At 37.5% G+C, this 72,089-nt stretch overlaps 4 protein-coding genes across 4 annotated transcripts; 2 read left to right on the top strand and 2 right to left on the bottom strand.

The window, feature by feature from the left end:
- Positions 1–3,850: 3,850 nt before the first annotated feature.
- Positions 3,851–5,816, bottom strand: LOC132174172 (ankyrin repeat-containing protein BDA1-like). The gene is made up of 2 exons (XM_059585865.2): positions 5,142–5,816; positions 3,851–4,687 (listed from the first exon to the last, which is right to left on the bottom strand). Exons 1-2 carry the CDS (start codon positions 5,814–5,816, stop codon positions 3,920–3,922), a joined length of 1,443 nt encoding a protein of 480 aa, XP_059441848.2. The 3' UTR covers positions 3,851–3,919.
- Positions 5,817–13,808: 7,992 nt separating this feature from the next.
- Positions 13,809–24,482, top strand: LOC148586914 (uncharacterized). Its single transcript, XM_088514394.1, has 4 exons — positions 13,809–14,108; positions 20,024–20,094; positions 23,463–23,580; positions 23,992–24,482. Exons 1-4 carry the CDS (start codon positions 13,809–13,811, stop codon positions 24,442–24,444), a joined length of 942 nt encoding a protein of 313 aa, XP_088370520.1. The 3' UTR covers positions 24,445–24,482.
- Positions 24,483–26,678: 2,196 nt separating this feature from the next.
- On the top strand, positions 26,679–27,170 carry LOC132174203 (uncharacterized). Its single transcript, XM_059585894.2, has one exon. It carries the CDS (start codon positions 26,679–26,681, stop codon positions 27,168–27,170), a length of 492 nt encoding a protein of 163 aa, XP_059441877.2.
- Positions 27,171–36,567: 9,397 nt separating this feature from the next.
- Positions 36,568–37,556, bottom strand: LOC148586913 (uncharacterized). The gene is made up of 2 exons (XM_088514393.1): positions 37,326–37,556; positions 36,568–37,161 (listed from the first exon to the last, which is right to left on the bottom strand). Exons 1-2 carry the CDS (start codon positions 37,554–37,556, stop codon positions 36,568–36,570), a joined length of 825 nt encoding a protein of 274 aa, XP_088370519.1.
- Positions 37,557–72,089: the final 34,533 nt, after the last annotated feature.

The raw sequence follows: 72,089 nt of genomic DNA, 5'->3' as shown, positions 1-72,089 counted from the left end.
CTTTGTTTTGATTTAAATCTGTTGAGGATTTTATCAATACTAATTTGTGGTTCTATAATTTTTGTTGGTCCAGTTTTGGCTTCATTTTTTATTAAATTACTCTTGAATTTTTTAAGGTATTTGGCTTTAGTTTCTGGGTCTTCTATTCCTTCTATTAAATCAATTAGCATTTCTTCATGTTTAGTGAGTACATTTATCTTAAGTTTTGTTTTACTCATGAATCTTTGCAACCTAGTTCTATGTCTGAATTACTAGAATTTTGATTGGATTCATAATCTATTGAGGTGTTAAGAATTTCATCTTCATTGTCACTAGAATCTGAGTTTCTGAGTTCTAAGATTTTATACAAATGTTCTTTTTCTTTGTTGGAAATTTTTAATTGATTGATTTTATCTTTTACTTTGCACTCATTTTTGTAATGGCCTGTTTTTCCACATTTAAAGCATCTTACTTTCTTTCTGTCATATTTTGTGTTTTTTGGTTTTTTATAATATTTTCTTGCTGTTTTATTTTTCTTGTAATATTGATTTGGTTCAAAGTTTTTGTTGTTTTTATAACCTTTTTTGTAGGGCTTTCTAGTTTTTGCGTATTTATCCTTATGTTTTCTTCTAGAGGGTGGTATAGGAGGTAAGCCATATTGTTCACAAAAATTTCCCATTTCATATTTTGCTTCACTTTTTTATTTGTTTAAGTTTTTATTTATCTTCATGTCTATACACATTTTTAATCCTATTTTACTTATTGTACTTATGATGTCTCCGTAGGTGAGATTATCATATTCTATAATCCTAGTTTTATTACTTAATTCTTCACGGATTTTATGGCCAAATAGGTTGGGTAAACCATTGATAAATTTCTCTTTCCAGAAGGCATTTTTACAATCATCTCTTAACATTACTCTTGACATAAAAACATCTTTATACCATCTAAAATCACTTAAGGTTGGATACCTAAGGTTACTTGGTTGGTCATGAATTCTGGATGTAACATTACTAAGGATTCCCGTAAAATGTTTCATTATGGTGTAAATTAAAACATTAATTCCATCGGGGATTCTTCTGTTATGTGCTTCATCATAAATTGGGATTCCTTCTTCATCTTTTTGAATTGCATATTTTATTTCACTACGATTTGCTTCAGTTAGGTATTTTTCCCACCAAGCTTTTAATGTTCCTGTAAATCCTGATGTTAAAATGTCTATAATTTCTGCATTAGTTTTTTTCTGAATTTGTAAGGTAATTATTAGTAACCATTGACATGTGCTGTAGTTTATTTAAAATTTCTTGTTCAGACAAACCATCAATATTTCATTCATAAATTTTGTCAGTAGAGACTGAGAATTGGTTAAAAACACTTCGTTCTTCATATTGAATATCTGGTGGTGTAGGTCTAGAGTACCAAGTAAGGGCACTAGGCGTTGGTCTAATCATTCTATTAACTTGGAATTCACTGAATTGCTATTCAATTTGTTGTATTTCTCATATTATTGGCCTTTTCAAGACAGGTTTCTTCTTTATCCTTTAAGTATAATGTTTTGGGTTGTGAAATTTTTAAGAGGGGTTGTTCGTAATGGGGTTTTTTCTTTTCAGTTTATATATATATATATATATATATATATATATATATATATGGTCCATTTCTGATGTGCTGGTTTTAGCACGTCAGAAATGTTTGACGTGCTAAAACCAGCACGTCAGTATTTTTATTTATTTATTCATTTTATATCAGGTTTATATATATATATATTTCTAACGTGCTAAAACTAGCACGTCAGAAAAAAAAATAGCGGGACATTCAACTTTAATTTTCCCTCTTTTTTCCCTCTTCTTTCCCTCTCTCAATCTCCCTCTTCTCTCTGCACGCATGTAGCGAAAGCTCCCTCTTCTCTCTTAATCTCTCTGCGCGGCAGTAGAGCTAGAAGAAAAGCAGATCAAGAAGAAGAAAAACAAAAGGAGAAGAAAAGATCGAAGAAGAGAAGCAGAAGCAAAAAAAAAAAAAAAAAAAAAAAAAAAGAGAAGAGAAGAGAAGAGAAGAAGATCGAAGAAGAGAAGAAGATCAAAGAAGAGAGATTTTTGATTTGAAGAAGCTTTGATTTGGTTTATTTTGATTTGATTTGAGAGATTTTTGATTTTTGATTTGAAGAGAAGAAGATCGAAGAAGCATAAGGTTTATTTTTTGATTTGGGTTTTTGATTTTTTGAAGATTTTTTGGGTTTGAGTTTTTGAAAATGGAGGAAAAAAGAGAGAGAGAGAGAGAGAGAGAGAGAGTGAAAATGGAGGAAAGGAGAGATCAGGGAGAGAGCTGGCATGGGGGAGAAATGTACGGTTGTATTCCAGAGTTAAAAAAAAATATATTATTTTAATTGAAACATAATTTAAATTAATAAATTGTTTAATTGAAAAAAAAAATCAACAAAAAATTTTTTTTAAAAAAAGAAAAATTATTAAGGAAATTTACAGACGTGTCGAAATTTGACATGCCAAGAAATTTACTGACGTGTCAAAATTTGACACGTCAGTAAAAATTTTGACGTGTCAAAAAGTGACATGTCAGAAAATTTTTTCTGACGCGCCAATTTTGACACGTCAGAAAACTCTAACGTGTTACATTTGACACATCAGAAAATTCTGACGTGTTAAATCTAACACGTCAGAAATTTTCCGTTTCTGACACCCATAATTTTAATGCCCGAAACACGTCAAAAATGCTCCGTCAGAAGGATTTTCTGACGTGTCAAACCACCTCACACGTCAGAAAACTTATGTCACCAAAAAATTGATTTTTTGTAGTGAATGCAAAATACATTTTTCGTGTAATCGGTGAAATAATCCAATCAAGTAAGTGAGTAGGTATAAAAAGGAAAGGTCCTAGCAAAGACATAACATGTTTTATCCACTATGCTCTAAGGACTCCATAATCAAGAGTCTTTTTATCCTAAGAAATATACTAATTTAGGCATATCGAAAGTATCCCCTCGAACCTCTAATCCTTTCATCTTTGAACTTGTGTTGGGAGGATAATCCCTTGAAATGGTACTAAAAAGCAGTCCACGAATTTCAACTCTATTAGAGCTGATCCTAGACTTAGTGGGAATAATAATATTCCATGCTACATTCCAGAGAAAAAGCTTGAGTCTTTCATTTAAGTTTAATTTCCAAATGGCAAACTAGATGGAAGGAGAGAGGTAAGGAGATGGAGATGGCTTTTGGTTTAGGAGCAGACCCTCCTAAAAGGGAATTGAAGGAGTACCCAAAGGGAATATTGGTTGTAATGAAATATTATTCTGTACATCTATGTTCATTACGCATTTTATGTAATGCCTCTTGTACATTTAGGGAAGAAATCAGGAAATTTATTTAGGAGAGCAGAATATAATTTTAAAATAACACCTTTTTGTCTACCCGTAAGTCCGTACTTAGGAATGTGTGAACAGTAAAATATTTTAACGGAGTAAAGGAAGACTTTAACTCTCAAATGTGATGTGACATTTAAAATCATTATTGAATTTTAAATGAAAGGGGAGAAAGAAAGACCTGTAATATATATAGGGAGGAAAGAAGATCTAGATCTAGAACTTCTCTCATCTTAAAGTTCTTTTTGGTGTTGTGTAGAAAAATAGAGAGAAATTCTAAAGAGAAGGTGAGCCTCTTCATTAAAGCTTACTAATACAAAACACAAGTACAATAAAAAATAAATAAATAAAAAAAAGAAGGTAAATCACACAAATTTGCTCACCAAAAATAAAAATAAAGAAATATATCACGTACACCAAATTCCCCTTCCCCATGTTCATAGCTTTCACACACATACAAAAAAAAAAAAAAGCTCACTAGAGTAGGTCACACGACTTTAGAAGTGTAGAAAGAAAGCAACAATATATTATATGATTAGAGGAAAAGGATGGATGGCGGGTGAGTAATTAAGAAAGATCTTTCTTGGATCCGGAAGAAAAATGTTTCAAGAAAGATCTCGACTTGAATGATGACATAGTCATCCTAAACCACAAAAGAAGTGGTAGAAACAAGAAATATCCGCCAAAGATACCAAACCAGGCGATAATCCGAGCATTTGATAATAACGGAGATGAAAAGCAATAGCAACAAAATAGGAGTCCAACGAGTACGGTGAGCAGCCATCCAATAAAATCGGGAGGGACGAGGAAGAAAAGTGTAACGTTTGTCAGGTAAAAGACGGCAGTATTTATTCCGTAAAAGGCTCCCACAAATTTGTCTCGAGATTCACTGTCAGGGTTGAACAGGGCTGTGCAGTTGAAGTGACCGGCACCGGTAGCGTTGATTGAACTCGGGGATGTGCAGTTGAACTCATTGGGTTGATCAGCGCTGAGTGCTGCCGGGTAGGTGACCGTTATTAGCAGTCCAGCAACGACCAACAGCGCATTCCGCCTCTCCTCTGTTATAACTGTTTGCCGGCGACGTATTCCTATGTAAAACTTCACAAATATTGTTATAAAAGATCTTAAGTAATGTTCAAGTCTAGTTGTTAAACGCCTCACACAATGTTGTCGTAGAATCTTTCCAATCCGTTGGTTGTCCACCTGTGTTCGTTGGCTTTGGAGTTCCAAGATGCCAAGTACCGTATGACCCTCTAAATTCTTTATATGAACTACAGATCCGACATCCAGTAACCTCCACACTAGTGGTTCATGATCCAATAACCACGACACCACCTGCAAGATGCAGAAAATTAGTAGAGATGCATATGCAGAAAATTAGTAGAGATGCATATATAATTACTGATCCAAATACTTGATGTGGCGTCTCACATCGCTTGGGGATGAAAATGTACTTATATATATACTCACACATTTTTTGATATTAATGCATTTTAATCCCGTGATGAGCATGATCTCATCAAAACTCTGCACTTAAACGAACGCAAGAGTAGTAATAGAATATGTATGTGACCTCCTAGAGTATCTGGTTTGTAAGAGCCAAAAAGAGATGTACAATATTGAGTGTCATTGGGGGTGGAGCGTTACATTAAGTAAAAATAAAAACCCAAATATTGCTATAAACAAAACTTTAGAACCCACGAAAATAAAAGCAAAATATCACACTGAAAGCTCAAGTAAAATTTTGGGTCACCCAACATGATAGAAAACTTGAGTGGAAAGGACTTACCTCAGGTTGATTTCTGGATACTGCAACGTGCAAAAGAGTGTTGCCGTCGTCATCCCGCCCATCAAGCAGTTTCTCTTGCAATAATTTGGCATCTTTAAAACAAGCCCGCCCAAGCCATTGTACTAGGTACCAAAAAACATCAATCATGTCATATTTCAGGGCTATATGCAAGGCATTCTCTCCTCGAATTGTCACATCTTCAAGAGACTCGGGGCAAGCTTCTAAAAATTTCTTCAAAAAAGAGAGGTCTCCTTTTTGAATTATGTAATGCAAAGGAGTCACACCCTCCCTTCCTCGAACACGGACAAAGTCTTTATCAAAATCAAGTAGTCGGTCAACCAATAGGGCTTGTTTTCTTTGCAAGATGTAATCTTTTTCAAAATTAAAAGCATGGTTTTGCAAAGCAATGTGAAGAGGGGTTAAGCCATATTGGTTAAGCTTCCTAGCAAACGAGGGCTTTAAGCCCATGATCTCCCTGACGAAAGGGATGTGCCCCGCAGATACAGCTATGTGTAAAGGAGTGTCAACGAATGGAATCTTATCGACCCTATCCAAAACATGTGCATCCTTCTCTATCAATACGTACAAGGCATCAATGTTTCCTTGCTCAGCAGCATCTCTCAAACGCTTACCAATGTTTCTTTGCTCGGCAGAGTCCCTCAGACTCCCATCCATTTTAGGAGAGGTACGTGATAGTAGCTAGTCTGAAAGTTAAAAGGAAATGGCTTCTTTTTTTTTTTTTTTTTGTCGAACTGTAGAAGGAAATGGCTTTAAATGAGAAGATTGGGCGTCTTCTATTTATAGGATTGGATATCGATATCAGATCTGCACACCTCACTGAAGCAACGATTTTTACGTTGTTTGCCAAACATTGAAGCATAAAGGGCTTGTCTTGCAGGTCAGTGCTACTGTGATTTATTTGTTTACATATCTTGGAATCTTATGAGTTGTCTGTCCACGTGCATTTGCTTTTGTTGATTTGGTGTTTTTTAGTATCTTTGTTAGCAAAAACTAATTTGCTAATTTGTTCTTGTATATATAATCTATGAAAATGTCTGAATGAGATGATTGAAAAATTAAGGAGACTTGGGATCCACTAAACAAAGTATTTTTAGAAGGCAATGCTATTTATAGAAAGGTTTCTCAATATAGTTTTATTTTCTAATCTAAGACTACTCTTCTTGACACATGAGCACCATATATGGTGACATGTAATGTATCTTTTATGCATAAAAGACACTATAGTTCAAGAAATATAAAACGATATGCCAAACCGATTAGAAGTTGCAATTGATCCATCGGTTTAATCATACAGATATGCCTAGATATATAGGAATAATCCAGACGTACAAAAATAAAATAGAAAAAGAAAAGAAAAGGGGAACCTCTTGAGAGAGGTCGCTAGCTTGAGCTGAGAGGCAGGAATATGGATTCCTATAATAAGCATCGGGGCTGAGGAAAAAATTTTAAAAAATAAGAAAACGGGACCTCCGGAGAGTTGAGCGGAGAGGCAGAAGTATTCCCATATATAATAAGCATATATAATTATGGCTTTAAATGATGAGAAAGCTAGATCTGCTTACGCGTCACTGAATCAAGGTGTTTAACTTTGTTTGCCGACAATAAAGGACGTTTGCTGGATTGTCTGGTGGGTCACTGGTACTGATACTCTTTCTTCATTTTTTTTTTAATTTTTTTTTAATTTTTTTTTTATGCCATACGATAATAATATTACCTGAATGGCTGAATCTTATTATTATTGATCTGGTTAGTTCAAACCATGGAAGAAAAGCAATAAGATAACACCACCGTAATAAAAGAAATAAAAAAGAAAACGAAAAAGGGGAAGCTCTCCAGCTGCTGATGCAGTACAGAAATGAAAAGAGAAAAAGAAAAAGGGAGAGACAGGAGGTATTCGAATCGCAGGATATAAATTAAAATCAAAACATAAAATAACAAAAAGCTCAAGTAAAAAATGATTTAATTACTGAATGAGAGCATCTCTAGCAGAAAGTGTAAACTAGTTTTTTAGCTAAACTGCTCTCAAACTCTCATTCAGTAATTAAAAAAAGAAGAAAAAGGAACCTCCGGAGACTTGAGCGGAGAGGCAGAAGTATTCCCATATATAATAAGCATAATTATGGCTTTAAATGATGAGAAAGCTAGATCTGCTTACGCGTCACTGAATCAATGTGTTTAACTTTGTTTGCCGACAATAAAGGACGTCTGCTGGAATGTCTGGTGGGTCCCTGGTACTGATACTCTTTCTTCATTTTTTTTTTCCCTATGCCATACGATAATAATATAACCTGAATCTTATTATTATTGATCTGGTTAGTTCAAACCATGGAAAAATAGCAATAAGATAACACCACCGTAATAAAAGAAATAAAAAAAGAAAACGAAAAAGGGGAAGCTCTCCAGCTGCTGATGCACTACAGAAATGAAAAGAGAAAAAGAAAAAGAAAAGGGAGAGACAGGAGGTATTCGTATCGCAGGATATAAATTAAAATCAAAACATAAAATAACAAAAAGCTCAAGTAAAAAATGATTTAATTATTGAATTAGAGCATCTCGAGCAGAAAGAAAGTGTAAACTAGTTTTTTAGCTAAATTTAGTTATTATACTTTATTTTCTTGCTCCAGCAATCCTTGAAAAATAAAAGTTTTCCCTATAATTGCTACAGTTTACTGTAAAATATGAAAGTTTATGTAAGTAATATTTTATTATATTTCTTATTTCTTTCTATTTTTTTAATATTTTCTCTCTCCTTCTCTCTTTGTCTTTTTATGGGGAAGACAAGGAAACGATGAAAAATAATATTTAATTAAAATAGATAGTTAAAATAGATATTCTGTTTGAGTGTATAGTGAAAAACTAGTAGCTAAAATAAAATATATATATATTTTGAGTAGTTAAAATGAAAACCCTTGCTGGAGATGCTCCGATAGTGAATCCCTATAGTAATTAAGCTCCTTTCAGCACCATAGAATTCCAATAATGTTTCAACTTTATTATCCTTTAAGTTAAGAAAAAAAAAACAAAAAAACAAAAACGAGAACTTGCTTGGACTTCATTTTTGGATACTGCAATGTGTAACAAAGTATTTTAAAGGTGTACAAACAATTGTAATTGCGGTTATTATTCATTTTTAAATAACCACAACCGATGGTTATGTACTTATATATTAAAAGCTAGTTATAATAACAAACAACCGTTTTTTCATAAAAATTAAAAACATGTTTTTATATATATATATATATATATATATATATATATATATTGTTTCATTATTTCAGTCATTTTTTATTTAACTTAGGCTTCGTTTACTTCGATGTAAAATGGTTTTCGTTGGAAAATATTTTCAGGGAAGCCATTTTCCCTGAAAATCGAAAACTTTTTACGGAGTTTATCGCGCACACGGAAAATAATTTTTATTTTTATTTTTTATTTTATTTTATTTTATTTATTTTTTATTTTATTTTATTTTATTTATTTTTTTTCAGTAAGGTCCCCACAGGGACCTGCACGGGACTTGTTCGGGACCTCGCAGGGACATGCCCGGGACCCCGCTTGGACTTGACCAGGACTTGTCCGGGCCTCGTCTAGACCTACTTGGGACTAGACCGAGACCCCACTGACCCCGTCGGGACTCGCCCAGGACTTGACGGGGACTTGATCGGGACCTAACAGGGACCCGCTGGGACTTGACCGGGACCCGCCTGGGACCCAGCCGGGACTTGCCTAGGACTTGACCTGGACCCGCCCGGGACCTCGACGGGACCCAACCGGGCAAGTCTCGATCAAGTCTCGGTCAAGTCTAGGGCAGGTCTAGTCAAGTCCCATGCAGGTCTCGGTCAGCTCCTGGGCGGGTCTTGGGCAAGTCCCGGCGGGGTCCCGGTCAGGTCCCGGGCAGGTCTGGGCGGAGTCCTAGGCGGGTCCCGGTGGGGTCCCAGTCAAGTCCCGACGGGGTCCCAGTCAAGTCGTGGACAGGTCCCGGCAGCGTCCCGGGCAAGTTCAGGTCAAGTCCCAGGCCGGTTCCAGGGAGGTCCTAGTCAAGTCCCAGGCGAGTCCCAGGCAAGTCACAGGCGAGTTCTAGTCAAGTGTTGGGAGGGTCCTGGGCAGGTCCCGAGCAGGTCTTGGGCAGGTCCGGCCGGGTCCCGTTCAAGTTTGGGGCAGGTTCCGATCAAGTCCCAGGGCGGGTCCCAGGTAAGTCCCGGTTAGGTCCCGAGTGAGTCGCAATCAAGTCCCGGCGGCTCCTAGGCAGGTCCCGGTCAGGTCCCGAGTGGGTCCGAGTCAAGTCTTGGTCGGATCCCAGGCAAGTCTCGGGCGGCTCCCGCTCAATTCTAGGCGGGATCCCAGTCAAGTCCCTAGCAGGTCCTAGCGGCGTCCTGGGCAGGTTCCGGTCAAGTCCCAGATGGGTTCCAAGTAGGTCCTGGTCAAGTCCCAAGCAAGTCCCGGGCAAGTCACGGGCGAGTTCCAGTCAAGTCCCGAGAGGGTCTCGGGTAGGTCCCGAGCAGGTCTTGGGAATGTTCGGGTGGGTCCCGTTCAAGCCCGGTCAGGTCCCGGGAAGGTCTTGGCGTGATCTCGAGCGGGTCCTGAGCGAGTCTTGATCAAGTCCCAGCGAGGTTCTGGGCAGGTCTTGGCAAGGTCCATCGATTTAAGAATGAGATACTCACAGTAGGAAAATGGTTTACGATTTTCAAAACTATAAACCATTTTCCGAAAATTAAAGAAAAATTTTCGGTCAAAAGGAAAATATTGTTTGTTGACCACTATTTTACGTCGAAGTAAACACCGTAAAATGCAAAAATCATTTTGTGAAAACCATTTTACTTCGAAGTTAACGTTAGTCTAATGAATTGTAGGATTGGACAATTCTGAGTTCTATATCTAAAACAGTATTAACATGAATATCTGGCTGATTTTTACATGCCAAGAAAAGGAAGTGTATATGTCATGATTAGAGGTGAAGATCTAAAATTTGGAAAGGTGATTCCAATTCTAAAAGCAGGCCTGGCTTAATTGCATAGGAAAGATAGTATTGTAAAAGAACGATTACAACATTGACTTACGTGACAAGGTAATCATTACAACTTTAACATTCTTCTTTACTTGTGGGCATAAACTTTCTTTTAATAGGTGAGACCCAATATGTGAAATATTTAATTTAAATATGAGGGTGATTTGATGGAGTTATAGTTCGAAATCATGATCTCTAGCTTTGATACCATAAGGCCCAACATGTGAAATATTTAATTTAAATATGGAAAAAATTTGACGGAGTCAGGGTTCAAACATAGAACCATTGGCTTTGATACCTTGTTAAATCACCACTTTTCTCAAAAGCTTAAGCTGATAAAAAAAAATAATAATAAATAAATTGAATCACTTAATCAGTACTTTAACAAAAAAGACTATTATCTCAAATAACTTTGTAACTCTAATTTGATAATGGATTCTAAATGCTTAATCTGGTTAGGATCGGGAGATACAAATTAAAAAAAATTATGCGCCATGAAATACATGTTACTATTGTGCCAAATACCCACCTAAATTAGTAAGCAAATACTTGGTTCGTTTTACTCGTAAGTGCACAAGATCAAACGATAGTATAGAGTGGTAAATACAAGATTATTCCCCCGAGGATTGATGATTTTATCTGGAATTGATTTTCCAAATTAAAATTAACAAATTGTTACATATTTGCAATGTTGAAAAGAGATAAAGATAATGAAAAGGTTAGGACTTTGATATCCACCACTAATCCGACTCATTGAGACAAAACTAGGCTAATGTTCCAATCATGTGGTATAATTAATGATTGTCAACCTAAGGGCATGGTATCTACACTTTAAGTTATTGATCTTCATAAGTAATGAATTAGACATGATATCTACTCTAATTCTTTTCTTCCTGAAAGGATTTAGCATGGTATATATCCACTAAGTTGTTCTTTATGGAAACATAATTCTATGGAGATTGACAAACACATGAGTCATAGGGCATGGTATCTACTCCTAATTTCGATGTTGATTAAGCCAAGAACCCATGATGAGGTTCTTTTGTCACTTTATTAAGTTCAAGATTCGGTTATCTAAATTGACTTAACTAACAAATACATACCATAAAATATGAGGAATTCAATCACATAAACATAATCAATTAAAATAAACCACAATATAATTGAAACAAAGGCACTAGTATTAAACTTAAAAAGGCATGATTATAGCTTCAATCTAACTCTAACAAGAAATTTAGTTACACATAATAAAACTAAAACTAAAGAAAGAAAAGGAAAAGAAAAAACCGGAAAACGCTTCTTAAGTAACCTCCTATTCCTCTATCTAGAATTGTTTGTTTTTCTAAGAGGCTTAGAGGTTTATTTATAGGCTTTAGGAAATCCTAGAAACCCTAGAAAGCCTAATAAAATCGGAGAACAAAACCAAGTCAAATTAGGGTTTGGAAAACCTAATTTTAAGTGAAAAATAAGTCTTTCCGCATCTAGGCCATGTGAGTGAGCTCGATCGCAGTGCCTTGCGCTCGATCGTAGCTTACGCTCGATCGTTCCTCTTTTGCACTCGAGCCTAGGTGTGGTGCGCTTGATCCGAACACCAGCTTTTTCCAAATTTGCTCTTTTATGCTCGAAACTTCCAAAAACGCTTCTTTGTCCTTCAAACACCTAAAAATAGACAAAAAACATAAAAAATGAAGTAAAACAACACAAAATAGTACAACTAAGAGATTAACACATATAAATTAAGGGCCTAAAATATTTTAGCACTCATCACACCCCCAAACTTACATATTGCTAGTCTCTTAGCAATACAAAACTAAAAATAACAAGAAGCAAAAACAAAAACTACTCTATCTCCAGTGTCGTAGGAAACATGATTGCATTTAGTATATGTAAAAAGCCTTTTAAACCCCTAGGCATCCCTAATAGGACGAATGAAGCCTCGTGAGGGTTTAACAGAGATGCTAACCATGAACATTCATGCACAATTCATGTCATCCTCAAAATTAAAGTATCACTCAAAATCAAAATTTTCAGGCTTAAAAGGATAAACCCCATCTTCACAATGAGTTGAAATTTCAAAGGTTTAATCACTTGCAAAAGGCAGGCTAAGGCATCACAAGTTCAAAATGGTATAAGGTGAACTAGCATATAAATATAAAGGTTACAAGTAGTTCAAATGTGCACTATCTCAATATATCAACTTCCACTGGGACCCTTATCAAAATGAAAACTATGGCATGGAGTCAAATTATTATTTTTTTCTTTCGGTCAAGCTGTGCAATGTTTGATTTTCTTAAGCTTTCTAATTGACTCATTTAACGAGTGTTATGCTAATGCATCTCAAACCAGATGGTTTTAGGGCATTAGGTGTAAACAGCCCTAAAGAATTACTAACTCGAGTCAAAAAGGATACAGAACTAAACTAACCTTGACATTAACCAACTTAAAACTATCACCTTTTGACGTGAACACTCATTGCTTAATGAGAAAAGAGGTCCAGTTACTCAATAAAGAACTTAAGATTGATCAATTTTTTTTTTTTTTTTTTTTTTTTTTTTTCATGCCAAAGTATCATTCAACAAGTCACCCAAGACATTAAAACATACACAATCAAACTCACATGTCATACCTTAGAAAATATGTGCTAGTGTGCTTGTATTAATGAAATCAAAGAGATGAATTCTCATATGCCTAAAGTAAGTAACCAAACTTAGAAACTCTATCATCAAATTATGTGTTCAAAATTTTAAACTCACCAATGAAAATCAAATCACAATTCTTAGATCAACAAAAATTTTAAGACAGATATGAACATGCACTTTTTCTTAAAAAATAATAACAAAAATAGGGACAAAAGTGTGTGTAAGGTATCTCCTATACCCCCAAACTTAAATGACACATTGTCCTCAATGTGTATATAGCATGGAGAGATCTCACCTAGGAGATGGGGGAAACTGGCTGGAATGGTATGGCTCATGGCACACCCCCAAACTTGAACTCAAGCACACTTGTCCCTGAAAAAAAGAGAGGCTAAAATAACAACAAAAAACAAAATGAAAAAAATAAACAACAAAAAATAAAAATGAAAACAAAAACAGGAAATAAAAAGAATATGTTATAGGGTGCATCCCATGAGTGCTAAGTTTAATGCCTTTAGCCAGACTATTGTACTCCTCTCACTGCTGTTCGGAAGAAGATGCTACCCCTGAGGCAAGTGGCAATTGTGCTAGTAAGGACTGCAGCAATTCTTCTTGTTTTTCTAATCTTTGGTCCACCATGAACTTGTCCTCCCGGGCTTCTCTTCTTTGATCAGCAAGCTCAAACTGGAGGAACGCGAATTCATCACAGATGTATTGATAGTGTGAAATGCCCATGGTGACGGTCTCCTCCCCCTCCTCTACTTGCTCAACTGCAGGCTCATTCATGTCCATAGGCTCTTCCTCAACCCTTTCTATATTAGCAGCTAGTGCTTGAGGTACCCGTGGCGTATGAGAATAGCTTTGATTTCATTGGATTCTGCCAAATTGCGGGTGCTCAATTACAGGTACATCTGCTGGAGTACCCTTAATGCCCTTTTTCCGAAGGATACAAGTGAGGAGAAATGGGAAAGGTAATCCCCATTTGTTGGTACTGTCCATGCCCCGTATATGCACCCCGTCGCAAAACTTATACATCTGGCTCCATATGAGCTCAAGAATGGAGCACCAATAGCCTTTATGAAAGGCGTAGAGTGTTTTGAGAAAGAGGCCTCGTCCTTGAGTTTTGTGACTCAAGGGACATGCATTCCGATGCATGATAGAATACACAAGCCAGAGTTGTGGAGGCATCTTGACCTTGCCGCTTGCAATGCAGTGATTGTCGGCGTACTGTCCTTCACACACGTCTCAAATAATATCTGCAATAGTGAGCATGGGGGGATCCTCTTCAAACTAATATTCTTATGGAGGGTACGTTTACTCGCAAGTGCACAAAATCAAACAATAGTATAGTACGGTAAATACGAGATCATTCCCACGAGGATTGATGATTTTATTTAGAATTGATTTTCCAAATTTAAATTAACAAATTGTCATAGATTTGCAATGTTGAAAAGAGATAAAGATAGTTAAAATGTTAGGGTTTTGATATCCACCACTAATCCGACTCATTAAGACTAAACTAGGTCAATGTTCTAATCATGTGGTATAATTAATGCTTGTCAACCTAAGGGCATGGTATCTACATATTAAGTTATTGATCTCCTTAAGCAATGAATTAGACATGGTATCTACTCTAATTCTTTTATTCCCTAAAGAATTTAGCATGGTATCTACTCTTAATTCCGATGTTGATTAAGCCAAGAACCCATGATGAGGTTTCATTATATATATATATATATATATATATATATATATATATATATATATATATATATATATATATAATGAAACCAATCCATCTATTCGGGTTTCCATCTATTCGCTTTCAACCAATATGATTAAATTGTTTCATTTTTATAATGCATCTACACTCTATGTGCTCATTTGTTCAAAATAAAAAACATATTATGAAGGTGGCCATGGGAGGTATTATCATGGAACATGGTTTAATCAGAAAACATCGAACAAAGTTTTTTTTTTCAAATTAACTTCTAATAGACTAGGTTAGAAAAAATTCTTTCAACCTATATAATTGGGAGAAAAACTTTGTCCTTATTATATGATGAGAAAAATGTTAATTAAACATATAAACACTTGCATAAACCTTTCTTTTATACACATTCCAATGATTTATTTTAACAAATTGGCCATGATGGAAGCAATCAATAAATTATTGCATCATTTGTACATGTTAATCTACCACCCCACTTGATTCTAAGAATGCTACAATAACAATAATAATAATAATGGGAGTGCATCTACAAAATCGGTGGGCTAAAATGTACATCGTCAATCAATTAGGGATACTAAATCAGTATTTCGTATAATACCATGTTAAACTAATTATTATAATACAAATTACCGTATAATACACAATATTGTTCACGTGTATATATATATATATACCCAATCGCCGAAGATGGAGAAACTGAGGCCGGGGAACCGCCGGAGACGAAGACAATGACGGCGAGGACGAACGGCATCTGGCCGTTAGAGAGAGAGCGAGTTGGCCGGAGCGGGTGAGTGAGTGAGTGAGTACTGTGAGATGGAGGGGGGAAAATGTGCGGCGACAGCATAAGATTGGGTGGCCAACAATGAGAAAATCGTTGAGAAGGGGAGGGCTATGCAAGCTGCACGCGGGAGGAAGAAGAAAGAAGAGGGAAAATGGGAAAGAAAAGGAGCTGCTGGCGCATGGGGAACCGTGGCCAAATCTGAATTATTGACGTGTCAACATGTGACACATCAAGAATTCTTGATGTGCCACTTGTGGCACGTCAGAATATATATATACTTTAGAGAAGTCCCTACTAGCTTAATGCATGCCTCATAGATGGAATCAATAAAGAATGTCTTAATGAAAAGGGAACTAATAATAACAATAAACAATAATTGAATAAGAATAACTCTTAAAATGAAGATCATAATGTACAGGAGTAGCAAAAATCTTTTTGAAACTTGTTGACACTTTAAAATCTTAAAATATGAAGAAAAATGTACCCTTACCTGTCTAGCTAAATTAAAATGTTAGAAAAATAAATGCTGATTAGCACCAGCTGGACGTACATGTTATAATTTGGACAGGTTCACAGAGTTGTAAGGGCACTTTTAACACTTTTTAAATTGTTAATGTTTCTTATTCGATTATTTGATAGAGTTTGTGCAAGAGACCTTATAAGTAAATAGAGTTTTTTAGCAGGTGGTCGCTCTTCATGATCGACGGCTCCATTCCGGTTTTTGGCAATACCTCTCTTGCAACAACCATTTCACGTTGGTTGTTGCTTTTACCGCTTAGAGCTCTTCACTGAGTTATTATGCTATTTATTACCGCATTGTGCGGCTCTTAGAGAGGCCTGACTCGTTTATAAATCTTTGGGGATCATGAATGAAACCATTGCCTACCATTTATGTGTTTGTGTTTGTTTATACTGCCTTTCAGCCTGTTTGGGCTTTGTGATTGGGGTGCATGCCCACCCTGTTATTGTTGTTCGATCCCATGTAACCCATTTTCTTTATTTGAATAGAAAAAAGAAAAAAAAAAATAGATGTCATACATTTTTTTTTTCCTAATCAAATAGGGTTGATGGAATAGCACAACAGTTTTGTTTTTGTTTTTGTTTTTTTTTATTTGTGTTTTTATATGTTGAAGTCACTTATACTATGGCTTTTTGCATAAAAAGCAAAAAATAAAGACAACAATACATAGAGAAGAGATCAATTAGAATGCTCTAAAGAGAAGCTCTCTAATTAAATATCAAAGTGAAAAAATTAAAGTGATTTAAATTCAATTTAATTTTAAAACTTTTATTTAAATAATTTAATATACTGACATGGTAAACTACCACACGTCAATATTTATTTACGTGTCAAAATGACACGTCACTATTTATTGACGTGTCAAAATGACACGTCAGAATTTTATTAACATGTTAAAATAACACGTCAATATTTATTGACGTGCCATTTTGACACGTCAATATAATAGTTTACCACGTCACTATATTAAATTATTTAAATAAATGTTTCAAAAATTAAAATGAATTTAAATATATTGACGTGTTGAATGTGCCACATAAATAAATATTGACGTGGCACATTAAACACATCAATAAAATAATTATTGACGTTTCACTTTTGGCACATCAATAATTACTAATTTGACAAAATTTTGTTACTATTTATCATGTGAAAAACCATCCGATTTTTGATAGTGAGAGAGGTGTTCGTAAAAGTTGGGTGCAAGTGTAGCAATTCTGATAACGAATATCCAAATTGTACTTCTATCCCAATATTTTATTCTACAATTCTTAAGTCAACCGGCTTAGCTTAAATACATAACAAACTGTGTTGACGTTCGTTGCTAAGATCAACAAGCTGGCTCGTGTTATAGTATATTTTAGTAAGAATTATTAAGTTAAGCAAAAGTCAACTATGAGACTGGATTCCTAGTGTGACTTGTGAGTAATGAGTTTATAGGAATTTCTGAATATATAACTAGGGCTGACTTTTTATTCATTTTCACTTTTTTTTTTCTTGGACACACTTCTCTCTATTTTAATCCTTCAATTAATTTTCTCTATTTAGTACATTTTAAAAAGTAGTGCATCATTAATATTTTTGGACATCAACATTCTTTAAAATGCATTAAATTAAATGAAAGAAATAGAAGAAATTTAAAATGAAGAGAATCCTTTTCCATGTGGTTGGTTGTTTTTGCTCAGAGACCATCATATTTTACGGCTCTTCTTTAAATAAAACGGCTTAAATCAACAACATGTGTGTTGACATTGACTGCATTATCATTGACCGAGTTCAGAACCTTTTTTACGCAGTTATGTGCACAAACGTTGAAAGTTGATATCTTAAAACAAATGAAAGTCGACATTGTAATAATTTTATGCAAAATGGAAAAAATATTTCTGCTAGCTTTTTTTGATGTTATGATCCATCTAGCACTTCATTTACCTCGGGAGGCCGAGCTTGTCGGGCCTGTACAAAACCGTTGGATGTATCCGTTCGAAAGAGAATTTAAAAGATATAAGAAGTGGACGCATAACAAAGCGTGTCCAGAGGGGTCTATTGCCGAGTGTTACCTAGCTGAGGAGAGCTTGACCTTCTGTTCCAGGTATCTTCGAGGGATTGAGACAAGATGGAATCGTGAATGGAGAAATGTTGACGTTGATATTGTAGAAATGAGCCAGCGCTTGGATGTTCTCTTCCAACGAGTTCGGCCGTTAGGAGCAGCTAAATTAGTAACACTGAATGCTAATGATTTTAGTAGGGCACGATGGTATGTACTTACCAACTGTAACGAAACGGCCTCATATTTAGAGTAAGTTTAGTAATGGTCTTTGTGTTTTACCTGTTACGACATGTTATAATTTTAGCGTTGACGATCATTTACCAATACATTTATTTTTCATGCAGTGAACATTATAATATGATCAAAAGAGCAGGTGGCCATGACATTGAAAAAAAGCATGAGGCTAACTTTGAACGTTGGTTCCATAAACGTTTATACAATAGTGGGCGTACTACAGACAATGGCTCAAAACAATTAAACGATCTTGCATGCGGACCTGATCGTCATGTTAGATCGTATAGAGGTTGCATCGTGAATGGGGTTAGGTACCACACGAAAGAATGTGCAAAAACTCGTACTACCCAAAACAGTGGTATTTCTGTTTCAGGTGAGGATAAAACCTCAATAACGGAGTATTATGGTGAGTTAAAAAATAGGGTTAAGTACCTAATACCCCCATGGGGTTTAGAAACTTTATTTTTACCCCCCTAGGGTTTCATTTTTATCACAGGACCCCCTAGGGTTTTGATAAAGGACCAACTTAGTCCATCTGTTAGTTGACCGTTAGGACTGACACGTGGACCAATCAGATGTTGACACGTGGCACCTATTTAATTTTTAAATTTTTTTTAAAAAAAAAATTAAAAAAGAATGTTAAAAAAAAAAAAGGGAAAAAAATTGAGGGCGGCCGAGCCACCCCCTTGGCCCCCATCCGGCCAGATGGGGGTGGCCAGACCACCCCCATGGCCAAAGGGGGTGGCCGAGCCACCCCCAAATGGCCAAGGGGTGGCTCGGCCACCCCCAATTTTTTTCCTTTTGTTTTTTTTTTTTTTTTTCAAAAAAAAAAAAAACATTTTTTTTTTTAATTTAAAAAAATTAAATAGGTGCCACGTGTCAACATCTGATTGGTCCACGTGTCAGTCCTCAACTAACGGTCAACTAACGGATAGACTAAGTTGGTCCTTTATCAAAACCGCAGTGGGCTCCTGTGATAAAAATGAAACCCCAGGGGGGTAAAAATAAAGTTCCTAAAGCCCAGGGGGTATTAGGTACTTAACCCTAAAAAATATTCCAGAGTTACGTTACCATAGCCAAAATTTTGTGTACTTGTTTGAATGTGATTGGTGGGATACTGGGAGTGCAACAGGAGTACGAATGGACCAAGGCTTCACGATTGTGAATACTTCTTGTAAATGGTGTGAATCCGACCAGTTCATCTTAGCATGTCAAGCTTCGCAAGTGTTTTACTTGGATGATCCCAAATTGGGTGGTAATTGGAAAGTAGTGCAGAAGTGGATCAATAGAGACATTTATGATATTCCAACCGTACAAAAGGGAGATAATACAGAAGATGACCAAAGACTCAGTGATGACTCATACTAGGAAGGTGAATGTGTTGGGGGTAATATGGTCTTTGTTGATGAAGCAAATGTTGAAGCCTCCACTCAATTACGTAGAGATGATGCGATAATAACAATTGATGAATTATATATTCAACTTGATGCAAGCATGTTTGCCAACGATAACTTGCCGGACGAGGACCATGATACAAACTTTGATGAGGAAGAGGAGTTATGTAGCGACAATGATATAGACTCTGAACACGAACAATCATCTTCAAGTAACAGTGATACAGATTCTGAATATGAATCTGATGATGAAATGTGTTGAACATAAGCTCACATTTGGTGTAAGTACAAAGTGTATTAACATATTTAATGAAGTTGATGCTCTCTCTCTCTCTCTCTCTCTCTTTCTCTCTCTCTCTCTCTCTCTCTCTCTATATATATATATATATATATATTGTGTGGTGTTTTTTTTTTTTTTTACTACCATGATTATTGTACGTTTGTCAAAAATATTGAACATGATATATGGTTATAATTTGACTAATATAATTTTTTGGTTTTTGATTTGTTAGCAGATTGATCATAACAATGACAACGACAGGATGCAAACGTGTTCCAGTAGCATGAGGCCGAGGCCAAGGTCAAGGTAGGGGCCTTATTGACGAGCATGAGAGTCTGACTCCCAATTCTGGGTTTGGTGATACAGATATGTAAATGTCGCCCTCGCCCCCCTCCTCCTCGAGTCAGTAGATGGGCATCCTTCGCACGAGTCTAATAATCCTATTCACTCATTGGCAGGATTGGATTCACAGGGAGCCGCCCCTACTGCATCTTGTAAGTTCATGAATTATATGTTTATGAAATGTTATTTTTGTATTATTTTGGTTTGTTATAGACATTTGACAATATACTTTTCCAAATATAACTTACTACATTACTATGTTTTGCGTAACAGCTACCACGTCTGTCAGAAGTGTAAGGGGTAAGGCCAAGTGTAAGAAGTTGAGTGACCACGTACTTAAGAATGGTCCCTTAGTGCTAAACATGCCAAATAGACACCGAGCACCTGTAGGCGAGAATGCAGCATAGTTTGCAAGCAAGATTTGAGAGATTATTCGTAACATGTGCAAACTCCATCACGGTGAATGGAAAAAGGTCCCATCTAAGGAAAAGAGCAAGTTGCTATTTCATGTTCAGGTATGAATATCAATGTAATGTTTAAGAATATGTTTCGTATGAAAAAATAATGTGACACAGTTTTTACCATTGTTTTCTTATCTAATATGTATCAGTCAAACTTCGCATTGAATATGGAACGATACGAGCACATCAAAGCTGTTGAACATAAATTGGGTCGTGCATATGCTAGGCTTCGTTCGAACTTGTATAGGGACCACTACAAGAAATATTTTGAAGGCATTGATAAAAACGATGATGAGGGGATTGCCAAGGCTAAGGCTATTGGGGGGGAAAACGTGCCAGCAGGGTATGGTCCTGAACAGTGGAACCTAATATGTGACTCATTTGATGACTGTAAATGGAAGGTAAATATATATTATTATACTGATTAGAAAATTCAGATTGATATAATTTGCATGCACTTGAAGACATTTTATGAATAATTGTGTTTTTTTTTTTTCTCCAAATTTCATAGAAACAAAGCACATAGAAAACAGAAGCAAATTGGAAACAAAGCACATAGCTAGGACTTGTTCATTTGTCAACGTCATTTACAAAAAGGTAAGTATCTCGTAGCATAATTTAATGAAAGTAACATTATTTAGTGTAAACTTTGATTATATGTATTATGTGTAGGAACAAGAAACAGAAGTGAAGCCCAATCCTGTTGAACTATATGAGGCTACCCATACAAGAAAAAAGGATAAAGAGTTTGTGAACAACAAATGCAAAAGTCTATATGTAAGTAAATGTTTACGCTCCGATCATTAAGTTGATTAGTGAAGAACATGAATAGTAAAGTTGCATGAAGTATATATTAAACTAAGGCCAACTATGACTTGTGCAGCTTCAGATGCGCGAATTAACAACCAGTGAGGCCTTAGAGGAAGGCAATGTGGAGGGAAGAAGTGTGGACGACCGAATGCAAAAAATAGTCACACAAGTGCTAGGGGGCCGATGATCTGGGCACGTTAGAGGAATGGGATGCGGTCTTATTCCTACCCCTTTAAGTACTTCATCTCAAGCGTTCGCCCACTTCAACGACCATGACGAGTGTAGGAAAAGACAAGAAGATACTCAAAGCGAGCTTCAATAGACTAGAATCGAACTTCATAAGTACAGGGAGAATTTGCAAGCCAACGTTGAGGAAACGAACAAATTGAAAGCCACTGTTGAGTTCTTAATGTCACGTATTAGAGGGTTAGTGAAACTTTACCTATGCATTAATTTTACAAAAACACACATACTAAGTAATCGTTAAAAAGCTTATTGATTATTATATGAAATTCTATTCTTCTTAGGTGTGGAGTGAGCTTGATTGGAGGTGAATCAACTGAAGCCAACAATTGAGGGAGCTTTGGAATAACCATTTATTTAGGATGTACTTTTTGATACCATCTATTTGGGATATATTTTTTGATACTATGTATATGGATAGTTGTTGGTACTTTCTATTTGCTACTGTGTATTTGAGTATTTGTTGATCGTGATCTGTTTGGTAATGTATATTTGTTGGTACTTTTTCTTTAGTTTATATTATGTTAAGATATTCGCAAAATTTTTGGTTCAAGAACTTTTGAGTTAGTAAATCTCCCTTGACATGTTTATCAAGGTTAAAGAACTTTGAGTAAACAATGCAAGGAAGTAATATTATCTTTCTAAATTTTATTTTTAAGTGTATGCAGGATGACAAGAGTACAAGAAAGTTAAACCACCCAAGCAGGTTCTCACTTTAATATGTTTCATGAAGAAACACATTTTTAGTATCTCTTTCTCTATCATGTTGGGTTTCATTCTCATTGTCTTTAATATTATATATTGGTTCATTGTGGTAGATTACTCAAATTGCTTATGAGGATGAATTGGCAAGGAAGAGGATGCAGATAAGTACTTTATTTTGGGTTCTGGAATTTTGCTGGCCATAGATTGTAAAACATATATTTAATAGTTTTCTCCCTCGGAAGGTTTGGTTCATGGGGCAGTTCTCACATAGTTTTGATGATTTTGATGAGGTTAGTCATTTTGAGTTACGTTTCTTGTGGGCATTTAGATTAGTTTGAAGATTGTTGTCTGATGTGGTGAAGTAGTGTTAATGCATAGTAGTCTTCTCCAAAAGGTGTTAAACTTTTAAACTTTGCCAATATTTGTGGTTTTCGGCTTGTGTTTCTAATGATAGGTGTCGTTATGTAGTTTTAAGCCATTATTCATGATATGTTTAGCCTTTATATTATATCATTTTCATAATTATAGGATAAAGAGGTATAAGATTATATAAAATTCAAAAATCATCATTTTTTCTCTTTACATTCTCAACAAAATAATGGAGAATCTAAATTTTCGCTTTTTTCTTTTTTCTCTTTCCATTTTCTCTTGGTCTCTTTTTCGACCCCATAGATACTACTATTTTGTGCTTTTTCTTCTACTAGGAGTTGTGATTTGTTGTGTGGCAAAACGAACTATGTTATGTTATGTTTGTCCCCAAAGTCTAATTTCGTCGAACATGTAGATGTAGCTATCCACCCTCAATTATATGGTCACTTGCATTCTGTGCGTAAATAAAATAATTTTGCCATCAACACTTAACTCGAGATTAATATGCAACGTCCACTACACCATCCAAATTAGGGTTAAAATTAATGTAATAGTGGGCAAATGAATGGTGGGCTGCACTAAGCTATCAAAATTAATAGATTACTGCCTTTTAATATGTAATGTCCTCCCTACATCATCTCCCAACTAATATGTTAGTTTTGACACTTATTTGGAGAAGGTAGATTGGATATTGAATGACCCCATAGTTTAGGGTAGATAGCTGAACTTAACCATTTCATTTAGTTTCAAGAAATTTGATTGGTTATGCTTGTTATTTTCATTTCAGGTTCCTAGCATAGAGATTGACAAAACCCTTCCCGCGTTCTTCACAGATTGGGATCCAGACTCTAAAATGTTTATGGTTAGTCTGTTTAATATTTGCTCAACTGCTTCCAATGTTTTTAGATGTGATTTGGCACAAAGATTGACAGTTTGATTGAACAGTCTACCTGGTCTGAGTTGTTTATAAGTCACTGGATTAAAAACCTTTTGTAACCTAGACATGTCATTTGATTGCTAGTGGGTCAGCTCTTGGTCTTAATTCTCATTGTAGCTCTCTCTCTCAATTTATTTTGGCACCTACTGACGCAACCATGTAGACCAACTTACCTACTGGCTGAATTGGGCTGGACAATCTTTTCTTTCTCTTTCATAGGCCACTTGCTAGTCTGGTTAAAATACACTAAATTTTCTTTTTTCAAGTTTTTTTGTTGGTCTGTTCCTGCTAATGGTAACTTATCTGACCCTTTTTTTTGTGTCTGTCAATGTGAAGTTGCAATTATATTTTAAAATCAAGCCACCAGAGGCAAACAAACCTCAACCTGCCCCTACAGCCAACGGTACAGCGGCCCCTGGTGTCCCACCAAGGTCTTTGCCACCACCACCCCAAGGTCCATCCCCACCACTTCCTCCAACGCAAGGAAGGCCACCTGGTGCACCTCTTGGAAATCCTCCCAGAGCCCCTCCTCAAATGCCTGCTTCATTCCCACCACCACCTCTTACAGCAAATGGCCCTAGGCCCATGTCTTCTGGTGGGACTCCACTTGTCCCTGCCCCACCTCCTGTTGGTACCGGCACAATGGCGAATTTCACTCCTGGTACTAGGCCTCCAATGCCTCCCTCACATGGTTTTCAAGCCCAACAGATGCAAGGCCAGGGTGTTCGTCCACCGCCACCACCTCCTAGCATGGGGCAACATGTCCTCAGGCCACCCTCATCTCAGTAAGCAATTCTCTATGTAGTAGTTGCACCAGAACTGTGTTCGACTACTCTGCTTCAATATGTAGCTATGTCCAAGCTGGTACTTTGAATTGTTTATTTTGCTATATGTCTTTAAAGCTTTGAGTATCTTTGAGACTGCAGATATAATATGATTGCCCTCACATGTTTGCTATTTGTTCTCTCTCTCTCTCTCTCTCCCTCTCTCATAGAGGAGGCTAACGTTTATTGTAATTGGCTTAGGACTCACTAGCTCATAGATAAGTACCAAGTTTGCACTTATGAGTAAGTGCTTCAATATTGCTAAGGGACACCAAACTTATGCTAATGAATGTGTGGCTAGAGTTCTTTTTATTCTTGATTCTCTGGAGAAACTCTTTATATCACTGCAGGTAATGGAAGATAAATCTTACTATTTTAGACAACCAGCCTTAACAATTTGTCAATCAATTCAAACAGTTCAATAAAAGACGATGCTTTCATGTCAACAAGCATGTCAGAAAGAAAAAGAAAGAAAGAAAGAAAGCTTTAAACAGACTATATGTACATTGATGTTTTGAATTTTTTTAGCCACATCTATCTTTAGTTTCACTCAAAACAGAGTACAATATTTTTACTCTTGTCATGATTAATATTGTGGTAGAAATATTGTGGTTAGGAGTTAGCCGATATATGTTACTGATACTAGTGTTCCCTGGTTCTGCGATAAATCGCAAGTGGAGTGCGATCGATCGTAAAATATAAAAAACATACTGGTTTCACGATCGAGCGCATGCCCAATGTGCGTTCGAGCGCAAAATGTTAAAAACCCATAGGTCCTGCGATCGATCACACGTGGAGTGCGATCGATCGCAAAAGGTCAAAAACCTACTGGTTCCGTGATCGAACACATGCCTAATGTGCGTTCGAGCGCAAAATGTCGAAAACCTACTGGTACTGCGATCGATCGCACAATCGTGTTCGATCGAGCGCAGATTAATTTTTTTTTTTGATTTTTTAGGACCATTAGCGTCCACAAAAGTGGACGCTAATGGTTAACTATCAGCGTCCATTTTGGTTTGGATGCTGATAGTTAATTTTTTAGGACCATTAGGGTCCACAAAGTGGACCCTAATGGTTAACTATCAGCGTCTACTTTGGCTTGGACGCTGATAGTTATTTTATTTATTTATTTTTTTTTAGGACCATTAGGGTCCACTTTTGTGGACCTTAATGGTTAACTATCAGCGTCCACTTTGGTTTGGACACTGATAGTTATTTTTTTTAAAAAAAATTTTTAGGACCATTAGGGTCCACTTTTTGTGGATGCTAATGGTTGACTATCAGCGTCGACTATGGCTTCCGTTTACATCACTTTTAGGGTCAAAACATTGCGACTTTTAGGGTCGATAAAGTGGACGCTAAAAGTGATTATTAGGGTCGACTTTAAGTGGACGCTGATAATCACACATTTTATCATTAGGGTCGGACGATTAGCGTCGACACCTTTAGGGTCCAAAAGTCGACGCTGTTGTCAACAGCGTCCACTTTTGGACTTTTAGGGTCGACTCGAAGTCGCTCCTAAAGACCTAAATTCTTGTAGTGAAAAGATCGAAAACACATCGTAACTTCTTCCCCAAAGGAAGATAAGTGTAGAGACAGGGGATTTGCTCCGTCTGTGTTGTTTGCATATCTCGGCATGCATGCTCATGCCTGATCTATGTCGGTCATCTTAATTCTCTGTTGGAGTTTAGGGAACACATTGCTTGGCAACGCAGGCAGGGAATCCGTGGGTTATCTGGTTTATTACTTTATCTTTTCGTTGGGCTCAACTCACAATCAACCCACGAGTCCACGAGATTTCAAGCGTTGTTTTATTTTGATCCATTTGGATTAAGACCAACATCTTATGAATGTTAGGTGGGAAATGGAACCCTCACCTTCATACATCTTATGAATGTATACCTTATCTGTGTATAGCTTACCCATTTTAATATATATTTATTTTTTGTTTATAAAACGAAAAGAAAAAAAAAATCAATAGGCATTTGTTAACTAGTTTCACAACCCTATAAAAAGAGGAGGCACAGTCTTCTCCTCATATAGTAGCAGTTTCAACATTTTAACGCTTAACACATTTTCTTTAATTGCCTGATCACACTCTCCTTGGAATGGATCAGAATTTGGAAAATCCAGCTGAGCATGGAATAAACCCGAATCTGGAGAATGCTCTTCAACAGGGAATAAATCATTATTTGAGGGATGCTACCCCGCCAGGAAGCAACAGCTATTGACAACATCAATGCCATTCCATTTGTTCAAACTCCTTTACACGAAGCTGCATCTGTAGGGCATACCCGGTTGGCCATGGAAATCATGAGGTTAAAGCGATCATTCGCTAGGAAGCTTAACAAAGACGGCTTCACTCCTATGCACCTTGCTTTGCAAAATGGTGAAACTAGAGTAGTGCTACGGCTACTTGATGTTGATAAACACCTTGTTTGTGTCCAAGGGCGGGAGGGTATAACTCCCTTGCATTATGCAGCTCAAATAGGGCATCTTGATCTTTTGGTTACATTTCTAAGAGTTTGTCCCGAGTCTATTGAAGATGTGACAATTCGAAGAGAGACTGTTCTACACATTGCCTTGGCAAACAATAGAATTGATGCATTTCAGCTCTTGCTAGGATGGCTTCGGCGGGCCTATCAAAGATGCCTTTTTAATGGGGATAAAATTGTTAAACTGGCAAGATGAAGAAGGCAACACTGTGTTGCACATTGCAATACCCAAAGACCAACTCTAGGCAAGTTCTTTCCACTCATGTTTTCTACTAAAGAAAAAGCATACGGTTGTTACAATGGAGGTCTATCTTGTTGTGCAAATGGGTAAATGGGTGATAGTAAAGATTAAATTTCAGCAACATTCAAAAAAAATTTATTTTACTTGAGCTTTTGGTAGAGATATAAGTTGCAAGATTAATATTTGGGAAGTCTTTTTAGTAAACTCATAATATCTTAGCATGTTAAGACATCATACAACTCAAAAACTTAAGCTCATGGGTTTGGGCCCAACAATGTTATATTAACCACTCACTTTTTACATATTTCTAATGTGTAACTCTATTATTTTACACTCACACATATATATACTCAATAATCTTCTCCTTATTGGCTCAAATCTCCCTCACTTATGAATCCTTTTATATTTTTAAGAGTATCACGCATACACGAGTTATGGATGTAGACACAATTCCAAACTAGATGCATTTAGACACCCATCCCAAGAAACTAAACTTTGTTTTGATACTAGTTGTTGCGAGATTAATACCTTGTGAGTCTTTTTAAGTGAGCACATGATATAATATATAATGTTGAGATACCCCATAATCCAAAAGTTTAAGCTTATAGGTTTGGGCCTAACAATGGTATTTTAACCACACACTTCTTACACATTTTCAAGTGGGACTTTATTCTTTTACACTCACACAAATTTGAAAAGAGAAAAAAACAAAAGAAAAAAGTTATAAATTAAAGAGATTAAAATAAGAAAATAACATATTGTTCTACACATCTCCATGTTCTGCACATCTCTCTCCATGTTAACCATGTTCTACACATCACTCACTTCTCTCCTACCCTCTCCCATCTCTCTCTCCAAACGAAGAACAAAAAATATGTAAATCAAGAAGAAGCCAAGAAGACCCTCATTACCGTACGAAGAACCCAAGAAGTAGAACAAAGATTATGGTTTCTTCTCCTCTCCGCTCTCACCGCCAGTAATCAAAGACAAAAAAAACCCACCTGTAATCGAAGCAAAAACACCCGCTGGTAATTAAAAACTAATCAGAAAAATCACACTAGCAATCAAGAATCTACAAAATCTGCAAAAACATGATTTGTTTCAGCCATGGCGACCGTGAACACATCCATAACAGGAGACCATAGACAAAGAAAAGAAACTCAATTTCTGGAGATGAGAGATTGAAAGAGAAAGAGAAAGTAGACAGAGATGAGAGAGAAAATAAAAGGCTTTTAGATTTCTTTTTTTTTTTTTTTAAAAAAAAAAAAAAGTAAAAAATATATTATTTTAATGATATAGGAAGTGTAAAGGGAAAGTATTGTGGAGTGTATTTAGATAGGAAGTAAAAAGTAGTTTTGATCCTTATATTTAGGAAAAATGACGAAAAAGCTGCTGTGAATGCTCTAAGTCTTGTCAGATTTGTACTCTACATTTGGAGAAACAATCTTCCTGTTTATCTTATTTTTATATTTATTCATCCCTTCTCCCCCCTCTCTCTTTAGGATCGGGTTCCCCTCCAATTGAGCGGATAATTTAAGATTCTCTAATTGTCCATCTGGACCGTTCAATTTGATCCAACACACTACAGAATGCCACATGTCCCACTATAAATTAAATAATAAAATATTATTTAATTTTTAAAAAGAAAATAAAAGTAACACTACAAAAAATATTTTTTTTCCTGACATGCAGTTTTTGACGTGTCACTTTTAACACGTCAATAAATTTTGACATGTCAAAAAGTGCAACGTCAGAAAAATTTCCTAACGTGTCATTTTCTGACACGTCAAAAAATTTCTGATGTGTAAGAAAATAACACATTAGAAAATTTTTCTGACGTGGAAGGAGAAGCACATTAGAAAATTTTCTAGTCTGACATGCCACTCTTGCCACGCCAGAAAAATTTTCTGAAGTGTCGTTATGACACGTCAGAAAATTGTGACGTGTCGTAACGTGACACGTCAACAAATTTGGTCAGTTTTAAAATTTGGTTTTTTTTCCCCTATATATTTTTCGAATTTTTTCAGGGTTATACCCGAATTTTGGATTATAATTAACCTGATATACAATTTATCCATCGATCCATGCAAATAATATACATATTCATCGACGCATACAAAATAACATAATTCATATCCATCAACGTCGATCACAGACTATCAACCAAAACCAGCTTCAAGACACGAATAAAGACATATACACCAAATGCGAATGGCCAACCACAAAAACTATACACCAACCACAAATAAATACATATACACTAATAAAACTATCTCTGTTATCATATATATCTAACTACATACATCAAGAAAACTATCACAAATACAATTACATCAACAAAATAACTTATGTACACGTAAGTGCGAATGACCAACCATTTGTACATCATCGACATCGATAGCATCCTCTCCATGATATCCACTACCTGTAAATGATAAAACAAACACTCACCAAACAGTATTCTAGAATATAATCAAGTCTTAATCATTGAGCAACGTCACTATGTAAACAAAGGACATTATACTTAACAAATTCAGATTGATATCTACACCCCCAACATATTTTAGTGAACAAATCAAATGCACCAAACAATATTCTACAAGGACCACAGTGGTCCATCTCATAATACTAAACACTTTAAATGCAAAGCTCTAACCCACATCCACCACCAAACCAACCATGATATATAAACCAAATTCAACAGAATTTACAACATCATTAATGAGAATGACTACAACATATCCAAGCTCTAAATTTAGAAGTGCACACACACACACACACACATATATAGCGACAATTCTAAAACCACAATGACCATTAAAAAATGTCATTACTTGATCCACTATTGACCGACGATTGCACAATCGCAAAGGGTGGGGAAGCTCTGTTTGGCGCAGAGCTCGACCACATCATTTCCTCGAGCTGGCAAAAATTGGCGTCGAACATTGCCGTCATTTGAGCCTCTTTTTCAGCCAACTGCAGATTTTTCGTAGCCATCTACGCAGCCACCTGCTTTGCCACTTTCTGAGCTGCCCGTGCAGCTGTCTACTCCCGCTCTGTGGCCAACAAGGCATCCATCTCTGCCTTGTGCTTTGCCCGCTCCCCCTCAAGCGCTCTGTCAATAAGTTCTTGTGAGATAGCGGAGTGCCCGGTGTTTTGTGACCGTGCCTATGACGGTGTATAGTATGAGTGTATGTAGCATCGCATAGGCAAAATATTTGGTCTAGCCTGCCGAACCCTACCAGTGTACTCCAGCTTATTTCCAAGCGCCTAGGCGTACGCATCGTTCGGCGCCCACCTGACCATCCCCTCTGTCAATCTCGACGATGCTGCAGGGTCAGTGGGTATAAGCTCCTCCATCCTCTCCTGTATGTTACATTAATTATTGGGTCAGTGGGTTATATAACTATTAATCACAAATAAATTATCACATATATAAGTAAAACAAGATATGAAAGGTGAGTAGCATACACATCTCTCCTTGACTATGTCATTCGGATATCAACCATCCTTCTTCTTATGTGTGTGGATGTAAGACTGTGCATGAGTAGGAGGAGTGCCAACACGTATGGTCTGCCGAAAAAATAGAACATACAGATATATATATATATAATATCAAATGTTTACATCTATAAGTATAGGGTAAATTACACACATATCTTCTCATGTGTCACTCTGGCGTAGCTCTTCGACCCAGTGCAATGGGGCGTATTGTTCAATGCTCGCAAGCTTTTCATATATGCCACATAATCCTACACAATTAACATTCTTAATATGTTAATACTAACACAATTACAATTAATGACACTGCACAAAATTATAGTACAACTCATGACCTACCTTGTTCTTCTAGCTACACCATCTCTCCAACAAGATCTCCAAGTTGACGACATTGTACTCAGAGAGCCTTTGTTGCCCCACTCTCGCCCATACGGTGACCGGAGTATCCTCCGCCGTAATGGAAAGAACTTTTTTTAACTCGTGCACCAAGTCCTTAGCTTGGTGTCCATATCTCGGAACACGTCCTTCTTTACGGTAGCCAAGTTGCACTCGGGTGGGACGAAAAAGTCTATCTGCACAAGTTCAAAATTGATAAATTAAAAAACCTAAAATATATGTGTATATGTATATACATATAAACACACATGTATATGTACAACTTAGAGCGTATATATACATACATTAGGAGTGTTTGACATAATAAAATACATATATCATCAAGGCGTCCCACATATCCTCCTTGGTTCGCTCCTGTACCTTTGTCCAGTCGTCTGGTATTTGGACATAATTTCTGCACCTTATGACCTTACCGGCCATTCGTCTAAACCTCATGGTGCTAAATCCAACGGGCAGCCATGAAGCATTGTACGCAAGTATGATCCTTTTGCCGGCGGGGACCCTCGGCAACCTGTGCGAGTCAAGAATTGTGAACACCTCAATACTGGTGTTTTCATCTGGATCGGTACCCAACAGATTAAAATTTACCGATGTAAGTTATTTCGAATTGAATACTAACTATAAGTAATTACGATTTATATGCATGACATTTGAGCATATACACTTACTTATCGTTTGGACCTGTCGCGGGCCTAATCGGTCGGTGGGAGCAGGGTCGCTGGGCTGTGGGTCATCCATGGCACTTGTCCTACTAGTCATGTCTTCCGGGGGCTATGTCTCATTGTCCTCGCTATTTGCTTTGTAATTTTTTAGAATGTTTAGAATTTTATGAGGTTGTAGTTGCATTGAAATATAATTGATATCGCACCAATAATATTAGAAACTAATGATTTGATAATCAAAAAACTTTCAAAAGACCAAAGAGGTAATTTCAAAAACTTTCAGAAACTTTCAAACTTTCAAAAAAAACTTTCGTCCGTACCTGTGCTATGCTGGCTGTATAGCTGCTCCACATGGCCCTAAGAACTCTACCCTAACTCCGTGCACGTCGGCCAGCAAGTTGGATGAAATGATGCATCCGTGTCGTACAGATACGAATTCGGTTGATAACCCATCTGGGCCATGTCTACCGAACAATATGGATTATGGACAGGGATCTCCCCTTCCACATCACCTGAAAGTACTGGTCGATACCCGTCCTGCTGCCCCATAAGTTGAGCAACATCTTCTTGCTCACTGCCATCAAGGTGGTATGATGGAGACCCATGCGACATAGACTGCAGCACTGAAGACAAGCCCCTCCGTGCTCTTGTCTTCCTTCTACTACTCATGGTAACTTGCGAAAAACAACATGCACCCAATTAATTATGTATACAATGTATGAAATATTCACTATCATATGTAAATGACTCACATAGTAAAAATAATATATATACTAGATTTTACCCAATGCACAACTTATTTAATTGTGTTGATGTAATGTGTAGTAAACGACTACCAATCAATATATATATTCAACTTTTATTCAATCACATACGCTTGGTTTGGATCAAAGTCGGGTCTGACGTATTCAATATGATCTTGCGGATCGTGATCAACATTTCTGGTCAATTGGAGCGGCTCACACTCGTAGTAGTTGGCACATGCATCCTCAGACTTAAAAAATATAAACCTAATTTCAAGCACATGGATATATATAAACCTAATTTCAACCACATAAAAAATATAAACCTATATATATTTAGGTTTATATTTTTTATGTGAAAATGTAACTCTCTGTTAATTAACAAATATATCCAGTATTCATGGATATGCATTTGTTATATATGGGGATAGTACCAAAGTGTGTATTTTTAACATTTACCTAATCTAATTAATCTTGAAAAACCAAAAAAAAAAAAAAAAAAAACTCAATCCAAATTTAAATGCATTTTTGGTGGTGACCCTAAACAAAAAAAATCTAATTAGCTAGGTTATTTTATAAGGTTATTCTATAATATCTCACTACAAAAATGCAGGGAATTGTTAACTAGGAGTTTTTGATGTGTCAATGGTATTGACACGTCAAAAACCCCTTTTGACGTGGGCCTTTTGACATTCTTCAACGGTTAAAACGGGGGGTTTCAAAAATCTTAGATTTTTGACGTGTCTACAGTGCCACATCAAAAAATTTAGACGTGCTCGAAGTAAGCATGTCAAAAAATATTTTTTGACATGGAATTATTGTAACATCAAAAATATTTTTGACGTGGCTTTTTTGCCACGTCAAAATTTTTTTGACGTGGCTTTTTTGCCACGTCAAAATTTTTTTGACGTGGCAAGATAGCCACATCAAAAATTTTGACCATCTTTTTTGACGTGTCACTCCGTTTGACACGTCAAAAAGGTTTTTTTTTTTTTTTCCAATTAAATGTAAATACTACATTTATCCAAATACAATAACAATTAACCTGATATCCAAATACAAATACAAATACAATTACAATTAACCAAATATCCAAATACAATTACAATTACAATTACAATATCCAATATCTAATATACAATCCAATATCAAATACAATATCCAATATTATCCAATATCCAATATCTAATATCCAATACAATATCTAATATCCAATCCAATCCAATCCAATACAATATCCAATCTAATCCAATATCATATCCAATCCAATCCAATACAATTAATATCCAATCCAATACAATCCAATATCCAATCTAATCTAATCCAATATCCAATCTAATCCAATCCAATATCCAATCCAATACATAATCCAATCCAATATCCAATATCCAATATATATCCAATACATATCCAATTTTCAATACATTGAATACGTATGAAATTCCAACACAACTTCATTAAACAAAATTCCAACATACATACTACGTTCCAACACAACACATAACAAAATAGATATATACATCGAAAACACGTTCCAACACAAGACAAAACAAATATACAATCTAACACTTATGTACTATCTGCTAGAAATAAGTTCTAATTAGTCTCAACAAACATATAGTTTGATCTAACTATATACAACAAACCAATAAACAAAATATATATAGAGAACTTAACAAACAGTGATGATAAACGACGTGCTCAGCCCAACTGATCAACACAGTCATCCCGCAACGCTTAATCTGCATTACCTGCAAATGAGTTGTGAACCAATAATAATCAATACAGAACTTCAAAATTAATCTATACAGTGATGCAAATATATGTTAGTTCTAAAATGGACCCTTGTAACAAAGTGTTGCTAACTGGGACTTTTATGAAAAGTAAGGGTTTCTAACATTTAACAACTGTTACAAAAACAACTCAAAATATATCATTACCTCTGTGGGGTGCAGATCCAGAGGTCGACGCAAACATGGCCTCAAGCTGGCGGAAATGAGCCTCAAAGGTGGCATCTTTCTCTATCATCTGAGCTTTTTGTTCTTCAATTTGCTTGGCCATCTCATCCATCGCACGTCTTTGTTCTGCCTGCTCCTCTTCCAGTTTTCTAATTCTATCTGTCATATGTGAGAACGAGGAGCTCTAGGAATTCTGAGACCATGCCTAGGACAATGTATAGTACGAATGTATGCTGCCTCGCACCGGCAGCACATTCGGACCCACCTGTGGTACCCTGCCAGCATACTCAGGCTTATTTTCATGCACCTGAGCATACGCATCATTAGGTGTCCACCATACCGTCTCTTCAGTCACGGTCTGTGTCAATGTCAGGTCAGTGGGCAGCAATTCCTTCATCCTCTCCTGTACATTAAAAAACAACTTAGTATCTCATATAAGGAATTAAGTGTATGTCATAGATAATATATCAAAATATATATCGGTAAGTACTTACGCATCTCTCCCTGACCACTTCATTTGGATAGCCACCATCCTTTTCGTGTGTGTCGAGATGTAATTTTGCGATCGAGTTGGAGTAGTGCCCGAAGATAGGAACTACATAGAAAAAAAAAATCACTCAAAAAAAAAAAAAAACAAAAAAACAAAGACCTAAACAACCGATTATATATATATGCGGTAAATAAGACAAATATCTCTTGATGTGTCACCTTAGCGAAGCTCATTGACCTGGTGCAGTGTGATGTGTTGTTTTTTGCTCGCAATGCCTTCATGTTAGCAGCATACTCCTACATGAATACCATCCTTAAAATGTCAGGCCTAACACAATTACAATTAATGAAACTACACAATTACAATTAATTCAACTACACTCGTGACCTATCTGATTTTTCGGGTCACACCATTTAGGCAACAAGACATTCAAGTCCTCGGCGTTGTATGCCCTAATGGCATCCTCACCCATTCTCGTCTTCACTGTGTCTAGAGTATCGCCTGGCGCAATTTTTAACACGCGTTTTACAGAGTGTCTCCAACTCTTTAGCTTCGTGCCCATGTCTCTGAACGCATCCCTTTTAATCGCCTCCAGATTGTACTCAAGCGGGATGTAAAACTCATTCTGCACAAGTTCAAAAAATTAGGCGTATAATTCACGCATTAACAATGTTTAAAATATTGAAATACACGTGCGAAAATAGAAGAAATAGTTTAACCATACCATCAAGGCGTCCCATACATCCTCCTTCGTACGAGGAGCTACATCCGCCCATTCATCCTGTAGTCTTACGTAGTTCCCGGTCCTTATGATGTTGCCGGTCGACCGTCAGAATTTCATCACGCTAAATCCTACGGGCTGCCACGCCTTATTGCACTCGCACACGACCTTTTGCCCGAGCGGGACATCCCACGTCTTGTTCTATGGTGGGATGGTTACCACCTGAATTTGGGTCTCCCCGTCTCGTCCGATGCCTAACACATTAATAATTGCAAATGTTAATTATTTGGAATTCAATAGTAACTATATAAATTTTTGTGTATTCAATATTGGTATTTAAAGCATATATACTTACTTATTGTCTGGAGCTGGCGAATGTCCAACACTTCTCAAGGATCATCGGGCTCCAAGTCACCTGAGCCATCATCCACGTCCTCCCCATAGTACTGTGTCTTGGTATCATCTAGATGCGATGACTCACTGTATGGGACACTACTGTTCAACCCGGGGGGGAACAACCGCTCTACCTCACCGTGTGTACATATCCCCATCTCGCTCATTGTAGGCAGCCGAGTACCAAGATCATATGAGGCCTCCGTATCATACGGAACCTGCTGAGACCCTTCCCCATGCTTAGGAAGTAATGGTCTATACCCCTGGTCGTCTATATCTAGGGACACCCGTCGTCTACTCCTCCCCCTAGTACTCATGTCAACCTGTGAAACACATAACGTACTCAATTAATTATGTATATAATAGATAAAATATGCACCACAATAATCAATCAATGTAGAAAGAAATAACATAAAACACGTCAAATAATGTGAACTATATATATTATTACAGAATTTTTTTTTAACCACATACGGATCTTAGTCTTGTCAGATGTAGTCAATATCATCCTGCGGATCCACTTCATTATTGCAGGTCAATAGGAGCGGCTCACACTCGTGGTAGTTAACACATTCATCATCAGGACCTTCACCTTGACCAACGTTGTATACGTTTCTAGGTTTAGTCCTTACAACACAAGCCCAATCAGAGTCCCTTTCATCTTGGACGTAAAAGACTTGGTCAACTTGTGACGTTAGCACATACGGCTCATCAGTAATTTCCTTGCCCCGATGGACAAGGTTTTTGAAGGCGACAAGCATCATGCCATACTCGTCTACCTTGTACCCCCTATCCCTCGTGTTGTCCGCCCAATCGTACTTGAATAAAACATACTTAGTCCTGTCGAAGTACTCCACCTCAATTATTTTCGTCAACTTCCCATAGTATGTTTCGCCATCAACAGTCGGCACGCACACGCCGCTGTTCTGCGTCCTCTTTCCAGCATCGAATGCAATGGTGCGAAACAGCTTCCCGTTAACCACATATCTGTTATATCTGGTAGCTGTGGCCTTCGGCCCTCTACAGTGCATTACCAGTTTGTCACCTATGTCCTTCCCTCGTCGATCGTCCAATCGATTGACCTGCGAGTATATTACGTACAATTAACCATAAAGGAGTTAGCTTTATTAGTTGTTATGAAACAATAAGTAAATATAATCCAACTCTTTCGGTCCATAGCATCTTGTGTCAATGACGTTGAACATAGGCCCCGGAAGAATGCAGACATCTCGACAAGTGGTCTAACCACGTTTCCTGGTAGTGATCCACGCAATGCAATAGGGAGAAGTTGTTGCATAATGACGTGACTGTCATGGCTCTTCAAACCGGATATCGTACAATTACTAAGTCGTACACATCGGGAAATGTTCGAGGCATATCCGTGCGGCACCCTAACATTTCGAAGCACTTTCAAAAAATGGGTTTTCTCGTCCTTAAGACATCGCGTGGCAAGCTGCGGACATATAGGTTTGACCATCCTCGTCTGTGTACGGATGAAGTGTATGTCTCAACCCCATTTCTTGCAAGTCTGTGCGGGCTTGGAGGTTGTCCTTCGTTTTTCCTGGAATATCCAGTATTGTGCCAAGTATATTGTCCATCACATTTTTCTCAATGTGCGTGACATCAAGGTTGTGCCGCAATAGATTATCTTTCCAATACGGCAACCTAAAGAAAACACTTTTCTTCTTCTACAATACATTAGCAGTCTCGCCTTCTCTTTCTGTAGGCCCACTCTTCTTCCGTTTCTTGTCTTTTTTCTTATTATCCTTCCTTGCCTTACCGGCATTCTCATCCCCAAATGCCATATCTTCTAATTGTCTAAGAATTTCATCTCCACCTGGCACATCGGGGGCACATTCTAATTCTTGCTTGCCGTCAAATGTTTTTCTGTTCCTCCTCCACGGATGATCCACGGGCAAGTATCGCCTGTGCCCCATATAACAAAATTTCTTCCCGTGTTTTAACCTCCAGGACCTTGTCGAGTACATACAGCAGGAACATGCCTTCAATCCCCTGTTAGGCCACCCAGACAAATCTGCGTATGCCGGGAAGTCATTAATTGGCCACATCAACTGCGCGCGCAACACAAAGTTATTTTTCTTGGACACGTCAAATGTGCGTACACCTACAGTCCATAATTCTTGTAACTCCTCAATTAAGGGTTGAATGTAGACATCTATATCCATTCCAGGTGACTTTGGGCCCGGGATTATCAGAGATAGTATAAATGACGTTTATTTCATGCACATCCAAGGAGGCAAGTTGTACGGTACAGGCATTATAGGCCAAGTGTTGTGGGATGTGGTCATGTTCCTGAAAGGATTAAATCCATTTGAGGTTAGTCCAAGCCTGACGTTCCTGCTGTTCGATGAGAAGTTTGGATACAAATTATCGAATGCCCTCCACGCTTCACCATCGGCCGGATGCCTCAATACACCGTCCTTAGTCCGGCCTTCTGCATGCCACCTCATATAGGGGGTAGTATACTCTGACATAAACAGTCTCTGTAGTCGTGGTATGAGTGGAAATCACTGCAACACCTTGACCAGGTGTTTCTTACTCGATGATATGGGTTGACCATCCTCATTCAACTGAATTTCATCCTTCCACTTAGATAGTCCACAAACAGTACATGTATCCAAATCTTTATTGTTCTTTCAGAATAACATACAACTATTACGACACGTCAGGATCTTCTTATACCCGAGGCCCATGTCCCTTAGAAACTTTTTCACCTCATATGTATTAACCGGCAAAGCTTCATCACTAGGAGGCAGCAATTGATTGATGAACTCAAGGAAAGATGAAAATATTGCGTTACTTAGTCCGCCAACACACTTCAGATTGTACAGATGTACAGTAGCACTAAGCTTGCTATGTTTGGTCTGATAAGTGCTAAAATATCCATATTTGCAGCCCTTATCTTACATGTTTTAATCATTTGGTTGTAGTTAATTAGGTCATTTTAATTCCTTTTTGTGTTTTTTTATGTTTTTACAGGCTTTTGAAAGAAAGTGAAGTAAAACTGGATGATTTAGGCTCAAAAAGAGAAGATGAAAAAATTGGAGCTTCCTGATCAATTGCAGGATACCTGTGATCGAGCGCAATACCAGAGAAGATGCTGCACGAGCCAGGCCAGGAGCGATCGAGCGCAGGCCAAAAGAAGGATCGATCGCAGACCTGCGATCGAGCGCACCCGTGCGCAGGAGGCATTCCAAGTGGTGGCTATAATGTCCCTATTTCCATATTAGAGTTTTTCAAACTCTAAATTGTAATAGGATTGAAACCCCACGAAAACCTAGGGTTTACTACTTTTCCAAGGACTTTTAAAGCCTATAAATAGACTCCTAAGCCTTTAGAATAAGGAGGCTGGGAGAAGGGAGAAGAATAGGAGCTCTCAAGTCAAGTCTCGGGTTTATTCTTTTCCTTTCCTTTCTTTTATTTTATGAAGATGTTTAACATCAACTCTATGTGTAACTAATTTACTCAGTAGGGCTAGATTGAAGCCCTAGTTATGTTAAATTAATATTTTAATATTGGTGCCTTATGATGATCATGTTGTGCTATTTAACTTGATTAATACCTGCTTGCATGAATTCCTCATATGTGTATGCATGATCAAAATGTGCATGTGGTATGGACTTGTTAGTTAGATCAATTTGGATGACCGAGTCCTGGGTTTAACTTAAGTAACAAAAGAATCCACACCGCGATTCTTGGGTTAATCAACATGGGGAACTGGGAGTATATACCCATGCCCTAGGCCCTGTGTGTTTGTCGATTTCCATAGAACATATGCTTTTCTAAAGAACAACTTAGTATATACCATGCTAAATCCTCTAGGATAGAAAAGAGTTAGAGTATACACCCATGTCTAACTCGTTGCTTAGGGAAATCAATAGCTTAAGGAGTATACACCCATGCCCTTAGGTTGGCAAACATTAAATATGTATAACATGATCAAAGCATTGGCATATTGATATGCTAGTTTAATATAATTAGTGGTGGATATCAAAGCCCTACCCTTTGTTATCATCACCTCAACAATCAACTTTTATTTTGCTTTTGCTTAAGGAATCTATTTTTAAACATAAATTCAGCAATCCTCGTGGGAATGATCATGTACTTGCACCTTATACTACCATATTGACCTTGTGCACTTACAGGTAAAATGTACAATTAATTACCTATTAATTTAGGTAGATTTTTGCACAACATGGTCCCATCATGAAGTGGCTTCTCTGCCTTTTTTAGCAAGTTGTAATACTTTAGTACGTCACCATCGTCGGCTTCTTCATTCACAGTTTCTTCATTTTCCTACAACACTACTTCAGGTTCACAATTGTCTTCCATGACACCGTGCATGCCGAATAGATGATGCAACATTGACTGCATGTTTTCACCTTGTGCTGTGCCTGAAGTGGTAGTCAAAGTAGAAGTAGAGACTGCAACAGGAGATTGGACAGGCTTCTCCCCGTGATAATACCAGTTCCTGTATGCAGTATTTATTCTTTTATTCCCTGTCAAGTGGTCAAATACGAAACCTGGTGGGTGGCATTGCTTATTATGACATGCCTTACAAGGACAGTGGATTTTTCCATCAGGAATTGTACAGTTCCTAACTGCGAAGTCCACGAATGATCTACACCCGTCTCTGTATTCCCTCATACCCCTAGACTTTGTCATCCAACTCTTGTCCATAACTTTTCCATCAGGGATTGTACAGTTTCTTTTTAGTGTATTTCTATCGTGACATGTTTCAATTTTTTGTTTATTTTTAACAAATAAACACATACATTGGGTTTTAATTATAACGAAAATTAAGGTCCAAATTTAAATATATTTGTTATACATGGGACCCTAGATAAAATATATGTGGCTATCTTAAATTGTTGTAATTTTTTTGTTTTGGTTTTTTATGACATTTACATAATCTAAATTTGTAAGACCTAAATTAATTTTTTATATATGGGGACCCTAGATAAATTAGATATAGCTAGCTAGGTTAAATGTTGGTTTTTTTTTTTTTTTTTTCGTTTATTATAACATTTATGCATTTGTATGGGAAGTGTAGATAAAATCAAACCACCTACCTATGTTATTTGTTTTCTTTTGTTTTTTACTTTCTTTTTTCATTCTTAACATTTACATGCTTATTCTAAATTTTCAAAATCTAAACATTAATTAACGACCAAAATAGATATGCCCTTGTTATTTGTTTGTTTTTTGTTTTTTTTTTTTTTTTGTTATGATAAGGTGCAAAAGCGAAACCTACACAAAATATGGGTCTAAATCTAAATGCAAAATTCCAAAAAAAAAACCTAATTTCAAACTATTAGGGTACGTAATTGTGCATGCATGTGCATGCAAATACATTAACAATATTCTCACCATATACAAAACATATATATCAAACAAGTAATATTACAAAACATATATCTTAAGCAAATAAATTAATTAGCTAACATGTAAAATTAATTTGCTAATATAACTACATCAACAGTATATAATAATATACACTGTAAATTACATATTTATATAATTTATTTAATTATCTAATAAATAAATAAATAAATTAGTGTGTGGGTATATATATATATACACCTGATTTTCGAGTCGGAGAATGCGTGAGAGGGCCTTCGGAGCTTGAGGTCGTGGTCGCCGGAGGGAGCAGCGGCGGTGACGTGTGCCAGCGAGAGAGAGAACCAGCGAGAGAGAAAACCACCACGTGAAAAAGAGAGAGAACGGCTAGGCTGACTGAGAGGACGCGGGTGAGAGAAATGCTGCAAAGGTGACCGGCCGGGCTGATGGAGAAAAAAAATGGCGGAGGATCTGCAGGTGGAGTTGCGCGGGGGAGAGAAAGAAAGAGAGGGAAGAAGGAAAAAGAAAGAAAGAAAAAAAAGAAGAAGGAAAAGAGAGGGAAGATGCGCCTTCCCGAAGAAGCTTCTTGACGTGTCAATACAGACACGTCAAGAAGCTTCTTGACGTGCCATGTGTAGCACGTCAAAAACCTATAAAATTATATTTAATTATATTATATAATTTAAAATATAATTATAAATTATATTTATTTTAATTTTATTAAAATTATATTTACTCTATCATATAATTTCTATTAAAATTATATTTATTCTATAATATAATTTTTTCCTCTTATATAACACATTATCCATACAATATACTTAAAACTAATTAGAGAATAAATAAATTAATATTCTAGATGTATAGATAATTAAATATATTTTTTAATGAGAGCTCAATAATCCACTCACCGACCACATATTTTGTGTTGGCCAAGTTCATGTGAGGTTTGCGGGTCTTATAAAATAAATGTATTCTGTATGTCTTATATATTTTTTAAAAATTAATATGGTTATCATATTAATATTACTATACTGATTTATACATGATAATATCATGTTCAAATTAATATTAATGAAATGGTTGATTTATATGCATGCATGTGATAATTATATTAATTGGTATACAATAGATAGAATGATTATGCATGCATATGATAATTAATATCATATATATGATATTAATTGGTATACATTAATAGTATGATTATGCGCGCACACACACACACACACACACACATATATATATATATATATACACACATGTGATATTAATTCGCATGCATGTGATATATATACGTATACATATATACCAATTAATTTATACTAATATGATAAACTTAACTTCCTATCTAATCAAAATTAATTTTTTATGCCAATTAAAATTAATTTTTTTTAATACATATTTTTGATATCAATTATTACCTAATTATAATGAAATGTTAATTTAATTTTTTTTGACGTATTGGTTAGACACGTCAAAATGTTTTGACGTGTTAACTACAACATGTCAAAAAGCTATAAAATTATATTTAATTATATTATATAATTTAAAATATAATTATAAATTATATTTATTTTAATTTTATTAAAATTATATTTACTCTATCATATAATTTCTATTAAAATTATATTTATTCTATTATATAATTTTTTCCACCTATATAACACATTATCCATACAATATACTTAAAACTAATTAGAGAATAAATAAATTAATATTCTAGATGTATAGATAATTAAATATATTTTTTAATGAGGGTTCAATAATCCACTCACCGAACACATATTTTGTGTTGGCCGAGTTCATGTGAGGTTTGCTGGTCTTATAAAATAAATGTATTTTGTATGTCTTATATATTTTAAAAAAATTAATATGGCTATCATATTAATATTACTATATTGATTTATGCATGATAATAACATGTTCAAATTAATATTAATGAAATGGTTGATTTATATGCATGCATATGGTAATTATATTAATTGGTATACAATATATAGAATGATTATGCATGCATATGATATTAATTGGTATACATTAATACTATGATTATGCATGTACACACACATATATATATATATACAACAAACACACACACACACACACACACACACACACACATATATATATATATATATATATATATATATATATATACATGTGATTTTTTTTTTTTGAAGTGGTTCTCATTAACAACAAAACCTCAAACAGGTTCAAGTTCTCCCACACAAATGGGGAAGCTCTCCCTCCATTCGTTGCCCTCACCATACATAAACGCAATTTTTGCTAGCTGGTGTGCATCTCCGTTCGCTGTTCTGCCAACATATTGAACAGCCCAGCCCTGGTGCTTCTTGATTTCTTCTTTTGCATCGTTCACCATTTGCCCATAGGTCGTCCAGCAATTCCCTTCCTTGTTCAGAGCTTCGACTACTTCCAACGCATCCCCTTCAAATACAACATTGTGGAATTCCATACGCCGAGCTAAATTCACTGCTGTCCAGGCTCCTACAGCCTCTGCCGTTGCAGGATCATTTATGCCTTCCTTAGTTGCACACAGCATAGCCAAAACGTTTCCGGTATGGTCACGTGCGATAACTCCAGCACCCATCTTATTGTGTTGTTCATATATGGCGGCGTCCCAATTAATTTTGACATGTCCCACAGATGGGGGCACCCAATTGACAATGATGCTGGGAGGAGAAGCCACTTCCGTGTCAATATTTCTCTGCATAACCTTATTAAAAGCTAAAATCTGCTCCTTGGCCCTCCGAATCACAACCGATGGGCCAACTAAGTCACCCCCATGCACTAAAGAATTCCTTCTAAACCAGAGTTGTCGCGCCACAGTAGCCACTAGCTGCAGCTGTTCCTCGTTCAATCTATCTAGCAATATTTCCATGATATAGATAAAATCAACTTCATTGCTCGTGCATTTATTAATCCTGGGATCACACTCCAGCCACACGTCTTTTGCTGACAGACAGCTCCAGAGGATATGTTCTATGGTTTCGACTTCCCAGCCACATATCGGACATAGAGGGTCCGGGGAAATATGCCTCTTATACAACAATTCCTTAGTGGGCAGGATATTGTTACAGGCTTGCCAGAGGAAGGTTTTAACCACTCGAGCACCTTTGATCTTCCATATTCTTTTCCATATTGCAGCTAGGTAGGCAGAATTTGAGTAGCTGCCCACTTGACTAATGTAGTTCTCCTTTCCCAAGTGGTAGGCACTCCGGACAGTGTATTCCCCACTCTTTGTGGCCGCCCAGACAAGCTGATCTTTTCGGCTTTGAGGACATACGGCTATTCCACAGATTTGCCTTGCTTCCTCTGCACCAAAAATCTCACCTACCAATTCCGTGTTCCACCAGTTTGTTTCCTTATTAAGGAGCTCAGATACTTTTGCTTCCAGCGGCAGAATTCTCACAGGGGATATCACAAGGTGTGACCCTGGTTTTGGCAGCCATTGGTCTGTCCAAATCCCAATGGATGTACCATCCCCCATTCGCCATACAAGCCCTTCTTTGAGAAGAGGTTTTGCATTCCACATGCTACGCCAAACATACGATGGCTTCCGGCCTAGGTTTGAGTCCAAGAAAGAGCCATCCGGGTAATATTTTTCTCGGAAGATTTTGGCTGCCAATGTGTCCGGTTTTTGTAGCAATCTCCATCCTTGTTTCGCAAGGAGAGCAAGATTAAATATTTCAAGGTCCCGGTAACCCAATCCCCTTCTCTCCTTGGCCCTCCCCATTTTGCTCCGACCAGAACTTGGCCATCATAGAGCTTATCTCGTGACAAAGGGTTTTGGGCAGCTGAAATACACTCATCGAATAAGTTGGGATCGCTTGCACCACCGCCTTCAAGAGAACTTCCTTACCGGCTTGCGAAAGGAATTTTTCTTTCCAACCATTCATTCTATCCCAAATTCTGCCTTTTAACGACGAGAAAGATTTCACTTTTGCCCTCCCAATGAGTGCAGGTAGGCCTAAGTATTTTTCATATCTCGTGGTCGAAGCAACCCCAGCGGCCGACAAGATGAGCTCCTTTGCTTCTCTCTTCGTATTTTTGCTAAAGAAGATGGACGTCTTTTCCCGGTTAAGTTTCTATCCAGATGCTCTCTTATAAATTTCCAGGGCCTCTTGTAGACGGACCCACTCCAAGATACTAGCTCTGCAAAACAACAAGCTGTTGTCCGCAAAAAATAAATGATTAATTTTTGTACCTCCCCTGGCAATAGGCAGGCCTGTTATTTTCCTTTCTTGTTCCGCCCTTCGCAGCAGTGTGCTAAGCCCTTCCGCACATAAAATGAAAAGATAGGGGGACAATGGATCTCCTTGCCTGATTCCCCTGGATGGGACAATGTTTCCATATGGTTGGCCATTTATCAAAATAGAATAAGAGACAGTACGGATACATGTCATCAACTTGTCTACCCAGCTTCTTGCAAAACCAATCTTGATCATGATGGCCTCCAAGAAATCCCACTCAACTCGATCATAAGCCTTGCTCAAATCAAGTTTGAGTGCCATATACCCCTTTTTGCCTTTCATCCGTGCATCCATAGTTTGCAATGCTTCAAATGCTACCAAGATGTTGTCCGTTATAAGGCATCCCAGAATGAACGCACTTTGATTGGCCGAGATGACATAGGGGAGGACCTTTTTCAACCTGTTAGCTAGAACCTTTGCAATTAGCTTGTACAATACATTACAAAGACTAATAGGCCTGTACTCAGTGATTCTAGTTGGAGTTTTAACTTTTGGAATCAGAGTAATGTATGTTGCATTTATTGAAGCATCAAAAATCCCATTATTCAGGAAATCAAGGAATGCCATGCATATCTCATTCCGCACAAATTCCCAAGAATTTTGGTAAAAACAAGCAGACATACCATCAGGTCCGGGAGACTTCAACGGGTGCATCTGCTTCAAGGCTTCGTCCACTTCTGTCATGGAGAAAGCCTTTAGCAATTATTGGTTCATCTCTTCCGTTACCCGACTCTCCAGCCCCCACAGACATTCCTCTACATCAGTTGTACCTCCTGCAGTAAATAAAGTTTGGTAGAAGTCAGTAAAAGCCTTACCAATCTCCTCTGGTTTTGTCCATTCTCGACCATCCTCGTCTTGGATTTTCTGGATAGTATTAATCCTCCGTTGGTGGCTTGCCCAAGCGTGGAAGAAAGGGGTATTTCTGTCACCATTACGGTACCAGTTTTGCTTGGCTCTTTGCTTCCATCTCATGTCTTCTTGCTCTAGTAAGAAATCAATTTCCAGCTTGAGCTGTTTTATTGCTTGCCCATCCATCACTGTTTCGTTTCGCTGCATGATTTCTAGTTGCTGGCTTTTTTCTTTGATAGATTTTCTCAAAATTGCCGTGTTTCTGCCAGTTCCATCTTTTGAGTGCACCTTTACACGTCTCCAATTTTTGTTGTACCACCTGTACACTTGTTCCTCCAAGAATGTCATCACACCAGGCCATCTTAAGGACATCTGTGGCTCCCTCATCTAAGAGCCACTTGGCTTCAAATTTGGTTCTCTGTTTGACTTGCATGAATTCCCCTTCCTTTTCTGAGTAAGTGATAAATATGGGCTTATGGTCAGATGTACAAGCAGCCAAAGTCTTCACGTCCACCCTTTTAAACATATGATGCCAACCAGTATTTGCAGCTGCCCTATCTAACCTTTCTTTAATGAAACCCCCATCTTGCCTACAATTTGTCCACGTGAATTTAGAGCCCGTATACCCTAAATCACTTAAATGACAGTCTTCCAATGCCTCTCGAAATTGGGCCATTTAGGATTCCTTCCGTACTGCTTCTCCATACTTCTCCGATTGGCTTGTTATTTCATTAAAGTCTCCCACGCATAGCCAAGGTATCGGGTTGTAACTCCTTAAATGTCTTAGTAGTGCCCAAGATTCATGTCGTTTTTGCCACTCCGGATGTCCATAAAAACCGGTCAATTTCCAAGAATACCCCGAAACCTCTTCTTTCACAATTGCATTAATATGTCGCCTAGAAAAATTTTGAATTTCCAGCAAGCTAATATCCTTCCATAACAATGCAAGTCCACCACTTCTTCCGATGGGGTCCACCATAAACATGCCCTCAAACCCCAATTTCACCCGTACGACCTCCATTTTATTCTTCCTACACTTTGTCTCCATAAGAAACAAAATGATGGGCTTTTTTTCCTTCGTTAGTTGACAAAGGTCTCGAACTGCCCGAGGGTTCCCAAGCCCTCGGCAGTTCCAACTTATGAGACTCATGGTTGGCGGCGGGGCTGAACCTCAGCCACCGCCAGCTCTTGGTTATTGTCCTCCCCCTCCTCATCTCCCAATTTCCCTCGTTTGCCTGCCTTTACTGGTTCGCCATCTTCATCCAGTGAACTCTCCTTTTGTTTCTTGTTTGAACTTCGGCCCTCCCCTTTAGTGGCAGCAATAGGCTTCCCCTCTCGTGCTCTACGCTTCCAAAGCCGCAGGCTAGTCCCTCTTTCAGTCTACTCCTTTTGTGAGTAAGGGGCAGTATCCATCTGGACATATACGGGTGTATCATTCTGAGGGTCCAAAATTCCTTCTATTTCCGATTGGCCCATAGCATTACTCCAGCCCATATTAGTCTCCTTTATTGGCCCATTAATGTATTCCTTTCCTCCACTTCCAGTACCTGCCACCTCAGCAGTGCATGCAGCATCCACGTGAGGACTATATATTTCCTGAAATCCCTGTTTTACCGCAAGATTGCCAGCTGATTCCTCTCTTCCCTCCTTTTCTTTCCCCTTCGACCAGTCTTTCGCTCCGTTATGGAAAGACGACAAGTCTCCATTGCTGGAGCCGTGATTGGAGTGAGGTTGTTTGCTAGGGTTTCCTGAGAATCCGGTGGGCCCCATACACGTATTCTTGGGGCAGAAATCGGCGCCGTCCTCTCCCAAGCTGTCATGGTTGCTGGATTTCCCCCCGCCATCACTGTGTTCAACTCTGCCACCTCCTCTCTTTCGCCCATCGTCTACCCAGAGCCATACTCCCCACTCCTTCCCTTCAACCTTTGCACTCAGTTTGGTACTTTTTGGTATAGGACACCCCTTCTCAGCATGAATAATCCTGCCACAATCAAAACATGCCATGGGCAGCTTTTCATACCTGCATGTTACCCAGTGAGATTTTCCTCCCAACATAAGTGCACGACCCCTCTCCAGTAGCTTTGATAAATCAATCACCACTCTAATACGCAAACACCTTCCCCACCCTACCTCGTTTCCAGCCAAATCAATATCCTCGAACTGCCCCATCGATTCTCCTATTTTGATTCCAACACCTTTAGTCATGCAGAGTAGCTGCATGTCGTGGATTTGCACCCAAAAAGGAGAGTGCTTGAACGCCATTTGTGATGGTGGCGTGCTTCCATCAAACTCATTAAAAACAGGAATATGGCGATCAAACGACCATGGCCTGCCCTCCAGAACTCGCCTCATATCCTCTTCATCTGCAAATTCAAAAAGCCAGATGTTGTCATCCAACTCCTTGAATATCACTCCTCCCAGCGTGCGCCAGATTCTAGATAGCACCATTTTGAAAGCTTCCTTATTCACCTTTTTCCCCATCCAGAGTTTCCCTACTAAGCACCGCCCCCCTTGAATCCGAGCCTCCTCAATCTCTCCTTCGGCAATATCAATCCCAGCTTTCTCCCCTTCAGTGAGCGAGATAGTTCCCCATAGTTTTTCCAACTGTTCCGCCATCTTCCAGTCGTAGAACGTCCCTGTATGTCCTGCCACACCCTCCACAGCCGTCAAACAATAGGAGTTTCCAACCTCACCTCCAAGCGCTTCTCAGAGAAACCCTAGGGAGGACTTAAAACAAGATGGTTCAGAAATAAAACAATATTGCTATATATATACATGTGATATTAATTGGCATGCATGTGATATATATACGTTTACATATATACCAATTAATTTATACTAATATGATAAACTTAATTTTCCTATTCAATCAAAATTAATTTTTTATGCCAATTAAAATTAATTGTTTTTTAATACATATTTTTTATATCAATTATTACCTAATTATAATCAAATGTTATTTTTTTTTTGACGTGTTGGTTAGACACATCGAAATGTTTTGACATGTTAACTACAACACGTCAAAAACTTTTGACGTGTCAAAAGAGTATGTCAAAAATTTTTGATGTGTTAAAATGTAGCACATCAACAATATTTTCTTTGACGTGTCTACTTAGACACGTCAAAATTTATTGACATGGCAAACATGAGTTACTGTTTGCCACATCAAAAAATAGCCTTTTTTTTGTAGTGTCTACCTAGGTTCGTTATGGGCACGTACGTGTATATATGAGCAGGGAAAAACAAGAGGAAAAGGACAATCACCATCATCAGGTCAAAAAAGAGAAACTTCCTCCACAGTTCACCCTCATTATTCCACCAACAACATTAAAGAAAAAGAAAGGAGAGAAACATGACAAAATCACACAAAAATTCCCAGGTCATGCTAGCTAGTTTTTGTTTTACGCGTTTTGCTTCCTTCCTTTCTTTATTTCTTTATATATATATATATATATATAGTGCAAATTAAAATTAATATTAATTTTATATCAAGGCTTGATCATAGTTTTGCCCAGTGTCTGGAATTTTATGTTAAACACTTATACACTCTTAATTTCATTACCAAGGCTAGGGTTGTTTGGTTTGGTTGGGTTGATATATATATATATATATATAGTACTACAAAAAACCTATCCTTTATTGACATAGCAAATAGTAACTCATGTTTGCCATGTCAATAAATTTTAGACACGTCAAAAAACATATTTTTGACGTATTAGATTTTAACACGTCAAAAATTTTTGACGTATCATACTGGCATGCCAAAAAATTTTGGTGTGTTAATGGAACACGTCAAAACCTTTTGACGTTCCATTTTAACACGTCAAAACTTTTTGATGTGTTAGTATGACACGTCAAAAATTTCTGACGTGTTCTTTTGGCACGTCAAAAATTTTTGACGTGTTCTTTTGACACGTCAAAAGTTTTTGAGGAGTCTAACTAACACGTCACAAATTACAATTAATTATAATTATAATTAGGTATTAATTGGTATAAAAAATATGTATTAAAAAAATAATGTAGCGAATTAATTTTAATTGGCATGAAAAATTAATTTCAATTGGATAGAAAAATTAATTTTATCATATTAGTATAAATTAATTGGTATATATGTCACTACAAAAAATTGTATATTTTCTTACGAACATTTTCTGACGAACGTTTTCTGACGTGTTAGGTAGTCTGACACGTCAGAAAACGTTCCTGACGGGACCTTTCTGACGTGTTTCACGCGTCGAAATTATAGGTGTTAGAAACGAAAAATTTCTGACGTGCCAGATTTTAGCACGTCAGAAATTTCTGACGTGTTATAATTAACACGTCAGAAGTTATTTTCTGACGTATTAAATTTAGCACGTCAGAAGTTATTTTCTGACGTATTAAATTTAGCACGTCAGAAAATTTTGATGTGCCAAATTTGACACGTCAAAAAAATTTCTGACGGGTCAAAATTGACCCATCAGAAAAATTTCTGACGGGTCAAAATTGACACGTCAGAAAAATTTCTGACGTGTTAATTTGCTGACACGTAAGAAATTATGGTTAGTTTTTTAATTTTTTTTTCACCCCCCATATATTTTTTTAATTTTTTCTGAACTATACCCGAATTTTGGATTACAATTAACCTGATATACAATTTTTCCATCAATCATTGCAAATAATTCTAGCTATTTTTCTATCAATCTATACAAATAACATAAGTCATATCCATTAACATCAAGACACACAAAATAACATATATTCCAAGTGCGAATAACCAACCACAAATAACATAATATACACCAATTTAACTATCTCTGTTATCATCAAAAAAACTATCATAAATACAATTACATCAACAAAGTAACTTTTATACAAGTATGAATGGCGAACCAGACGTTCAATGCTGATTATTGACATTCATAGCATCCTCTCCATGATGTCCATCACCTGCAAATGATAAAAACAAACAATCACCAAACAATATTCACTATGTAAAGTAAAAGAAAAAATGTCCGAATATTCACCCAACTCAGTTGTTGAGTCTAACACAGTAAATGATATAACAAAAATAGGTAAATGATGATGAAGTTAATTAGCAAAAAATGCATATAAAAAAAAAAATTGTTTAAAAATTTATTCCACAGAGCAATCAATGCTTTTGTTAAATTTATAGACATGAGCAGGTGCGCTTCATTTTTGCCATGGCAATTATGTGAGATATTAACATTTTATCTTGTTGAGGATATTAACACATAGGACTTTACATATATTCAAATCATGTTATATTAACTACTTAAAATTATGATATTCATCTAGTAAAGACTTGATCGTTTCATACTCTCACACAATCACATACACTAGATTGTTAATATTCTACAAGGACCATAGTGGTCCATCGATCTCATAATACCAATAAAACACTTCAAATGCAAAGCAAGTACGTACCCACATTTGGCACCAAACCAACCATGATATATAAACCAAATTCAACAGGATTTACATCATTAATTAAGAGAATGACTACAACATATCCAAACTCTAAATTTATAAGTTCACATATATATAGGTTTTAGAAGTTCACATATATATAGGTAAAGTTCTAAAAACACATTGACCATTGAAAAATGTCATTACCTGATCCAATATCGATTGACGATGGCACCACCTCAATGGGTGGGGAAGCTCTGTCTGGTGCGGAGCTGAACCGCATCAATTCCTCGATCTGGCGCAAACGGGCGTCAAACGTTGCCTGATGTGCATTGTTCGTGGCCACCAATGCATCTATCTCTTCCTTGTGCTTCGCCCTCTCCGCCTCAAGAGCTCTGTCAAGTGTTTCTAGTGATATCATGGAGTGGCTGGTGTTTTCAGACCGTGCTTGCGACGGTGTATAGTACGAGAAATGGAACCCTGCACAGGCAGAATATTCGATCCAGCCTGCCGAACCCTACCGGTGTACTCAGGCTTATATCCAAGCACCTGTGCATACGCGTCGTTTGGCGCCCACTTGACAGTTCCCTCTGTGACGCTAGACGACGCTGCAGGGTCGGTGGGTATAAGCTCCTTCATCCTTTCCTGTATGTTACATTAATTATTGGGTCAGTGGGTCATACAACTGTTAATTGCAAATAATTTATCAAATATATAAACAAAACAACATATGAAATGTTAGTAGCATACACATCTCTCTTCCACTATATCATTCGGATACGTACCGTCCATCTTGGTGTGCGTGCGGATGTAACTCTGTGCACGAGTAGGATAAGTGCCCAGACGTATGGCCTGCCGAAAAAATAGGACATACAGATATTTTTAAATATATGAAATGCTTTGTTGTTTACATGGTAAATTACACACTTACCTCCTCATGTGTCGCCCTGGCATAGCTTTTCGATCCAGTGCTATGGGGCGTATTATTTAATGCTCGCAAGCTCTTCATTTTTGCCGCATAGTCCTACACAGTTACCATTATTGATATGTTAATAATCTAAGGAAATTTGATTTTAGTACTCTTTATTTGTGACACTACACAATAAAGTGGCAATTTGGTTTTACATGACACCCATACATGTTAATAAAACCAATTAATGACACTACACAAAATGAAGAGTTTAACTTATGACCTATCTTATTCTGACGAGTACACCATCTCTCCAATAAGATCTCCACGTCTTCGGCATTGTACTCGGAGAGTGTTTGTTCTCCCACTCTTGCCCGTACAGTAGCCGGAGTATCTTCCTCCGTAATGACACAAACTTTTTTAAGCTCGTACCTCTGATAAGCACCGAATGTTGCACATTCAAGCCCCTTAATTTGCATATGTTAATTCCTTAGCGTTGTTATTTGTTTGATTTTGTTTTGTTTTTGTGTTTTCAGGTTATAAATAAAGATGCAATTAATTCCATTCATTTTGGGCTTAAAAGCACACTTTGAGAAGACCTAGAAGATATGATTAAGCTTAACCAATCATGGTTAAGTTTAATCAAATAAAGGAAAGGATTAATTCGGAATTTCTCAAATTGGAGTCAAAATCGGATTGGATTCAATTTGGGATTCTGCATATGTCTCGGTATTTTGGCCATAACTTTTAGCTCAAATATCCGATTGAGATGATTCAAGCGGTACTGGAAAGCTAACTCAAATTTCTACAAATCATTGTGAAATAGAATTTTCCTAATTCGGAGCGCCCCATTGCCAAAATCGCCCCCCAAGATAGGAACGCAATTCTGGGCGAATCCTATTCCGATTTGGACTTAGGTTTTCTTTATCATAATTGGACTTGGACTTAAATCTCCGAAATTTGTAGGATTACTAGGGCTTCTAGGACTCTCTTAAGCCCTATAAATAGGCCTCTAAGCATTGAGAAAAGACACACCGCCTCTTAGAGCAAAATTCAGTAAATTGTCTTTGGAGCTTAGGAGATCATGAGCGGCTAAACCCCTTCGTGGGGTGTTGATGTAACCCTATCCAAGCATAATGGTTTGATTGTATTTAATTTATAGATTTTTAATTTATGCATGTTGATTGTATAACTATGAGGATTGCTACAATTGATTTATGTTCTTCATATTAAATGCAATTGTTCTTCAATTTCAATATCAATATTTGTGAAATTCTTCTCTTGTCTTAGAAAGTATTTTACTTTTATTGAAATCAAATCATTCTTGTTTTCTGTGATTATGAGGATGATGGTTATACAATGGGTTTAATTGACATATGATCAATAGGATTTGATAGGCCATGCCTAGGGAAGACGGATTGTACTACACCCTAGTTTAGTGTAATTTAGGTAGACAGTCCGTGCCAACCGAAGATGGGTTACACTTATTCATTGATTGTATGTATCCTATTAAAGAATTTGATAATTTATACCTAGGAAAGACGGGTCGTACCGCATCTTAGTGGTTAGGTGGACGATCCGTGCCAACCGAAGATAGATTATGCTTATTCTTTAATAAGGTAGTTTCTTGTTTATTTATAACATGCATAGAATGAATTTCTTGGAATAATTATAATTAGCCATAGTTGTGCGGATAGAGGTGAAGTCAATACCCTACACTCTCTCTCTTATTTTAAATCTCTTTTATTTTCATGCACTTTAGTTTTTAAAGAAAATCAAATCAATTCTCCTTTTTAATTAAGTTAATTTTGATCTTTTGAATTTTGATAATAAAACCCCTGCAGTCCTTGAGGTTCGACACCCTCTCTATAGCCGTATCCTACAAAGATTCATCCTATTGCGAGTGGTTATTTTTATAATTGATATTTTTGGTCACAAAAATACCACATCAATTTTTGGCGCCGTTGCCGGGGATTGCTTAACGGTTTTATTGTCAAATTTTAGAGATTAACTTTAGCTTAATAAATTATTTTCCTGTTTTAAGTTGCTAAATTTTAATTCTGTTTTGTGTGGATTTTATTCTTTTTCAGAAACTGCAAACAGGTCCGTAAGCTGCCTTCTCTGTGACTGCGATCGAACGCACCCTACCGTGCGATTGAGCGCACTTGCGGCATCCTGCATCCAGACCCTAAGTGCACACTAAGGCCGTTTGTGAGCTTGTTTGTTTTCCGTTTTAGCTTAATTTTTTTTGTTTTCTTTTAAATTTCTGTTTAGTTTATGCTAGGTCGTCGTTCTTTATCTTTTCCATTAATTTCTTGCGACCTTGAAATTGAACGCACTCTTAGACGAATTAGATCCCAAAAGAACTCTAATTTGCTAGAGGAACGTTCCAGTGAGACTATGGGGGACGGTAATCACATAGCATTGCAAGATCACTATCTTCCTACCACTTACACTACTCCCACATGTCTCCGGTTGCCGGAAATTACGGCAACCCATTATGAAATTAAGCCTAGCACTATACGAAGTTTACCTTCCTTCTTAGGGCTTAGCACTGAAAATCCTTATGAATTCCTCAGTGATTTCGAATCAATCTGTGAGACCAGTAAAATGAATGGATTCACTGAGGATGCCCTAAGGATGCGTCTTTTTCCTTTCTCCCTCAAGGAAAAAGCCAAACATTGGTTCCAGTCCTTAACACCCAATTCTATCACTTCTTGGGCTCAATTGCAACAAGAATTTCTTAAGAAATACTTTCCCATAGGCATGACCAATGATACTAGGAGAGCCATTACTACATTCTCCCAGTACGAGGGAGAGGATTTCCATGAGACTTGGGATAGGTTGCAGACCTTGCTTAGATCATGTCCACACCACGCTGTCCCAAAATGGCAGCTAGTGCAGTGTTTTTATGATGGCCTGACCGAGTCCAATAGAAAAATGGTAGATGCATCATGTGGGGGGACATTCATGTTGAAAAGTGAAAATGAAGCATGGTCTATGTTTGAAAACTTAAGTAACAATTCTCTTCAGCAGGTTTCCGCCAGACGAAGGGCACCAGCACCTAAAGCACCCAAGACGGAGAGTTTGTATGAAGCAGGCTATTCCCCAAACATAGCCAACCAAGTAGTTGAGGCTATCACCAAGAAGCTAGATCAAGTTTTGATGACTGCTGGTTTTACTCCTAATACTGCTCACAGGCACACACCACATAAATCTTGCTCATTTTGTTCAAGTCCTATGCATCATGAAAATAATTGCCCTCTTGCTGGAAATTATATTGATGTTGCTAATGAGCAGGTTAATGCAGCTTTCTCCAAACCAGGCAATGATCCGTGCCAACCGAAGATAGATTATACTTATTCTTTAATAAGGTAGTTTCTTGTTTATTTATAACATGCATAGAATGAATTTATGGGATTAATTATGATTAACCATTGTTGTGCGGATAGAGGTGAAGTCAATACCCTACTCTCTCTCTCTTATTTTAAATCTCTTTTATTTTCATGCACTTTAGTTTTTAAGCAAATCAAATCAAAACCCCTTTTAATTAAGTTAACTTTGATCTTTTAATTTTGATAATTAAACCCTTGCAGTCCTTGAGGTTCGACACCCTCTCTATAGCCGTATCCTACAAAGATTCGTCCTATTGCGAGTGGTTATTTTTATAATTGATATTTTTGGTCACAAAAATACCACATCAATTTTTGGCGCCGTTGCTCCTCAATTTGCTCCTCCTTTGGCTCCTCCTTCCTTTCTTCCACGTGGTTTCCGACCACCTCTCCACTCCTCAATGTGGTGATAACTTGCTCATGACACAAAGTACTCTCTTCCTCCATGTAGTTTTCATCAGGAATGGCCACCGGGTGACTTTGAAGCTCTTCTTCTTCCATCCTATTGAGGTGGTTGATGATTTGTTCAACATGAGCTTCCATCCTGGCGTCTATCTCGGCGAAGAATTGAGGAGTATAAAGTTCATGTTGAGATTTCACTGTCTGCTTTATCTCACCCGTTAGCTCACTTATCATTTTTAGTATCCGAGCCTCAAAATTAGAATCTGAGGGAGGTGGTGCGGCCTGGTATTGTTGTTGTGAAGGCCAGTAGATGGGAGATGGCTCTTCTTGATATTCTTGAAAGTCAGAACCCATCGGAGGAGGTGGTTCGGTTTGGTATATCTGTTGTGGAGTTGCTTGATATGGAGGAGAATAGGATTGACCATTGAATTGAGGATATGCCTGATGGTACAGTTCATGATGTTGTGGAGCATAACTCCCAGGAGCTTGAGTTTGCCACGAAAGATTAGACTGGTTGCTCCACGCCGGGCTATAGGAATCAGAATAATGGCCATTCCCCGGTCTACAGAACGGTCTGTTCATATGCTCATAAGAATAATTAGAAAATTGTCCCGCTGTAGGACAATCTCTAATATGATGATAAGGACTATAGCAATATGAACATGGTCCATGGGGTGTTGGAATGCCTCCCCACATGAACTAAACTAATATAATTAACATAAAATAACAACAGAAAAATAAAAATAAAAACTCACAAACGGCCTTTAGGTGCCCTGGAAATTTGGAAGCCGACTACTGCTAATGCGCTCGATCGCATGGCAGAGTACGCTCGAGCCTACTGCCGCAGATAGGTGTGAGCACAGGAGTGGAGGGATCGAGCGCAAAAGGTGGAGTGCGTACGTGCGCTCGATCGCACGCGACTTGCGCTCGATCGCAGTCACAGTGAAGGCAGCTACGGACCTGTTTGCAAATTCTAAAATAAAACAAAAACAAAACACAAACAGAATTAAAATTAGCAGAAAAATGAATTATTAAGCTAAAATCAATCCTTAAATTGTGACAATAAAACTGTTAAGCAGTCCCCGGCAACGGCGCCAAAAATTGATGTGGTATTTTTGTGACAAAAAATATCAATTATAAAAATAACCACTCGCAATAGGACGAATCTTTGTAGGATACGGCTATAGAGAAGGTGTCGAACCTCAAGGACTGCAGGGGTTTAATTATCAAAATTAAAAGATCAAAGTTAACTTAATTAAAAGGGGTTTTGATTTGATTTGCTTAAAAACTAAAGTGCATGAAAATAAAAGAGATTTAAAATAAGAGAGAGAGAGAGTAGGGTATTGACTTCACCTCTATCCGCACAACAATGGTTAATCATAATTAATCCCATAAATTCATTCTATGCATGTTATAAATAAACATGAAACTATCTTATTAAAGAATAAGCATAATCTATCTTCGGTTGGCACAGATCGTCCACCTAACCACTAAGATGCGGTACGACCCGTCTTCCCTAGGTATAAATTATCAAATTCTATAACAGGATACATACAATCAAAGAATAAGTGTAACCCATCTTCGGTTGGCACGGACTGTTTACCTAAATTACACTAAACTAGGGTGTAGTACAATCCGTCTTCCCTAGGCATGGCCTATCAAATCCTATTGATCATATGTCAATTAAACCCATTGTATAACCATCATCCTCATAATCACAGAAAATAAGAATGATTTGATTTCAATAAAAGTAAAATACTTTCTAAGACAAGAGAAGAATTTCACAAATATTGATATTGAAATTTAAGAACAATTACATTTAATAATTAAGAACATAAATCAATTGTAGCAATCTTCATAGTTATACAATCAACATGCATAAATTGAAAATCTAGAAATTAAATACAATCAAACCATTGTGCTTGGATAGGGTTACATCAACACCCCACGAAGGGGTTTAGCCGCTCATGATCTCCTAAGCTCCACAGACTATTTTACTGAATTTTTGCTCTAGAAGCGGTGTGTCTTTTCTCAATGCTTAGAGGCCTATTTATAGGGCTTAGGAGAGTCCTAGAAGCCCTAGTAATCCTATAAATTTCGGAGATTTAAGTCCAAGTCCAATTAGAATAAAGAAAACCTAAGTCCAAATCGGATTAGGATTCGCCCAGAATTGCGTTCCTAACTTGCAGGGCGATTTTGGCAATGTGGCGCTCCGAATTAGGAAAATGATATTTCACAATGATTTGTAGACATTTGAGTTAGCTTTCCAGTGCCGCTTGAATCACCTCAATCGGATATTTGAGCTGAAAGTTATGGCCAAAATACCGAGACGTATGTAGAATCCCAAATTGAATCCAATCCGATTTTGACTCCAATTTGAGAAATTTCGAATTAATCCCTTCCTTTATTTGATTAAACTTAACCATGATTGGTTAAGCTTAATCATATCTTCTAGGTCTTCTCAAAGTGTGCTTTTAAGCCCAAAATGAATGGAATTAATTGCATCTTTATTTATAACCTGAAAATACAAAAACAAAACAAAATCAAACAAATAACAACGCTAAGGAATTAACATATGCAAATTAAGGGGCTTGAATGTGCAACATTCGGCGCTTATCACATTATGGAAAAACAAAACACGGTCCATTTTTGTTGTTATGTCATTCTTAAGCATATGGTTGAGCTTTGATTTTGGTTTAAATTTCATTGATAGGCTTAAAGTTATGAACACATGATCATATGACTTAGGGATTTTAAGTCTTGTTACTTACTTTTGGCAACATGAGATGCTTCTTGTTTCAATTTAAATCTATCTTGAGCACACTAGCACATGTCTGTGAGGTATGAATTTTGAGACCAATTATGTTTGTTTTCAATGTCTTGAATTATGTTGGGTGACATATTGGATGAATAACTTTGGCATGATATATATGTATAAAATAAAAGAAAAAAATAAAAAATAAAAATAAAAATTCAAGTTTGAATTTTTCACTGAGTAACCGGACCTCTTGCCTCATTAAGCAGTGAGTGTTCGCGTGAAAAAGTGAAATTTTTTTTGGGTTGATTAAAAAAATGGCTAGCTTAGCTTCGTAGCCTTTTTGACTCGAGTTAGTAAGTCCTTAGGGGTGTCTTTACACCTAGTGCCCTAAAGCCATTTGGTTTGGGAGACATTGGCCTAACACTCGATACATGGGTCAACTAGAAAGCTTAAGGGAGCTAAGCATTGCAAAGCCTCCAAAAAGAAAAAAGAAAAAAGAAAAAATGTATGCCTTGGTTGTTTCATTTGATATGAAGTCCAATAAATTCTGAGATGTTGATTCATTCATACTGGAATTATTTTGAAGCCTCATGATTATGTGTTAGTTCACTTTGCACTAATTGAAATTTATGTACCTCAATCTGCCATTTGTAAGTAATTTGACTTATAAATTCCTTGGAATTTTGAAAATGAAGTTTATAATTTTAAGCTTGCTAATGAATGAGAACCATTATTTTTGTGATACTTTATCCTTCTGAATGACATAATGATGACAATGTTTGTGGGTATCATTTCTGGAAAACCCTCACGAGACTTCACTCGTCCTCTAGGGAATGCCTAGGGATTTAAAAGGCTTGTTGCATATGCTAAATGCAATCGTTCATCCCACAAAAGATGGACTTATCTTTTTGTTTTTCAGTTTATTTTCAGTTTTGTATTGCTAAGGGACTAGCAATATGTAAGTTTGGGGGTGTGATAAGCACCGAATGTTGCACATTCAAGCCCCTTAATTTGCATATGTTAATTCCTTAGCGTTGTTATAATTTTAATTCTGTTTTGTGTTTTGTGTTTTGGTTTTTATTTTTTTTAGAATTTGCAAACAGGTTCGTAAGCTACCTTCTCTGTGACTGCGATCGAGCGCACAGACGCATTCCAACAGGAACCAAGTCAGCAGCGCTCGAGCCCTCTTCTCCTGCGCTCGCACCCATCTGCGGCAATACGCTCGAGCGCACCTTGCCGTGCGATCGAGCGCACTTGCGGCAACCTGTATCCAAAACCCTAAGCGCATCTAAGGCCGTTTGTGAGTTTTTATTTTTATTTACTTTTATTTTTCTGTTGTTATTTTATGCTAATTATATTAGTTTAGTTCATGTGGGGAGGTATTCCAACACCCCATGGACCATGTTCATATTGCTATAGTCCTTATCATCATATTAGAGATTGTCCTACAACGGGACAATTTTCTAATTATTCTTATGAGCATATGAACAGACCGTTCTCTAGACTGGGGAATGGCCATGATTCTGATTCCTATAGCCCGGCGTGGAGCAACCAGTCTAATCTCTCGTGGCAAACTCAAGCTCCTGAGAATTATGCTCCACAACGTCATGAATTGTACCATCAGGCATATCCTCAATTCAATGATCAATCCTATTCTCCTTCATATCAAGCAACTCCACAACAGATATACCAAACCGAACCACCTCCTCCGATGGGTTCTGACTTTCAAGAATATCAAGAGGAGCCATCTCCCATCTACTGGCCTTCACAACAACAATACCAGGCCGCACCACCACCCTCAGATTCTAATTTTGAGGATCGGATACTAAAAATGATAAGTAAGCTAACGGGTGAGATAAAGCAGACGGTGAAATCTCAACAGGAACGTTATAACCCTCAATTCTTCGCCGAGATAGACGCCAGGATGGAAGCTCATGTTGAACAAATTGTCAACCACCTCAATAGGATGGAAGAAGAAGAGTTTCAAAATCAGCCGGTGGCCAATCCTGATGGACACTACATGGACGAAGAAAGTACTTCTTGTCAGGAGCAAGCTATCACCACACTGAGGAGTGGAGAGGTGGTCGAAAACCATGTGGAAGAAAGGAAGGAGGAGCAAAAGGAGGAGCAAATTGAGGTCCCAGAGGATCTACTTCGGAAAAAAAGCAAGGAAGCAAGCACTAAGGCTTCTTCACCATCACCTCTTATTCCCGAGATGCCATATGAGCTCCAAGCCCCTGTTCCAGGTAATTTGAAATCTTCATTTTTAGGGACAGATGACACTATCCCGGCCATTATTTCTTATAACTTACCAAGAGGCCAGGAGGATAGTCTGTTAGGGCAGTTAGACGAGGAAAAAGTGACCATCGAGAAGGATCTACCTCGATATGCTGACATTTGGAATTACCCATTTGTGGGTAAAATTTATTCTCTTTGGTCCAAGAGAAGAAAAGATTGATGCTTCAAATTTAAACTTAAGGGTCAGAGAACACTGCGCGCATCAAGGATATGGATTCCGTTCCATATATTTTGACTAGATGAGTCAGTTTCATAAGATTAAGTGCAAGCCCTGTGCGCTTGACTCCTCATTCCACCAGGGCATATGATCTCCATCCAGGTTTATTTTATCCATTGTTATTTCATTCTTTGTTTATCTTTTTACAACAATGTGTGCACTTGATTGGTATTTGGTTGGAGTATCACTTTATTTTTAGGACATGTGTTTTTGCATTCAAGTTTGGGGGTATGATATGCCCACATCTGCTCATTCAGGTATTTCTGTACTCTTGATCTTATTCTTTAGTTCTATACATACATTGGGGACAATGTATGATTCAAGTTTGGGGGTATGGAAAAACAAAACACGGTCCATTTTTGTTGTTATGTCATTCTTAAGCATATGGTTGAGCTTTGATTTTGGTTTAAATTTCATTGATAGGCTTAAAGTTATGAACACATGATCATATGACTTAGGGATTTTAAGTCTTGTTACTTACTTTTGGCAACATGAGATGCTTCTTGTTTCAATTTAAATCTATCTTGAGCACACTAGCACATGTCTGTGAGGTATGAATTTTGAGACCAATTATGTTTGTTTTCAATGTCTTAAATTATGTTGGGTGACATATTGGATGAATAACTTTGGCATGATATATATGTATAAAATAAAATAAAAAAATAAAAAATAAAAATAAAAATTCAAGTTTGAATTTTTCACTGAGTAACCGGACCTCTTGCCTCATTAAGCAGTGAGTGTTCGCGTCAAAAAGTGAAAATTTTTTTGGGTTGATTAATAAAATGGCTAGCTTAGCTTCGTAGCCTTTTTGACTCGAGTTAGTAAGTCCTTAGGGGTGTCTTTACACCTAGTGCCCTAAAGCCATTTGGTTTGGGAGACATTGGCCTAACACTCGATACATGGGTCAACTAGAAAGCTTAAGGGAGCTAAGCATTGCAAAGCCTCCAAAAAGAAAAAAGAAAAAAGAAAAAATGTATGCCTTGGTTGTTTCATTTGATATGAAGTCCAATAAATTCTGAGATGTTGATTCATTCATACTGGAATTATTTTGAAGCCTCATGATTATGTGTTAGTTCACTTTGCACTAATTGAAATTTATGTACCTCAATCTGCCATTTGTAAGTGATTTGACTTATAAATTCCTTGGAATTTTGAAAATGAAGTTTATAATTTTAAGCTTGCTAATGAATGAGAACCATTATTTTTGTGATACTTTATCCTTCTGAATGACATAATGATGACAATGTTTGTGGTTATCATTTCTGGAAAACCCTCACGAGACTTCACTCGTCCTCTAGGGAATGCCTAGGGGTTTAAAAGGCTTGTTGCATATGCTAAATGCAATCGTTCATCCCACGAAAGATGGACTTATCTTTTTGTTTTTCAATTTATTTTCAGTTTTGTATTGCTAAGGGACTAGCAATATGTAAGTTTGGGGGTGTGATAAGCACCGAATGTTGCACATTCAAGCCCCTTAATTTGCATATGTTAATTCCTTAGCGTTGTTATTTGTTTGATTTTGTTTTGTTTTTGTGTTTTCAGGTTATAAATAAAGATGCAATTAATTTCATTCATTTTGGGCTTAAAAGCACACTTTGAGAAGACCTAGAAGATATGATTAAGCTTAACCAATCATGGTTAAGTTTAATCAAATAAAGGAAAGGATTAATTCGGAATTTCTCAAATTGGAGTCAAAATCGGATTGGATTCAATTTGGGATTCTGCATATGTCTCGGTATTTTGGCCATAACGTTTAGCTCAAATATCCGATTGAGATGATTCAAGCGGCACTGTAAAGATAACTCAAATTTCTACAAATCATTGTGAAATATCATTTTCCTAATTCGGAGCGCCGCATTGCCAAAATCGCCCCCCAAGATAGGAACGCAATTCTGGGCGAATCCTATTCCGATTTGGACTTAGGTTTTCTTTATCATAATTGGACTTGGACTTAAATCTCCGAAATTTATAGGATTACTAGGGCTTCTAGGACTCTCTTAAGCCCTATAAATAGGCCTCTAAGCATTGAGAAAAGACACACCGCCTCTTAGAGCAAAATTCAGTAAATTGTCTTTGGAGCTTAGGAGATCATGAGCGGCTAAACCCCTTCGTGGGGTGTTGATGTAACCCTATCCAAGCATAATGGTTTGATTGTATTTAATTTCTAGATTTTTAATTTATGCATGTTGATTGTATAACTATGAGGATTGCTACAATTGATTTATGTTCTTCATATTAAATGCAATTGTTCTTCAATTTCAATATCAATATTTGTGAAATTCTTCTCTTGTCTTAGAAAGTATTTTACTTTTATTGAAATCAAATCATTCTTGTTTTATGTGATTATGAGGATGATGGTTATACAATGGGTTTAATTGACATATGATCAATAGGATTTGATAGGCCATGCCTAGGGAAGACGGATTGTACTACACCCTAGTTTAGTGTAATTTAGGTAGACAGTCCGCGCCAACCGAAGATGGGTTATACTTATTCATTGATTGTATGTATCCTATTAAAGAATTTGATAATTTATACCTAGGAAAGACGGGTCGTACCGCATCTTAGTGGTTAGGTGGACGATCCGTGCCAACCGAAGATAGATTATGCTTATTCTTTAATAAGGTAGTTTCTTGTTTATTTATAACATGCATAGAATGAATTTCTTGGAATAATTATAATTAGCCATAGTTGTGCGGATAGAGGTGAAGTCAATACCCTACACTCTCTCTCTTATTTTAAATCTCTTTTATTTTCATGCACTTTAGTTTTTAAAGATAATCAAATCAATTCTCCTTTTTAATTAAGTTAATTTTGATCTTTTGAATTTTGATAATAAAACTCCTGCAGTCCTTGAGGTTCGACACCCTCTCTATAGCCGTATCCTACAAAGATTCGTCCTATTGCGAGTGGTTATTTTTATAATTGATATTTTTGGTCACAAAAATACCACATCAACCTCCAAGTCCGCAGCTTTGATCCCATATCCCGGAATACTTCATTCTTTACGGCTTCCAAATTGAATTCGGGTGGGACGAAAAAGTATGCCTGCACATGTTCAAAATTGTTAAATTAAAAAAACCTAAAATATATGTGTGCAACTTAGAGCGTATATATACATATATACATTATGAGTGTTTTACATAATATGCAAAACATACCATCAAGGCGTCCCAAATATCCTCCTTGGTACGCTGCGGTACCTCTGTCCAATTGTCCGGTATTCGGACATAATTGGAGCTCCTTATTACGTCTCCAACCATCAGTTTAAACCTCATAGAGCTAAAGCCGACGGGCTGGCATGCTGCATTGTACTCCAGTATGATCCGTTTGCCGACGGGGACTCCCGGCAACCTGTGCGAGTCAAGGATGGTAAACACCTCAATAATGGTGTTTTCATTTTGAATCAGTACCTAACAGATTAAAAATTACCGATGTAAGTTATGTCGAATTCAATACTAATTACAACTAAATTAAGACATATATACACGACATTCGAACCTGCCGAGGGCGTAACTGGTCGTCGGGAGCAGGGTCGGTGGGCTGCGGGTCAGCCGTGTCCAGTGTCCCACCAATCATGTCTTCATCGGCCTGTGTCTCACTGTCTTCGGGACCTACATTCTATGTTTTTTAGAATATTTAGAATTCTATGAAGTTGTAGTTGTAGTTAAATAATATAATTGATATTGCACCAATATAGTTAGAAATTACAAAAAAACTTGCAATCTTTCCAAAAAACTTTCAGCCGTACCTGCGCTATGGTGGCTGTCTAGCTACTTCACATGTCCCTGAGTACTCTGTCCAAACTGGCTGGCTGGCAGATACCCCATCTGGGCCATGCCTGCCCGACCGTATGGATTATGGGTAGGGATCTCTCCTTCCATATCACCTGGAAGTACCCGTCGATATCCGTCCTGCATGCCCATAAGCTGAGCAGCGTCTTGTTGCTCACTATCATCAAGGTGGTCTGAGAGAGACTCATGCGACATAGACTGTCGCACTACAGACGAGCTCCTGCGTGATCTTGTCTTCCCCCTATGACTCATAGTAACCTGCAAAAAATACCACAAACTCAACTAGGTTAGTTATTTAATTAATATTCATATCCAATATTCATGGATGTGAATTTATTATATAAGGGGATAGTACCAAAGTGTGTATTCATTTGGAGTATCTCTAAGTTTGACAATGTTTGCACTTTTGCCAACTTTTTTTCCCGTTAAATCCATGAAATTCGAATTGAATCCTCACTACCATGAGAATGTATAACTTACAAATTAATAAGAGATTTAATGTACGTTTATGATGTTGGAATATTAATCTTTCCTTTCAATATTAAGTTTAGGGTTAAATTTAAGTATTAATTAAACAAAGTCTGAAATTAAATCTCTATAATTATCACTACGTACTACACGTACTTAGAAGGTCGAATGATTAAAATTGAAATAATGTTGTATAAATTCTTTACTAATTAATAAGCCAACCTTTTTCAGCTAACAAACAAAAAATAAAAAAATAAAACAAGAAGCCACATTTAAAAAACTATTATATTCTGAAACAAAAACCTAGCTACCATGAGAAACATCATCTTGCATGCATGTGCATATACAACGAATGTAAAAATAATAGATATAAAAAAAAAAAAAAAAAACAAACACCTCCATCAATTACATGCTCACAAATACTCAATCCAGTGTATTAACGAAACATCATATGGATTCATGACAAAATAAAACATAAATTTGATAAAGCAACACAATATGTATATATATATATATATAAAATAAAACTATATATATACCTGTAGGAGAGATGGAGTAGATTGACGGTTTCGTTTCGGCCGGAGAACCGCCGGAGACAGCAACGGCGAAGTGATGGAGCGGGCCGCCGGAGATGGGGAGTGAGCTCGAGAGGTAGAGAGCTAGTGTGTTAGCTGAGAGATAGAGCTGGGAGAGAGAGCTGAGAGAGAGAGAGCGCGCGCGGGAGATGAGGGCTGGAGGAGCTAGAGGAGAAAAGAAAGAAAAAATGGGGGAGGGAAGAGTACTGTCCAGAGGAGAGAAGAAAAGAAAGAAAAAATGGGGGAGGGAAGAACTTGCCTAGAGCGGGAGAGAGGAAGAGTAATTAATTAGGTTTAAAGGGGAGAAAACCAAAAAAGAAAGAAAGAAGGCGTGGGCGATGGGACGGCCAGCAGGCGTTGGCCTTCCCAAGGCCACGCCTGACGTGCCACTTGGCACATCAGAATCTCTTATCCGAATTTTTTTTTTTGGGCAAATTCTTTTATTTAATTAATAAGGTGATGGTAAAAATTAAATTGAATGGACTACATAATATTACTGAAAATATGAATTCACTCAATAATTAAGATGTGGTTAAGCCCTTATTCAAAAAAAAAAAAAAAAAAAAGATGTGGTTAATTAACCCACCTTTTTAATTTGAGGAGTTCACTAATTAAGAATGCTATGACAGTCTACTAATTAAATTAATACCATTGTTGTAAAATTAAAGAGTGTTCATCAATGCACTATATATAACTTCGACTATAAACTCCTTCCAAACTTGAGATAGTAGATAACAGTTCATGAAATGATTAAGCAATTTCAATTTTCACTAGTCACGTAATTAAGTTTAAGAGTAGTTTAATTATCTTACCAAATTATGGCTGCCACTTCGAGTTAAGTAACTTATAGCAAAAGTTGTAATATTCTAAATATTTTTCAAAAATCAAAGAAGAAAAAAAAAGTTTGTAAATTATTAGTATTTACAAAAGATTTTGACAAAAACGATTTTGTGTTTTCATCCTTCAAGTTGCAATACCTCAAATTGGATGGGTCTTCGATCTTATGCATCTTTCGATCCTCCTATATATATTTGTTCTTTGTTGTACCAGATTTCAATTCAACTTATTTTGAGAAATAGGATGATGTGGCAATCAAAATTAACATTTGGATCAACAAGGGCTTGTAAAATTAAAATAAAATTGAGCATTATCATGTTATCCGAGTTATATGACAATCGTATAATATATAGTACACTAAATATTGGTCCATTTGAGTTTCCCATTTTAAAATGTCATTTTTTACAAAAATAGTTAAACCACATGTTTATATATAAAATATGTTTTCGAATGATTGGTTTTGTAATTTAATCAAATGTGTGTGTATATATATATATATATATATATATATAAATGACAGAGTTTTTCTTCAAATTGGATTAAAGCAAATTTTCCAAATCAAAGCTATACAAATGACATGTGTACGTCAAACCTAAATTAAGGATATATAACATTATCCTTGTTCATTTGGAATCTCCTTAAAATAATAAAATTAAGTAACATTAGGCATATTGAAGTATATATATATATATAATTAATCCCTTCCTAGTTCTCTCTCGAGAGGCGACTATCGGCGAGGGTTTTAGTCCTCCTACTGGTGACAGTTGTGGAGGGTACGGCGGACCAAACGGAGGGTGGAAGGAAGGAGTTCAGTGGCTGGGCGGCACTCAAGTAGGGATACGATGACAGAAAGTATCGAAAATTTGTGTAGCAAACTGTCGTTACTGGAAGGCGAAAAGAAGGGCATTGCAATTACAGAGGGAGAAGTAGAGGAGGCAAGGGCTATAGGGGGGCGGTGTCTGATAGGGAAAATTTGGATGGAGAAAACGGTGAATAAGGAGGCCTTTAAGACTGTACTGTCCAGAGTTTGGCGAACAATTGGAGGAGTGGTGTTCAAAGAGCTGGATGACAATATCTGGTTATTTGAATTTGATGATGAGTTTGACATGAGAAGGGTGTTAGAAGGACGACCATGGTCTTTTGATCGCCAGATTCTCGTAATTACCGAATTTGATGGCAGTACTCCACCCTCACAGATGCAATTCACGCACTCCCCGTTTTGGGTGCAGGTACACGAAATGCCATTGCTGCTTATGACCAAAGGGATAGGAGAGAAAATAGGAGAATCCTTGGGGCAACAAATGGAGGTTGATGTTGCGGGTGACGGAGTGGGTTGGGGACGGTGTCTGAGAATTCGAGTGGTTCTAGACTTAACCAAACCTCTTGATAGGGGGAGGGCCCTTACTTTGGCAGGGAAGTGCTATTGGGTTATCTTCAAGTATGAGAAGTTGCCTTCGATGTGCTTTGATTGTGGGAGAATAATCCATGGCGAAAAAGGGTGTCCAATGTTCAAGAGCAGCAGGCGAAGCTCCTCAGGAGCCCCAAAACAATGGGGAGTTTGGCTTCGGGTGGATGATCGAAGACGGAAAGGCGAAGGTGGCTCTAATGCGTATACCGGCGAAGAAGGGTGGCAGCGCAGCCAGGGAGGGGAAAGGGGTGTCGGTGACGGCTATCCTGGGAAAACTCAGACGAATATGGAAATCCCCGGGTTCCACGGTAACCCTAGATCGTGGCCCAATAATATCCAAGAGGAGGGGGTTGAAGATTCTGGATCTTGCCATATTGGTATACAGGAGGGTAGGCAGGAAAAGGAAGTGACGGAAGAACAGGAGCTGGTGAATCAAGCTTCGGGCGCAGAAATAGAAAATATGAATGGAAAGAAAGGAGGAGGGGCCAAATGGGGTAAGAAGGGTACTAGGGCTGACTCTGACCTTGATGACACGTGGTTGAAAGGGGCATCCAATTTGGGTGATGGGCTTGGGACTAAGGAGGGGGCCTACGTACCTTTGGGTCCTCAAAGTATACCAATGGAAATACTTCCCAGCCCAAACCAAGATTCAACCCCTGTATGCACTGCAGGCCCAAGCGGTAGCAATCTGAAGGTCTGGAAAAGGAGGGCCCGTGCAGGGAAAAACGTGGAGCAGAATAAAGCTAAGGAATGTGGGAGCACATTGCTAAGGAAACGACAGGGAGCCCAGAACGAGAATGGAGACAGTGTAGGGAGGGAAGGAAAACGAAATAAAATGGACATAGAAAAGGAGACCGAAGAAGACAATGAAGTGGCGGCGGCTGTGACCCAGCCCCGCCAGCTACAATGAGTCTATTAAGTTGGAACTGCAGAGGGATTGGGCATCCTCGGGCAGTTCGGGACCTTTGTCAACTGACAAAGGAGAAGAAGCCCAACATTTTGTTTCTCATTGAAACAAAATGTAGGAAAAATAAAATGGAAATTCTTAGAGTGAAGCTAGGTTTTGAAGGGATGTTTGTGGTGGATCCTATAGGAAGAAGTGGAGGGCTTGGTCTTTTTTGGAAAGAGAAAGACATACTGGAGATCCAAAATTACTCAAGAATGCATATCAATGCCGTGGTTAAAATTGGGGAGGGCACAAGCGGGTGGAAGCTGACTGGCTTCTATGGCCAACCAGATTGGACCAAAAGGCAGGAGTCTTGGTCGCTTTTGCGGTACCTCAAACAATTTTCTCCATCTCCGTGGCTCTGTGTTGGTGATTATAATGAAATTATGAATCAAAGCGAGAAAGTGGGAGCTAATCTTCGAAAGGATATGATGATGAGTCAGTTTAGGGAGGCTCTTGATGATTGTAATCTTAATGATTTGGGATACATTGGGTCGAAGTACACGTGGAATAATCGCCGAGAGGATGATGGGTTCATCAAAGAACGGTTGGATAGGGCCACAGCCAATACCGGGTGGTGCAATCTTTTCAAAAATTTTGAGGTGAGGGTGTTGGCTTCACGTACATCAGACCACAAGCCACTCTTACTTTCCTACTCGGACAAAATTGTCGGGCAATCAGGTCCCTCTCGTGGAAATAAGTTTGAAGCAAGATGGCTACACGATGAAGAAGCTACTGAGGTGATTAAAAGGGCGTGGACGTATCCTGTGGGGGGAGGGCTGAATATGAATACCGTGCAGCAAAAGCTTGCCTCATGCAAGGCTGATTTACGTACATGGAGCTGGAAAAAATATGGCCATGTGGAGAAAAATATAAAGGAGAAGACCAAGGTGTTGGAAGAGGTGCACCGACAAGAAAATAAAGAAAATGTGGGGAAAATCAAGCAGCTTCAAAGGGAAATTGACATTCTGCTAGAACAAGAAGATACAAGGTGGAAACAACGGGCCAAACAAAATTGGTACCAACAGGGAGATCACAATACCCCATTTTTTCATGCTTGGGCGAGCCACCGATGGAAAATTAATTATATTGGGAAGATAGTCGATGAAGGGGGGACTGAATGGAGCAAAGTGGAAGATATTAGCACTGTATTCATTGAGTATTACCAGCAGCTCTTCACCACGGGGACTGTACAGGAGGTGGGCAAATGCCTGGATGGGATGGAGAGGAGAGTCACGGAGGAGATGAACACTAACCTTCTTAGGTCGTTTACTCAGAGTGAAGTGGAAAGTGCTTTGCAACAAATGCACCCTTTAAAATCTCCCGGGCCTGATGGTATGTCAGCAGTATTCTACCAACATTCATGGGGTATGATTAATAAGGAGGTATGTATGGCGGTGCTCGATTTTTTGAATAATGGAATTTTTGAATCATCTATCAATGAGACCTTTATTACTTTAATTCCAAAGATCAAAGCTCCCACACGTATTACTGAGTATAGGCCAATCAGTTTATGTAAAGTTATTTATAAATTGATTGCTAAAGCCTTAGCAAATAGGATGAAGAAGGTTTTGTCCCAAATTATTTCCCCCAATCAAAGTGCATTTATCCCAGGTCGACTAATAACAGACAATATTTTGGTGGCATTTGAAGCACTTCACACGATGGATGCTAGGTTAACAGGAAGGAAAGGCTACATGGCACTGAAGTTAGACATGAGTAAGGCCTATGACCGGGTTGAATGGGCATTCTTGGAGGCTGTTATGGTAGGACTGGGGTTTGCAGAAGAGTGGGTAGAAAAGGTGATGACGTGTGTCCGCACAGTTACATACTCTATTCTCATTAATGGGCAACCATATGGAAAAATTGTGCCAACTAGGGCCATACGGCAAGGGGACCCACTCTCTCCGTATCTCTTTATCTTATGTGCGGAGGGACTTAGCACCATGCTGAATAAGGCGGAACAGGAGGGTCGGATTTCAGGACTCCCGATTGCCCGTGGAGGAACAAAGATAAATCATTTGTTGTTTGCAGATGATAGTTTACTTTTTTGCAGGGCCAGCTTTTTGGAGTGGGTTCGTATCCAAGAGGTGTTGGGGGTATATGAAAAAG

This window comes from Corylus avellana, chromosome 3, assembly GCF_965113065.1.
Source record: "Corylus avellana chromosome 3, dhCorAvel1.hap1.2, whole genome shotgun sequence".
Taxonomy (NCBI): Eukaryota; Viridiplantae; Streptophyta; class Magnoliopsida; order Fagales; family Betulaceae; genus Corylus; species Corylus avellana.
This window is presented reverse-complemented; position numbering and strand designations above follow the sequence as displayed.

Coding starts and splice junctions, on each gene's coding strand:
- LOC132174172 (XM_059585865.2), bottom strand. CDS start 5,816: ATGGATGGGAGTCTGAGGGACTCTGCCGAGCAAAGAAACATTGGTAAG. Junction 4,688..5,141: donor TATCCAGAAATCAACCTGAG/GTAAGTCCTTTC, acceptor TGCATCTTGCAG/GTGGTGTCGTGGTTATTGGA.
- LOC148586914 (XM_088514394.1), top strand. CDS start 13,809: ATGCACCCCGTCGCAAAACTTATACATCTGGCTCCATATGAGCTCAAG. Junction 20,095..23,462: donor AGGCCGAGGCCAAGGTCAAG/GTAGGGGCCTTA, acceptor CATTTCATTTAG/TTTCAAGAAATTTGATTGGT. Junction 23,581..23,991: donor CAGACTCTAAAATGTTTATG/GTTAGTCTGTTT, acceptor GTCAATGTGAAG/TTGCAATTATATTTTAAAAT.
- LOC132174203 (XM_059585894.2), top strand. CDS start 26,679: ATGCTACCCCGCCAGGAAGCAACAGCTATTGACAACATCAATGCCATT.
- LOC148586913 (XM_088514393.1), bottom strand. CDS start 37,556: ATGGTCAAACCTATATGTCCGCAGCTTGCCACGCGATGTCTTAAGGAC. Junction 37,162..37,325: donor GATCACTACCAGGAAACGTG/GTTAGACCACTT, acceptor ATATACTCGCAG/GTCAATCGATTGGACGATCG.